The sequence below is a fragment of the Megalops cyprinoides genome, chromosome 21, assembly GCF_013368585.1.
Source record: "Megalops cyprinoides isolate fMegCyp1 chromosome 21, fMegCyp1.pri, whole genome shotgun sequence".
NCBI classification, from domain to species: domain Eukaryota; kingdom Metazoa; phylum Chordata; class Actinopteri; order Elopiformes; family Megalopidae; genus Megalops; species Megalops cyprinoides.
In genome coordinates this window covers 16957307-17011583 of record NC_050603.1, presented here as the reverse complement: position 1 = coordinate 17011583, position 54277 = coordinate 16957307, and the positions used below count along the sequence as shown (strand labels likewise).

Genomic DNA, 54277 nt, shown 5'->3' with positions numbered 1-54277 from the left:
ATTAATGTGTCGTGTGCTGGCAGGTGGGAACAGATTGCACAGGTGAGCCTGCTCGACAGTGCTCTACAGACATTGCTGACTGGACGAGACCTGATGATGCAGCTTCCTGTGAGGAGAGACAGTGCCACTGGACACCCGCTCCTGACGTGACCACGGCATGCCGGCCTCCTCTGGTGCCTTCACCAGTGTGAACACAACTCAGCAATGTGGTGCAACTGTGTTGACGATGGAGGACGAGACCAAAAAAAACACCAGTGGCTAATCACGCCGTACCATACATGTGCAAAGAAAAGAAAGAGTCTTGGCAAAGTGAAAAATAGAAATATTCTATTTGGAGTAATAGAAAAATTATCTTTCTCTAATCCCCCCCCCGCCCCACCCCCCTCACCAAACCTCTCCAAGGTGGAAGAGATTCTAGCACAAGTAGTGTTTGTACAGTACACTTTTGGCTCCGACGGAGAGGACGGTTGGCTTTCAAAGTCCTCAGGAAAGGGGCGGTGCTCTCCGTGGCTCCTCCTCCCGGTGTCCTTCCCTCGCCCCACCCTTTCCTGAACAGGGCTCTCTGGATGTTGGCTGTGGAACTCTTGTCAGTGTGTCTTCCACAGGGGGTTGTGATACACCCAGCCCTCTCCCTGCGGGCACCATATCAACACAGGGTCAGACAGAGTTAACTTTCAGATGATCCACACTCATGATGCAGATAAAACCTATACGATTAAGAGGTGTAATTGAGCTGAACATGACCATGCTATGTGGTTCGATGAGAACTACATAAATACTGTAACAACAGAGTAACAAAGGAAGTTAATGTTCAAACGTCAACCTATTTCACAAAACAAGTGGCGCAACAAGCGGCTGATTTTGGGGTGAGCCTCACCTCTTTGACGAAGTACTTGGGCTTCCAGGCCGTGTTGGTGGCGGCCCTCTGCCTCTCCTCCTCGCGCTGCCGCTCCTCCAGACGGTGCTTGTGTTCGGTGGCCGCGTCGATGTTCCCCTCCTTCAGCGCCGTGGTGACGTGCTGCCACAACCGCCTGTCACACACAGGGAGGGAGAGAAGAGTGATCACACACACACACACACACACACACACACACACAGCAACATACACACATTCATACACATGCACACGCAAAAGAAAGAGAGACGTGATCATACACACACACCAATATACACACATTCATACACATGCACACGCAAAAGAAAGAGAGACGTGATCATACACACACACACCAATATACACACATTCATACACATGCACACGCAAAAGAAAGACAGAGAGGGAGGGAGAGAGACGTGATCATACACACAAACACACACATATGCACAAAGATGCACACCGGAGAGCAGGAGAGACATGATCGCACACAGACCCAACATACATATATACATACATACACATGCACACGGGGGAGAAAAAGAGAGAGGGAGGGAGAGAGACAACACACAAACACAACACAAACACCCAGGGGCCAGACAGAGAGGGATAGGATCAGTACACACACACACAACAGATATAGAGATAATGAGATATAGACTTAATCATGCATGCTACTCATACAGTGTACGCTGTAAAACATCAACCTTTCATAGCGCCAACAACGGTGGCTGGAACATGAGGAAAACCGCAAACTAAAGGTTAGCCTCACCTGGCCTTCTAATACATACCCACAGGCTCAGGGATTTAGGAGTGATCCATCTTTAGCAATTAAACCTCCGCTGCAAAGGACTTAAGAGGCAGAACGCTAATCCTTCAATGCGAAAATGGATTGGCGGATTCCGTAATTGCCTAATGTTTATCTTCTCATCCACCAATTTATTCCTTTCATTGGAAGAACCGGCTCCTTTGCTGCCGGCCGCCAGTTCTGACTGCTCAGAATTTAACTTTCCTGGATATTGTAAAGTCATGACCTGAAAACCAAACCCTGCAGGATATGGTCTATCACAGCGTCAGAACAGTCTGCAAGTCTGCTTTAAAAAGGCATTACATTACATTTCATTACATTGTCACTTAGCAGACATACAGAGCCACTTGCACAGGTTACAATTTTATCCACTTATACAGCTGGGTATTTACTGAGGAAACTGTGGGTTATGTACCTTGCCCAAGGGTACAATAGCAGTGCTCCAGTGGGTATTTGAACCAGCAACTTTTCATTTATGAGCCCTGCTCCTTACCACTATGCCACACTTCCAGCATTAGAGTGGAAAAAAAGATGATATATACCAGTGTGTTCAGTAGCTGGGGAGACAAAAGCCTCTGTTTCAGGTGCATAATTAGCTACAGTGGGTGGTTAACCAACTCCCAGAAGTAGCAGGGATTCATATACAGCTGCTAAATCTGCCTACCATTGGGGGGATATTTCCTTTTTATCTGTAGCTGGTTTCTCTATTATATATGTTTTCCAGGAGATAATCTTCTATCAGGGGACTTTGACCATCGAATGTCTGCACAACAGCTACGCCAGTTAGACGAACCATTGCATGCCATGAGTGAATGCTTTCAGCAAATTAACAGCAGGGCCAGTTTCACTCAGCTGCCATTCTGTAGCAATTAGGGCACAATTTGGCAATGAGAGGGTCTATTCTCAGCTGCGGGTCATCACCTGTCACTTGCAATATCTAGCACTGCGAGGAGGTGTGAGCTCACTGTCAGTGAAGCTATTACAGACACATTTTTCCAAAATGATCCAAAGCTTGGGCATAAGGGGTCAGGTCTGAAAGGTGCCGTGAAAGGTGTGTTTTTCACAGGAGACTTTGCAGGTATTATATGTGTGGTTCTGAGGTATGAAAATATGGAGTTACCTTGTGCAGAAGGTGCTGTTTTCCGTGTGACAGAGGCATTTTTCTTCTTGTCATTATTCCTCAAATAACATTGACAAATGACAGACAGCAAGCGGAAACGGCGTGCAAGCCGGAGCTTCTCACCTCGACTCGGACTTTCCCTGCTTCTCCACCGGCCGGATCCTCTTCCTGATGACTGGCAGCTTGCCGGTGTCAATCACTCTGGTCTCCCCGCTGCTGTAGGTGAACTCCAGCGTCCCATTCCACTCGCCCTGGGCCTTGCACACAATGGTGCTGGTGGCGTTGTGCTTCACCTCGGCTGTCACCCTGTCAGGTGTCACACAAAGCCATATGTTTAACTTGGGGACTCATTACCACAGAGCTGCACAAAAAAAAAACTAAATGATCCTTCAGGGAAGACGTTGCTGTCTATTCTACAGACACACACACATATATGTGCATACACGCACACACAATTATATTTAAATTGTGTCTATATTTACATGTTATATTTACAGTATGTATTTCATGTCATAGTTTATGTGATTACCGTGTTGAAGACTTCAGTTTGCTTTGCCTTTGGTCTCTGCAGAATACTCAAAGTGTATTTCACACAGTGAATGTACATACACACACACACACACACACACACACACACACACACGGCACCCCACCTGTGTACCTTCCCTCCGTAGAAAGGCTTGGTGTGGAAGGTGACGGTGGCTGAGTAGCCGCTCTTGGCGCAGTTGATGAAGACCTTGCCCCCGAGCTCCACCCAGGGCACGGTGAGGATGGAGCGGGCGTAGGCACTGGGCAGTGTGAAGACGTACTCCTCATCATGCTCCAAAAGGCAAAGGACCCCTGTTCCGGTGGAGAGGTCAGAGGTCACCTTCTACCCATGCTACAACCTCACAGCATGGCACAAACACACACTTACTCACACAGACACACTCACAAAGACACACTCAAACAGACACGGACACACTCACTCACACAGGCACACAGACACACAGATACAGACACAGAGACAAAAACACACGCACACACAAACAGATGCGCACACACACTCAGACACACATAGACACACTCAGACACATACACAGACACACACAGACAACTCACAACCATATCCAAAGGTACCTAGCAACATAATCAGTATTCTATAGCAAGTATGTATTCAGCTCAGGGAGTGTGCACCACCAATATCAGCATAAATGTGCATCACATTTCCATGTACTTTACCAAGACTTTATGAGCTTGTTGACAGTGTCAGTTTCTGCTTATGTAATGACAGCATCAAAATAAAAGACAGCCAAGGAGAGTACATCACACAGCCAATCTTACACATTCCGTTATCCCATAGATCTGCAGCCATTCGCACAGTGATTCTTTGTCAAATGAATTAAATATCCAGCTCATAATCGCTAATTCAATCAGTTAAATCAGCCCAGCATCTGCACGATCCCTATTTGCCAGCTGTTCTAATTGAAAGTTGATTACCTACATAAATTTCCCCTTGTACAGATTTTCCTGACAGCGCACTGGTAAAATCTGCACCACATAAAAAATGCAGCTTGTGTTGTGGTAAATAAGCATTTAAACACCTGGAGTAATGAATAATCTGGTGCAATGAGCTACGACAGAGTGAACACAGTCCATCTTTTTAAAATATGTTTTGCACAAAGGCCACCGCAGAGGTTGTAATGGTTTGCATTTCATTCAGCTCTGCCTCTTTAACACCACTTGTGGTACTGCTTTTTTTCTTTGGGATGTTCTTTTAATCCCTGTATGTACAGCAAGAACCGTGGCAGAACCAAGTGGGCCACTATTTGCAATTGTACCAAGTTCTTTATTAAACAATGCGGTGCACCGCCACTCCGTGGACGTCTCGTCATTTCTTTTACTGCCTTAACGCCCACTTACAAGCTAGTGGAGTCACATGTTCTCCCAAATCTCCATTACCAGGGTATTGGCGAGGGCTCCCTGGCTAACAAGGACTGTCACAAGGTGACCTCTGAGGAACAACAGGTAAAATGCACACATCTGCTCCACGCTTTTTCAGATCCAACCATATGTGTTCTCCCCTGAGCTAACGCATGCGTTTGGGTGGAACCGTTCCTGAAAAACGTGGGGGTATGCAGCAGCACTTTGAGCACCAGGGAGGAAGGCGGTGACAAGGATGTGGGAAAGTGGCACCTATGACTCACCTATGCCCGGAAGGGGACGTCATCGATCCCCCCCACCGGTGCATGGGGGGGAAATCAGAAAGCCGGCTCATTACTCCTTCTGAAAGCCCAATTACACCCAGTCCTTCATTAGAGCGGGGAAAAAACACCCTGGGTCAGGAAAATGGCCGGCGTGTGACTCATCGTTTCAGGTCTCATTAGGAGGAGTTAGATGATTGCTGGAGTTAGCCAGCACTTTTTTTACTGCTGTGTAAGGAGGCTGAGCAGGTCAGCCATGGGCAACTGAACCAATTGCTGTTTTGTTTTGTTTTGCTTTGCTTTTCCTGCACTGCCTAGGAATCGACTGTTGGTGATAAACGCACCAATGGTGGAAATTCAGACTGGGCCCACAATGGCTCGGATGAGGTGCTGCCCCTTCATAGAGACATACTTCCCATGCCTGGGATTACTCTGATGTCATCCATATGAACCAATCATAAAGCTCCTTGCACACTGACTGGGCTGTTCCCAACATAAAACACCAAACGCTGTGTCCAGGTGGTTTGTCTTAGTGTGTCTGTGTTTGTTGGCTTTTGTCCAGACTTTTTGCCTGGTTTGACGCATTAAATCCACCTTAAGGGTGATGTGCCTTGAAAACTTCTTTCGGCAAAGGAACTTTGAGTCTGAGCACAACTCCTAACCAATTCCTAACCGGTTCCACGGCAGCATCGCCTTAGACATCACTCAATAGCTTCTCTACAGAGCTTCTGTGCATATCTGTCATTTTAACATTGACATTTATTTGTGCTTGTACAGTCATTTTATGATATAATCTATTCCCTCTCTGACCTATCCATACAACTCAAGACACTATAGATCGGTAAGGATAACTACAGATGGCTGGCAGCATGTGTCACGCAAATTGATCCTGCTCAACATTTTCCTCGGCTGTTTTTTTATTTATGAAAAAAAATCAATTATTTCCCATACTAAAAACAGGCTTCATCACGCCATTCATGCAAAGCCGCTGTCAATGTCAATCGATGGCCAACCCGATTTCACAGGCCAAATGCAGCGCAAGCCGGTCGAACATCCCATCACATTCTCGTGTGAAATGAACCCGCCTCACGCACGGTACTTCCTCGAGTAGCTTCCGCAACTCCTCGACACACATGCTAACATCAATCGTTGACAAGAATCGTTCTCCCAATACAAGGATGCATGTGGCTCACATACGTTATGGTACTGGCAGCTTGTGGACCTGTCTGTCAGAGGCCTGTAAGTAATACTAGCGTGCCGGAACGGTGGCATGTGTTTGTACAGCGCTTTGCTTTATGTTTTCTAACACACTCGAATGGCCACATCACATTCACCGCAGACAGGTAATCAATTACAGCACACACAGAGCAGTCAGATACTGCACTAACAACAGGTCTAGTGCTTGAGTGCTTGTGAGGGGGTTAGTGCTTTGTACTAAAAATACAAGGATTAAATTGAATGCATCCTATGTACAGTAAATTGTAAATTTACAGTTATCCTTAAGTGATATGGTGGAAGCAGCTGTTGACATGACATGCCAATACAGCCTGGGGACCTGTCTGGCAATCCTGTCCTGCACCGCTGACTTACTGCTGAATTCTGGAACATTCCTCCACCCCGGTAACAAAAGTCATGTGAAGCCATGTCAGTCTGGAAACTAATCACTCACTGAAGACATTACACTATTCAATTAGCTTGCTTTCTTCTTTTCCTTCACCACACCCCCACCTCCTTCTCCACACCCCCATTTCCTTCCCCAGGCCCCTATTTCCTTCACCACACCCCATTCTCCTTCACCAAACCCCTATTTTCTTCACCACGCCTCCTTCTCATTGACCACGCCCCCTTTTCACCACACCCCTTTTTCTTCTACACGCCCTCACAGTCATCACCACGCCCACTGATCCCTGCTGCCTCCTCCCCCTTACCTTCCCCGACCATGGACACTCCGATGGACATCCCCATGAACTTGCTCTTAGTCCAGATGTGGGCGTTGACGCACATCTGTCGCTCCTGGCACTCGCAGTAGAACCCGGAGACAGGCGGGTGGTGGGAGACCTGCTCGGCCACAAAGCGCACCCTGTAGCGCCCGGCCGCGTCCCGGGGGGGCGTGGTGGCGGGCGCGGAGCTGCTAGTCCTCGGGGCCCGCACGCTGTCCTGCGGCACCTCCCAGGAGCAGTGGAAGGTTTCGCCCAGTGCCGGGTTGTAGGGCTTCTTGGCCACTGCGCCCTTGCGGCCCTCGTGGAAGGCGGTCAGGTAGTACTCCACAAAGGCCACGATGCGCTCCTCGGCTGTCGCCGCCGCTGTGATGGACAGGAACATGTCTGGGTGCGCCATGAAATTAGCGTACATCTCCAGCAGGGAGCGCTTTTCCAGAATGAACGTCGGCAGCACCACCTGTTGAAACAGGCGGGGTGGGTGGAGACTTTACAGTACATTACATTACATTATATTATTGGCATACAGGAAATGCTCTTATCCAGAGCAGCTTACATAGATTACAATTTTTTAAATCCATTTATGCAGCTGGATATTTATGGGGGCAATTCTGGGTTAAGTATCTTGCCCAAGGGTACAACAGCAGTCTCCCAGTGGGGAATCGAACCGGCAGCTTTTGGTTACGAGTCCTGCTCCTTTACTACAATGCTACACTGCCGTATTAGGGCAACACAGCACACAAGCCGATGACTAAGAAATCCCACTGTCTGAAGGAGTGGGCTTGGAGAAGGTTTCTTGACCGCTCCTCTCTCCTAGCCCAGGCAAAGGCCTGGCAGTGGTGACCTCATTCCTTCCATGTATTTCACCCACCTTCTCAGCTCTTTCGAGCTGCCCCGCTCCACCTCCACCCCCTCTGCCCACGGCAGAATACCCACATTGATGAGCCGATCCTGCTGTTCACAAGAGAGCAACCTGCACCCATGCCAGCCATGATCAGGCCTGGTATCCCATAAATCAATGTGACGGTGGCTGGACAGGAGCCGGCGGCTATGGGGAGAGGCTAACGAGGCCATTTCGTCCTCAATGCCCCGTATTACTCTGACTAGGGTGGGGTGGGTCTAGATTTATGAGCCACGAGGAAGCTTGGAATGTGAATGTGGAACGAACAAAACAGACGCCACATTCAAGGGAACTGGGCTGGACTGTCTGCACTGAGCCGTGGTACTGTAAATAGTTCCGATTTTGGTTCCTTGTTTTCGCTCTATCCATGCTCATGATTTTGTTATTTTTATTTTAATTATCCTTTATTTTAACCAGCAGGGTGAACCGAGAACCAATGCCCATTTGAAATGACAGCCTAGGGAGAGAAGTAATTTCGGGAGGGTATTATTCAGCCAATTAAACTGGAGGATTATTAGATGGCCAGGCTGAAAGTGCAGGATTGGGAATTTAGGCTTGACACAATTATAATTAATGACATAACTGGACATAACTGGATCAGCTGTTACAGTACAGTGCGCGAATGCGGGGGGTGGTGTGTATTTTGTTAAAAACCCACCCGCGTCAGGTCCATGCCCAGCTTGAGCTGGGAGAGCAGGTGCAGGATGACGCTGCGCTGGTCGTCCATAACCCCCAGGTCCTCCTCCTCGTTGTCCTCGGTGTCTATCACCTCCTCGCCGGGGCTGACCGCCTCCCCGCCGGGCTGCTGCGGGGGACAGAGAGGACCCATCGTGAGCGGGGCCGGGTCAGTGGCTCCCCGGGGGGCCCGGGACCTGAGCGGACCCGTTCCCACGGAGAGGGGACAGAGAGGACCCGTCGTGAGCGGGGCCGGGTCAGCGGCTCCCTGGGGGGCCCGGGACCTGAGCGGACCCGTTCCCACAGAGAGGGGACAGAGACGACCCGTCGTGAGCGGGGCCGGGTCAGCGGCTCCCTGGGGGGCCCTGGACCTGAGCGGACCCGTTCCCACAGAGAGGGGACAGAGACGACCCGTCGTGAGCGGGGCCGGGTCAGCGGCTCCCTGGGGGGCCCTGGACCTGAGTGGACCCGTTCCCGCGCTCCATCGCAAATTACCCTCACATTCACTGGATCAGGGAGTCTACCAGACGAATGAATGCAAATGTAAGTCTAAATGTAAATGCACAGACCCATTTGCTGACATTCCTGGAATACGCTGATACACCAAAACGGCACAACCTCAGACAAACTGAGAACAGTTTTAACAAGTGACCTTACAAGGGGTCATAGAACTATGGAGAATAAATCCGCATGGAGAGCAGACAGTCTAACCTGAAACTATTATACCACTCCAGACACTCACGAGTAAAACACATCAACAGTTCCAAGCCCACAGACTGTACTCGAGAAAAACACAATCAACATATTTAACAATCTTCTACCACTCCAGACACACACAGCAGTGTAGAAACAACATACGTCAAACGTCCTTTTAAAACTAAACCCACACTCTACTGCAGTAATGTGGTCACAACGTCCATGGTCCTCCGCTATGCTCCGGGACTGAGCTGGCAGTAGATCCATTGGATTGCAGCCTGCAGTAGGTCAGGCTGAAGTCTGCCTCCTTCCTAATGCATAATGCAAGCACGTGCTGTGCACGCTGTCACACGCAGGCCTGGGGGCTCAGAGCAAAAAAAAAGAAAAAAAAGCCATCCTGTCCTCCATTTCCCCCTGCAGACATGCTTCAAGACCATGTGACAGGCCTCGCGGTGCAAACAAACACTTTTAAGTGGGACAGCCATCTTACATCAGCTATGCAGATCACGCAGGACGCAGAGGAGCCTCATAAACGCACACGAAGGAGGAGCGCCTCGCCCCGTCTCCCTGGAAACGCGCGCGGTAAACCCGGAGTCCCAGGACGCCGGGTTATGAGCTCACCGGATCGCCCGGGTTCTGATGGCGGGGCGGGAGCGTGCCTCTTCCAGCGCTTCACCTGAATATTTCATAGCGCGCTCAGCGGCGTGACTTCGGCTGTTCCTCCCTCGCTCCGCATCCAGGCTCAAGGCTCATTCCCACTGCGTTCGGAGAGCAGGGTGAAGGGCGCTATAAATAGATCCCGGGCCTTTTCATCCCCCCACACAAGCCATTTAAAATTTCACTGAGAAACGGGTCTGCATGATGATGGTGAATCTCAGAGCAAGAGAACTACATCCACACTGATCTGGGGACAGGTCTCCAGAAGACCATCTGATCCTATAATGTGAACAGCATTAATTCAACAAAAAGATGTATCTAGGTAATAGTTTTTTCCGGCTAATGCACTTGGAAGTAAGGATTTCATATATGAATATATACGAATACCTATCAATCACCTGGAGAATACATTTAGTAATAATTCTTAGTACCCATTGAGGATCTGCTGTTAGTTTTAACAGGATTGACAGTGAATATGAACGGGATTTCAGAGTTAGCATGAATGGAACTGGCTGTCACTGTGAATCGGTCTGAGAGTTAGCGGGTAAGTGATTTACAGCTAACACTAATGCAGTCATACATGGCCAGATTCAAGGTCACCTAAGCAAGAGAGAGTCACGCTGCTTTCTGACACAATCAATATTCCGATCAAAAACACCCACCAGTGTGGTCTCCACTATAACAATGAAGCACAGACAGACGTTGTAACACAGGTCAATAGATTACAAAAAATAAGCCCATTCAGATGTAGCTGTACATTATGGCTAATACAGTATACAGGGGAGTATATATCATGCATAAACAGTTATAGAGTAGTATAGTATAGTGTGGTTGAGTATGTGACACTATGTAGTAGAAAATGCAATGTACATCAATGATTATCATGACAGTAATAACAATGAAAACTTTTGCCATTTTACTGCAACCTGCAAAGTCACACCTATCATACTGACAACCCTTCTGGGTGCCAAAAATGCTCACCACAGCACTACAGAGTTTCCAAAGCTTCTAACACTTCCATACCACTTCACAGCATCCAGAAATAGCAAGCACATGAGCATCAAACAGCGGAGCCGACCTTCAGGATATTCCCCACATCACAACTCACAAACAACACGTTAAGAACTACAGAAAGCCACTCAACTTTTGGCATTCGATACAAACATATGTCACTGCCTAAGACTGACCTTCCTGCCGGCTACACACAGGGTCTTATCTGGGCTGACTTACCCAGGTCCCCAGCCCCTGATCACTGGTGTTAAGAAGTTTGTAACTCCCCCCCCTTCCTTACCCCCCCATGCTCCCCCACCCCCCAAGCTTCCCGCTCAGGACCCCCACTTACACTGCGCCCCGAAGGAAGGGCTGGTTTGCCCTGCGTCCAGCTGGACCTCATCTCCCGGGAGAGGCACGAGGGGTGAGTGGGCCGCCTGGAGAGCCGGGTCAGCCAGCCGCTCGGAGCTGGGGCTGCCTTTCCACAGAGGCTGAGGCGCTGCTACCACGACTGACGCCAGCTCCGTTCCGAGTGGGACGACTCCCAGCGACGCTGACGATCCCCACCCTCCTTCCCATTCCCCTCCCCTCCAGCCCTCACACTTCAATAACCGCACCCCCAACCCCACCCCACAGCCACCCCCTCCCACCACATCCCGGTCACATGACACAGGCGCACAGTCTACCAGCTCTGTAACCTCTGCTACAGGAGCTGGTGGGCGGCTTTTAAACTGTCATGCCATCTCTCCTCCTCCTCCCTCCTCTCCCATTCTCACTGCTTCAGCACCTCTCTCTCACTCCCTCTTACTCACTCTCTCTCTCTCTCTTCCCTTACTTCCCCTCCTCACCCTCCCTCCCTCCCTCTTGGACAGACTTAGTCAGGGAAAGGTCTACTCATTTTTTAACATCATAGAGACCTCTCTCTTAGCCCTCTGAGAGAGCTGGGAACGCTTCATAACTCTCACAATCCCAAACACCCTCCCCACCTCCTTCATCATCATCACTAATCCCTCAGTTTGCATCTGTGTCATTCACCTAATGTGCCCTTAAATTTTGGTCTCTGGGTGATTACCTGTCATTTCCGTAATGTTCTGCCTCGGTTTACCTGACGTTTGCCTAACGTTCTGCCTCTGTGCAATTGCATCTCCCTAAAATGGTGACTCCATGAGAGGGAGAGTTACATTATATCCCCCTTCGCTCCCTGTCACAGCACCCACCTCAGGTGCACCTCTCTGCTCCTTTCAGCAGCAGCTGCTACTGTACAGAGAGAGCCCCACATCAAAGAGGATACAGATAATACAGTCTGTGTGTCAAGAACTCTGCCCCATTTTATCTTTCTTACTTTGTACTGACCGCGTACCTAGCACAGGGCCTTAACTGAAAATCACTCCACTAGCCTGCGGTGATAGTGTGGTTTAAGTCCGCAGTGTGGCGTGTTAGCCTAGCAGCTGCTGCTGCTCTGACCCACTCTGCCTGCTTCCTTCAGATGGTGTTTTCACTTCGCTCCTGTCTCGCCTTTGCACTTTAATGCTCTGAGGACCTGCCATATGAAGCAGGCTGAATGGCAGGTCTGCAAGCACACAGCATGCAAATCTAAAAGCCCTGCATTAAGTTAGTTCCTCGCACGTTGATCTCTGCAGCCAAGAAACTCTTAATGAGATACAGATCACTTTAAAGCAATTAGAACTGATGGCTGACATTAGTCTACATGCACATACATTTCATTATATATATATATATATATATATATATATATATATATATATATATATATATATATATACATATATATATATATATTAGTTAGTAGTATAATAAGTATAATAGTTTAATAGTTACACTTTTTATTTTATATTTTCCACAGAAGTCAACAAGCATTTGGAAATGAGCTCTTGGGACAATAACTTTTTGCATGCTTGAAAAGTCTCACTTAAACAAAGGCTTGGCAGATTTATAATTGGTACCGCCAACTAAACATTTCCTCTTGGTGCAATTTACCCACAGACCCTTAAATTGCATTCTCACTCCATTTAACAAACAAAGCTTTGTGGACACCCAGATGCGCTGATCCTGAACAGAGAAGCTAAAGTTCACTGCTGACTTCCAGTTTGCAGAATGAGAAGTTCCTCTGTAAGCAGGACACTTCTAACTGCAGGTAGACAAGACTATGGAATTGCTATTTTTTATCAATGTTTAACACCAGCTCTCAGGGTGTTATGCGTCTGCAGCTTCCACAATCAACGCCTCCATTCCTTCCGGTCATAAGGTGCTACAGACCAAACTGTACAGGTGTTTACAGTTACAGTAATACTTTGTTTTTCCCCCATCTAATATTCCCACTAGGAAACCTTTTCAAAAGGGACTGGTCAGCTGGCCCAATCAGTCACAGTGACAAGGACAGGTCATAGGGATTTATAACGCTGTACACGTTTTTGTCGGTGTTCACACTTTTCCATCCTGGACCGTAACAAGCAGAACACAAGAAACGCCTTTGTGTCTAATGCAGCAGACAAAGAGCTGTGCGCACAGAGCTACTAGGAAACACGACATAAAACAAGTTGCCGCACTCTGGAGAACATCCTCGCCTTTATTCCGCGTTCAAGAAAAACAACCGAACAAAACCGCACGCCGTTTTACACTTCCTAGATCTCAGAGCTTTCTCGAAGTGTACTCAGAGGAATCTTCACATCCCCCCCTCCCCAAAGCGGCGGCTGTTAACTAATAATTGAGTGGGATCAAAAGAAAGCCGCTAGGAGCGGGGGCTTCCTGTCTACAGAGCCGCCCAGAGAACAAAGCCGCGGCGGAGCGGTGCGGTCTGCCGGTGCCGCCTTTGTTCGAGAGACAAGCCCGAGCCTCCACGAGCGACACCGACCGCAGACAGCTGAAGAGAGGGCCTGTCGACCTTTGAATGTTCCGACCTTTCAGACTCGATTGGATTTCTTTGTGCGATTCTCCGGGCCGCTCCGCTGAGAGGCAGCTTCCGAGGACGTCTGCCCGTAACCCACGCGAGGCCCGTCGGGCGTGCGTTCGGAGTACCAGACAGGGCTGAAGAGGATGAGCCGCCCGCTCTCCCCAGGTGTGCTGCGCTCATGAATAACGCCAGGCACAAAGCAGGCGAGAGCAGCACTGATCACAAGGGACCACGCTTTAACGGCATGAATGGAATGATGTGCACTAGGCCTAGAGAGGACAGGAATAAAGGAGAAAAGAGGAAGGAGGATGGTGGGGGGTGTGAGTCAGCCTAGGGCCGGGGGGGGGCGGTGAGAGACGTAGGCAGATACTTAATGAACTTAATATTAGCAGGTTCTGCGCATGATGCAGTTTGACATTATTCTGTGTACTGGAGGGTGGTCTGGTGTGGCACAGTACAGAGCCTTTTGTGCTATGTTATGTGGTAATCTGTACAGTGCACTGTTCATGTGGTGTTCTGTTACACTGTGAACAGAAAATTGCGCAATATTGCGATATACGGTATAGCAAAGAAAATAATAATGTGTGCTGTGCCTTCCATAGCGCAGTTTGAACTGTACTGTAAGCTTGTGAGGTGAGAACCGCTTGTCCTTTTTGCCACAGACTCCTTGTAAAAGTAGCAGAAGCACATTATAGAATATTGATCACCCTTTCAGCCCCTTATTGGTCCTTTTGCTTGCTGAGATGAGAGTCCTACGAAAAAAATCCAACATCTTACTTCAGCTCCAATAAAACTCCATTTACTCCAGTCTCCACTACATGACACTTGTGCTTTTGTACCCAGTCTTTGTGAGGGAAACCAATCTGGCCTGACTCAGAGCGCTCACAGACCTGAGACGACTACCGCCGTAAATGAAATGAAAACAAAACTTTAAGGATCACAGCTGCAATACTTGACTTACTGTGACTTCACAGGGAAGATAAAGCTCACAGAACACAAACTGAGGGCCAGATTTACCAAGGGCCTCTTCATGCTAGGTTCGTTATGAATTATTTGGTCAGATTTCAAGGAGTTTCAAGGAAGTTTCAAGGGAAAATATCTGTTTATTCAACAGTTTGCTCAGCTTGCACACCTGCAAGATACAGCAAACTTGCAGGTGACTTGGTAAGTGTCTTGTTGGTTCGCTTTCAGGGTTCACTTCTACATGTTAAGCGTACCCCATCTGTGCTGACAAATACAGAGCTAGATTATTCAGGGTGTTCAAGAACTGTACCATTACTGCATGGCAGCACGCCCAAGTACAAGAGACTGCTGGCGGTAAAGACAGACTTGGTATAAGCGTAAACGCCAGCCCTCAGCGATGGCAGGTGTATGGGCATTATGATCTGCCTTGAAAAACGAAACTGATGCAGAACATGATCAAAGAAAATTTTTTTTAAAAATCAACAAGCTTGGTCTTGATCAGTTTCATAGTCACAACTGCAGATTCTGTAAGGCTTTCCAGGAGACAACAGTTCCAGCTGAGACCAACAGATGTATTCATACTATACCCAGAAATGTTAAATAGAAGGTTAACCTTTATTTCTTAAATTTCGAGAAAGAAGCATCTTGCAGAGAGCAAACACAAGCTGTTGCCGCTAGCTGTAAGCTGTGGTTAATTGGGTAACCTTGTCATAATCATTAGCTTTCTTTGTGCTATGTGATTGTGCTCTACAAAAATGCACAGACGTGTGGTTCTTTTATATGTTTGGAAAGAAAGCAAGACCTTGTCATGTTTACAGGGAACACTTTCAAAAGGAGCTGTACCAGCCTCTTTTGTAAAACCAGCTGAAGCCTCCACTTCAGCCACCTCACACTTGCTATCATAAAGAAACGCTCTGTGCCTGTTCTGAGGCAAGACTGTTGTGTGAGCGGGCCCTCAGGTGACAAGTGGAAAGCAAATATAAGCAAGTTCAAAGAGGATGCAGTCAGCGTGAAGTTAACTACTTACGGAAAGCAGGTAATTCTCTAGTAATTCTAAGAATAAGAATAAGAATAAGAAATACTTTATTAATCCCGAGGGAAATTACTGAGGTAATGGCACATGCGTCACAGAACACGATGGACTGGAATCGTGTACACAGTCCAATCCCTTTGCATTAGAAAGGGGACAGCTAATCAAATTAAAATAGAAGCACTGATGGAGGCCCATCAATGGAAAAAAAATGAATGCCAGCGGTTAGTTCTGCCCCATTGTATGGCTTGTAGTTTATTCAGAGTAAATTTTAAGTTTTCCCACATGAGTAATTTTTTGGCATTCATGCCAGATTTATTTGTCAGCTCCTGATTGATAGTGCATAAACTATTCATAACTTGCAGAGACAAAACAGAAATTAAATCCACTGAGTAATTAAATGCAACAAACAGCAGAAGTTTTCATTTCTTCTCTGGGCAGTTTATAGCTATGTAATGAGACAAATACAAGTTAAAAGGCACATTGCAAGCCTGGTTTTTACATCTACATTTATAAGCTGTAATGTGAAACGGGTGAAAGTTTATGGTTTACTGTTGAGGAAAGTTAAATAAAGTTAAGGATTGCATGCACTTATTCAAGGTGCTCTCTTTATGAAACTATATATCGTGCCTAAAAAGCGTTAACGGCTGCTTTTTACATGTCATAAAAATTCCACGCGTATACGAGGCTTGAGCTTCTGAATATTCCACGCAATGCTTAACGGTCCGAAAAACCCCAACCTAGTTTGACTGCTTTCATCCCAATTAAACATATGAAAATGACGAATAGCGTATGCGTTGAGGGAAAAGGCACATGAGGACGCTGTCCCCGAGAAACACTTTTTAATTGCTATGTTTGTTAGTAAATCCCAGTTACGTATTTACAGTATATCCGCAATCTTTTAATACACCCGTCCCTCACCCCGGTTCAGCACCCTGGACAGCGCCTGAACGCCCACTGCCCCTCGGACCTGTACTGCATTCACACACCTCAGCACTTAAAAACCTTTTGCATCTCCTCCACTCTTGAGATGTAACTTCAAGCGCTTTCCACCTAGACCTTCCAATAAAACCGTCTGACCCCCCAGGCGGCTTCAATACTCTCCGTACGGACGCGGTAAAGAGCTGAGGCGGCAAGAGAAGCCGGAGCGCTTCATCACGATATGACAGCCCGTTCTCTGTCAGCTGTCCGCGCCGTTTCAGCGTGTGAACCCCGGTCAGACTCCGACCCCTCAATTCCGGAGAGGCGACCGAGAGAACGTGGGGCGAATACCGCTGATGAGCTCGGTGCGTGGACAACTTTCGGATGTGGCTAAATTAAGGGCGTTTTGCGTTACGGCTTCATCAGCTTTTAGACTCTGCGGTTGACAGCTGATAGGGTGAGGGGCGAGTAATTGAAATTTCTTTATTGAATAAGGCGTGCTGATGATTAATAGCCCTGTACAGACTCACCGCCATGTAGTGGAGCCTCTCAGTGAGTGAGTGCGCACAGAGACTCATAAGGGTGTCAACTTAAAATACACACAAGCCACAGCTCAATGTCCTCCAGGTAGATGTTATGCCTAAGTGCTGAGCTGGGACCAGTTTTTTTCCTGTTTAATTTATATTAATTAAAATTAAGTGAGGTTGGGGAGTTGTCCTAGATCAGCATCTGAGCACATAATGCAGGGATACATACAAATACCCATGATGCACTGTTCATCTTCAGAGCCCTGTTATACCAAGAAGAAAGATGAATATTTAAAAAAAGAAAATGGTCTAAATACGGTGGGATTTTTCCCTAAAATGCCACATCAGAACCCCCGAGGTAGAGGACGGAAAGGACAGAGCCATCTGGATAAGTAGCTCAGTTTTTAGCACAAAAATCAAAAAGCATGCTCTGTTTTGAACATGAACGGCATCACAACTGTCAACACAACAATAAAATGGAAAATGCTTCAAAATTTTGTCAATCTATGAATCAGCTTTCGTTTGTTCCGTACCCTTCACAACTAGATTATCACAAAGTGCATATCAAGGGCAACACAGACACTCAGTGGAAAGAAGTTAGACACATTTATAATTCGTAGTCACACCACAGGAAGGATCAAAAAAATGATACACAAGAGAATATAAGAGTACGATCAAGATGAGCAGCACGTTTTTAAGAAGGTAATTAGCAAGTGAGGTTATTAGCAAAACAGCTTTTAGCTAAAAAAGAAATTCAGACTTACAAGAGTAAAGTTTTTAGGCTTAGCAGGACACAGAAACCCTGACTGGGCTTTGAGGAAAGACAATTATGTGGATGTTCAGTAGAAAAAACACACAAGTCCATTTTTGTCCTTCTCTTCATCATCATCATCATCATCATCATCATCATCACCACCACTATCACTGTATAAGTAACTGACAGACATCACCTTCCCACAGTGACTAACAGCCTATTTCTGGAGACGAGTGGATGAAATGGACTCTTTGAGTCACAGGCTGACGGCGTCCTACCTGCCCGGGCGCTGACAGACAGGGAAGGTGTCCACAGAGCACCGTCGGGCCGTCGGGCTGCAGCTCTTAATTGACACCTCGCGACGCCGGCAAGTGACGCATTTCACACCGGCAGCCATGCTCGGCGAGCGCCTCGTGTCCGCAGACGCTTTAAATATCCAGCGCCAGGGGCGACCCGCAGACAGGGAGCAGACTGCGCTGTCTGCTTCTTAATTCGGCCAATGACACGCCATTCACAAGCTCGCCCCACAACCTATGATCACAAACTTTTACAAACTGTCATTTTTCCCCTAGAGGTGTGTTCACTGCTTGAGGTGTTCCAAAGGGCCTAGCAAGACTCTAGCATTTGAGATCCAGAGGCTGTTTTGACTGAATAGTCCAAAACATTAGATATTTGTTTGCCTCGTCAAGGGTGACTCACATAGCTTACATCTCTTCATATTACATACCCTTTAACCCATTGATGCAGTTGGGTTATCACTGAAGCGACTGAAATGAAATAGCCTGCACAAACTGCAATGCCCCATCTGGCTCTAATCCAGCCCGCTGTCTTGTGCTCAGTGCCAAACTACAATAGCCACATACACTATATGGACAAAAGTATTCGGACGCCTGACCATTACATTGTAATGACATTATATTCAAATACATATACTTTAATATGGAGTTGGTCCCCCTTTTGCAGCTATAACAGCTGCCACTCTTCTTGGAAGGCTTTCCACAAGATTTTGGGGTGTTTGTGTGGGAATTTTTGCCCATTCATTCTGTAAAGCATTTATGAGGCCGAGAAGGCCTGGCTCGCAACCTCTGTTCCAGATCATCCCAAAGGTGCTCGATGGGGTTGAGGTCAGGGCCCTGTGCGGGCCAGTCAAGTTCTTCCACACCAAACTCATCAAACCATGTCTTTATAGTCCTTGCTTTGTGCACTGGGGCACAGTCATGTTGGAATAGAAAAGGGCCTTCCCCAAACTGTTGCCACAAAGTTGGAAGCATAGCATTGTCCAAAATGTCTTGGAATGCTGAGGCATGAAGATTGCCCTTCACTGCAGATAAGGGGCCTAGCCCAAACCCTGAAAAACAGGTGTGGCCAAATACTTTTGTCCATATAGTGTATATACATTTACACTTCATTTTGTAATTTAGTAGATGCTCTTATCCAGAGCAACTTCCAATGTGCAAATCCAAAGTACCACTCAACCTCATGTGTCTGCCCTACATAAGACTGGAGGAAAGAACTGAATTTAACATTCAAACTGTTGAATTGTATAGTAACTTATGTCATCAAGTTCAGGTACTCGTTTTAGACTGTTTCGAAACCCGGGATGGAAACCCTGTGGATGCGCCAATGCATAAAGAGACGTTGCTGGCAAGGAGCAGGATCCTCAGGGGTTCACAGACAGTGAAGCAGCATTGAAATCAGTCAGCTAGAGGTGACGGAGGCGCATATATTCTCTGTCCTCTGACATGGTCACGTTCCAACACTGCAAAACCCCTCAGGCTTGCAGAATCAGTGCATGGTAAAACGCTGTGTGTATGAGCTCTGCATTTTGTAACTGAGGACAGGGCGAGACCACAACATCAAAGGAAGGCTGCTGGCACTGCTGTTGACTGAAAATGCCACCATTTTTTGACCGGAGCTCCCAACAGCATTTGAGAGATTTTTTTTTTCCTTTTGGGCTGATGTGAAAATTCAATTTTCAGGCTAAAATTGCCCTGTGAGCTCAACTGTCCCTGCTGTGCCCCATCTGGCAAAAGATTCAATGCGTTAGAGGAGAAGAGCCTTCGTATTTAAGCCCAGGGGAAAAGAGCTGACCTCTTCATCAGCAGTGCTGCTGTCCAGCAAAGAGCACAAATCCAGTACTTCTCTGATCTCCAGTGACCCCTGCTGGTAGATCAGGAAACTGCAGGCTAAATTACATGAATGTCTTTCTTATCTCCCCAAGTAATACATTTTGTGTGCAAAACACTTTACAAAACATATGGTTACAGAATGGAAAAGAGACAGCAAACCCAGGGCTTAAATCTTCCCCCATTAACAGCCCATGGTATGATGCACTGAACCTGTCAGGGACCAATTTGGACAGCAAAGAAATGGACATCTGAGATCTCACCAATTTACAACGTAAAGTAGTCAAATTCTTCATAAGGGTGTCAATATAAAATACCCACAAGCCGCTGCTCAACATCGTCCAGGCAGACGTTGCCTGTAAGTGCTGATCTAGAACCAGTTTTGCTGTTTAACTTCTATCGATTAAGGTTAAAACTGAACTGAAACGGACACCTGAGACCTCACCTCACAACATAACTCAGTAAGATTCCTCATCGCTTTTCCATCTCTCCCGCGTGAGAAACGGATGAAAACAGCAGAGTTCCATCGGTCTTCATGGCTGGCATGCCTAATGATGCAGAGACAGCGTGATACGTGCAGGATTGGACCGCAGGGGCATTTGCAGATACCCTCAGTGATGAAATTAGCACCAACACAAACATTCCCCCCCCGCACCTTGTCTGCTACACGCGGCTTTGGCGGCCAGCCAGACGCGATAACCGGAGCGCTTCCCCTCGCAGGCAGCATATTTAAGGACTCTGTAAGAACCGCTGTTAACACCTTGTTTAACTGTTGTGCTTTTCTCTTTTTTTTATTTCCGCAAGGATAACTCGCAGATAAGGCTCAGATTAATGGTTCAAACATGACTCGCATGGTAAAGCCAAGCGTCTCGGGAAGTCCGGAGAGCAGAGACTCCGAGCGGCCGGGGCGTGAAACTGCAGGCATCCCGAGACTGGAGAACGATGGCACACAGGTGAGAACAGGGGCACCAGAGTGACCGGCCGAATGACCCTTGTTTAGAGTGTGCTTGCTGTTTTTATCCCAGCCTTCAGCAAACAGTGCAAGAGAAAGGCCCCTGGGTGGCTCTATAAACTAAGGAAAACCTTAGCATTATATTCAGGCCCACATGGTTGTGTGGTTAATTTCAACATTCTTCAGTGACATTACCTTGGTTTCAATCATGGGTGGTACACCCACTTCTACAGTACCAGTCAAAAGTTTGGACACAACTTTTTTTTTTCCTTATTTTCACTATTTTTCATATTTTAGAATAATACTAAAGACAACAAAAATATGAAATAACCCAAACGGAATTACACAGTGACCAAAAAATGGTTAAAAAACCAAAACTCTTATATTTTAAGCTTCACTATTTATATTTGTCTAAGAAACTATTTTCAAGCTTTTAAACATAAGTCTTTAGATCAAGATGTCTTTGAATGCATGCTTCCCATTATCTTAATCAGGTGTGACCAAACTTTTGACTGGAACTGTACCCTCCACCAAATGGTTCTGCATAAGCACATAAATAATAGGCATGAATTAAAACGATAGCACCAAAGCACTTCCCTTGTGAATTTCCAAGAAAGCACATGTGTGTCTCCGACGGCCCTTTGCTTAAATGCTTCAGAGAAATGGACTGTAATGAATTCTCTGCCGGCGAGAGAATGCTGAACGAGAGAACTAATGAAGGTGTCTGTTATCGTTAGAGAGTGACTGAACGATGCCACCGAGTTAATGAGACGCAGAGGGAGGAATACGGCACATCAATCTCTGCGAACCTCCATGCCCTTTCGCCTGGGCTCTACCCTTGACTATTACTGAGTCACTTCAGAGTGCATTTTTAATATTGCACGCATCAGCAGCTGAAGTTCAGCTCATTTTCATGTAGTCTGGCTATCCACCTTGCTCAGGGCCCAGAGCTGCATTGTGGGGAGGCTCACTCAGTATGTTGATCTTGCATAACGGATAAAAATGCTCAACGGAGTAAAAACACCCCGTATCAACAAGGAGGATGAATTATTGATAGAACGATGGAGCCAACTTTGAACACTCGCCACTTACCGTTTATGACCAAACACACCCCCAAAAGGGGATGTTATCCACCGGGGTACAATACTGAAAGGAAACTATGGAAAACATCAAGGACAATGCCTAATGGCCGGGTCACAGCTGGAGGCTGGACGGCTTGTCCCAGTCCCTTAACAAAAGGTTTAAACAACATCGCTGTGGCACGCAGTCCAAACTGCTTTAATGGATATTCTTTTACAGCCCAGGCCTAGCATGCTATACAGGAAATCAAGATGATGCTTTTACAGGAAGCAAATTCAACCCCAATGGTGAAGTATAGACACTGGCCAAAAAAAAAGCACTGTGCACAATGTTTTTACAGTGCTTTATGAACGCGACATCACAGCTACCCTCTGAAGTTGACGTGACGACAGCAAGATCAATAATATATATATATATATATATATATAAACCCAAACATCCACCACACTGCGTCTGTGCTTCGTTGAACGACAGTTGAGCTTCTAATCCACTAATTCGCCATTCCGTTTTGATTCCCGCCTCTCAAGCCATCTGAAAAATTGCCATCAAGCACACTCCTAACAAGGAGAGCGCATACAAATCGCTAATCGCATCATCTGCCGCGATAATCAGGGGCGCGGTTAGGACACGAGAGCGTACTATTGTCGCGTAGCTTGGATCCCTCACAGCGGCGGGGAGGCCAAACGGGACGGGGGCCAGCGCGGGCGGCCCGCATCGCTGCTAACCCGGCGCCAAAAGAAAGGCGCCGGCGTTTTTCTCGTAGGATGCGTGCTCCTTAACTAAACCTCGTAACATCAGGCATTGTGGTTTGCCCCGAAGTGCGGTGGCAAAACCATTACAGCCAATAATGTGGGAAAAATACACCGTTGTATCAGCAAACACACCGTGGGCCTACTGACGCACTGACAGGGCCACTTGGGCAAAATGATAAATGGACAAATATAAGGATAGGGTAAATGTAAAAAGCCGCTCAGCTTGCATCTCAATTCAGTTACTTGCGAAAATGAAAAATATCATGACATTGATGTATTATCTTAAACTACCGTGCATTAGAGAGGAGATATAATCATATTAATAAAATGTCATTTTTCCCCACCTTAAACAATTATTTCAGTTCCAATTACTCACAAGGATGTATGAATGGGCAATTATTTGATGTATTCAATTCACGCTGATTACACTGTAATACGAGTAGTAATTGCATTATGACATATGACAGAAACATTGTACCGCGAGATGGCAATTTCTTTCGTATCATATAATGCATGATATCACAAAGGGCAAACATGAATACGGCAATATTTTACAACCCGATGTCAGTGTCGGTGTCAAATGTTAATTGCCCCCATAACTGAATCAGCATGTGAATTATATTTTAACCGATGGCTTCCTGTGTGCTTCTCATTCCCATCCGCTGACAAAAATCAAAGAAGGATCGTTACTCCCAAACGAAGGTGAAAACGGTACGCAACGGAAATGTGCTATCACTTCTGGGTTCTTGTTAGAGTTAAGATAAGATCTGAGGTTAAGCTTCGCTTAACCACTGGATTATTCCAGTCAGCTCTCTGGCTGCCCTGGTTCCCTTGAGATGCAAGCAGTGCTTCTCTCCTCCACTTTCACTGGATGCGTGAAAGTATTTACACAGGCACCAACACACCCCACCGTCACATTACTGAACATCAAGCTGAAATTCACTATGTTGTTACACTAAAATCAGGACCTGTATCAGGAATGATTACAGGAGAGGTGTAGTTGGATATACTGTGCAATGTGTATAAACCTGCTTTCAGCAAACTATATATCTATGAGCGTGTATTGGGCATATATTAAGCATTGGGAATCCCTCCATCATAAACCACACTCCATTCATTCTCAGGCTGAGGATGAATGTTGACCTTTCTCTAGCGCAACTGTTGAGTCTCCATACAGACCGCACATTGTCACTGACATAGTGTGACCTGAACAGGTCAAGCAAAGATCCTTTTACGTGAAACCTCAACCCCTCCATGATTACTACATGTAAACTCAAGCCTATCAAACATACTTCACAACGCATAACTTCAACCCAGCAAAGACAGTTCACTGCACTTGAACCTTAAACCCAGCAGAGATACTATGCAACATACTATATGACATTCAATGTCTAAAACTAGTAGTATACCACATACAACATCAACCCCAGCAAAGAAATTATATGACATATATCTGCATTCTAACAAAGATACTGTATGCCAAAGAACTCCAACCCCAGGAAAGATATTTCATAATACACAAGCAGTCCTCCAAACTACATTTCCCACAGGCATAAAGAGGACACAGGCTTACCTCAGCGTTCTGAGGCAGCTCCTCCTTTCGGAGGGCAGGGGAGGGCTCGCCCGAAGGCAGCGGTGTCAGGCTTCCGTTTTTCATAAGCTCCGCCGTCGGCGTCTTGGGTTCAGGCCACTCAGGGCCGGCATCTGCGAAAGGGACAAAAACAGGCAGGTCAGAACCAATGCACCTCCAACCTAAAGAGGTGAAATGGATGAGAAGAGAACTCACGCCGATGAGCCGACCGTCAGGCGGCAGCCTCCTGATCGTGTATTGATTAACTTGGTCTGGGAAACCACAGAGCATAAAGGCAAGGAAGGCACTGAGGAATGTTCCCTTCAAAAACTCCCGTAACACACACAAAGCTCATTTTAGGAATCAGTCTGAGAAAGACTCAACAGAACGATATAAGTAGCTGTGATTTAACTAAGGTGTTGGATGTAGTAAATGGATGATAGTTATCTTCAGTATTTCCTCAAAGTGATGTGTCCTGGTATAACAGTCCCAGGGCAGTGAGTGATTTTTATTTTGAAATACTGCTCTGTGAACTTTTTTGCTGAATTCATAATATAAAGACGTGCAGGATTAAATCTGAGATACAGCCTCATGTTCTTTAATGGGCAGTTTTATGTAGGACGGTGGCAAGATTCACACCTCACATGTGAGAATTTACAGCACGACACCACGATGTTAGAAATGCTGCCTCCCAATTTTGAGAAGATGATATTCCTGAAATTTCTCCTTTAAATGCTTGGCATAGATAAGGTTATGTAAAAAAAAAAAAAACATGGAGTATTTACCTATCCCCCATTTATAACTGTGGGTTATTGCATTTTTCCAGCACACTTCTTGTTTCACCAGCGACACAGACACAGAGATGGCAAGGAGAGGCACTGCGTCCGCACAGATCAGCCACATTCTGCATTCTCCACATCCTCCAGCCAGAAAACGACCGTATCTGCTCCAGCGGGAGGCCTGAGCGGACCCAAAAACCCAATCTCCTTAATTATACGAGGGGTAATGAAAGTGACCGGACGAAATCCAATCACCGCGAATGCACAGAGACATTAAATAAGCAATACAGCAGAGCGTTTACAAGAGGCACGCTGTCGTGGTACATTGTGAAAGGCATCATAACCGATTTTATTATTCGGGATTCGTCACTCCCATGTGCTCATGTCAGTGATAAGGGGGTCTCGGGCTGCGTTTAACTGTGCGGGCCCTGAAACAGCCAGACCAGACAGCATTATCGCCGTGGACCAGACAAGCTGCTTCACACTGTAAAACGCTGCCATTAAAATGAGACAATCCTCCAGAGATGGAGAGAGTTGCAGAACTCAACTCCCAGGGCAGTGAACAATCACCTCTCTGGATATCTCAGGCAGGGAAATCAACAGCTAAAAACGTCCGTGCAGTCCGCATGAGAAACAATTAACACACCACACAAGGGTTCGAAGAATTTACCTCCAAAACCCTGATCCACGTATGGGTGAGTGGATTTAGCGCCGAGTGCCATTTGACATGTTTGCGCATGCGTCAGCAAAATGAACATGCGGTGTGCTGCCTGGTGCTCCCTTCGATCCACATGACTCAGTGACCGCTTCCTGAAGAAGGAGGCGCATGTGCTTGAGCATAATGTTACGATAATGTTACGAAAATGTATTCCTGTACCAGCACTATTAGCAGCCTGCTGGATTAATACACTCGGCCATTCAGTGTATTTCTTTCAGCACAGACTTTCACTGCATCAAAGCCATGGCTGCTCCACAGTGGCCATGAAGTGGCACTCATTAATAGCCTAATGACAGGTCTTCCTTTGGTGGAGATTTCAGCAGGTTGGCATAAAGCCTGAGGTAACACACTGCACCCAGTTGAAAGGCCCAAACTCTTATCACTGCAGCACAATTTGCAGTGTAGCAGTGGAATTTTTTTCGCAGTCAATTCATTTCAATTGGATAGCATATATCTGGCCACTAGCCCGCTGCAAAGTCACATAAAGTACTGCTTCAACCCAAGAGTCTATTTTACCCCATTTTATAGACATTTGCCAAATGCCAAATGCAAATACGAAAGCCAAATGCAAATGTATCATTAGATTATGTCATTCCATTTTTTCATTTTTTTTTTATCTACCATCTTTTCTCAGTTGTACATAGACCGGCAATCCAAGTGTGTCAATTAAATTACTGGTAAAATTATCAGCGTTGAAACAATCATATTCATTTTCAATTAAAGTGTTTTATTTCATATCATTTGGGACAATACAAAAGGAGGGAGATAATATTTGCAAACTGAAGAAGAGCTTTACTGTCCTTTGTGTAAAATATCTTAAGAACAGATAACATTGATTGGGATCAGTGCATGCATCCTAAACAAATCTCTTCATAAAAAGCATAAAAGCTTAAAAAGGCATATATAGTAGGAAAACTTTTTGACTTGCTCCGACCTTACAAAAAAACCCTCCGGTTAAAACACATTTCTACACAAATGATTAAAATTCGGGTAGCAATACATCAGCCTCCAATTTAAGCCAGAGGATTGAGGATCCTGTCAGAGGAGTGCATTCTGGAACTTCATCAGCCCAAACCCCAGTTAAAATTAATGCGCTGTTTCTCATATTCATAATGGACCGATCCATGTCATTGAATCTGCTGGAGTGGAGCCCAGAGTATGTCCACCTTGACAAAGTGCTTTAATAATACAGTTCTGTCCCAGATACTTATTTTCCATATGGACCATTGCGACTCTTAATGTGCAAGTGGAACAGCGTTTAGGGCGCCGTGTTCTGAACGGGAAGGTCACGGGTTTAAATCCAAGACAAAGCACTGCCACCGCATGCCGGCGCAAGGGTCTTTAAATCAAAGCTGTATCATTTTTTTTCCACTGTAATTATGAAATGATTAGCATCTTATGCAGCCCTGAGTGCATCTCAAAGCAATAATAAAAACAGTAATCATGCAGAGGACAGAATATAGATGTTATTTTCAATGCAAATGTAGCTGCTAAAATAGCAACCAATAAACTGAATAATCCTGTACTAACTGGACCAAATAAGAGCTGTGGGCTTGCTGATCGTTTTCAGGAGAAACCGTGCGGAAGTATACCTCAAGCACAGGCTTTTAAGAGGTAATGGCAGCATTGGGAGGGTCACTGAAGCAGAACATGCAGGGTTCGCAATCAAGGTTCAGGCCTCAAATAATAATAAGGCTGCGGTAATGACTTACAAACAAGCAAACACAGCAAGCTGGTCATGGCACTCGAGCCTTTGCTGGGCCGTGCATACACATCTCCTCATTGGCTGCGCTGTGATGCACCCTCTCTCTCTCAAGGAGTCAAACAAGGACTCAACGGCTCTTTGAGGATACCCGATTTAGAACATGCAACGTCCCCTTCGGAACAGCAAACCATGCCTATGGAGATGCACTGCGCATTCATTCATTCATAACTTCCAAGCAGCGATGCAAACACAAGCAGGCATCCTTTTTCATCACTGTCTTTGACACAGGCCACAACAGAATTCTCCATACCAGCTGAGTCACCTAAGTGAAAAAAATGAATCAGTCTATGACACCAGTCACCACCATCAATCACTGGAGTTTAATGGGAGATATATCAGCACCACACTCCCCGTGTTGAATGAGGCCACTCCTTTTTGTCCCGATGTCACCTTACAACACGTGTGAGCCGCCCAGGAGATCCACCAGATGACAGCTTACTTACAGAGGTGACACTGTCACTCTAGAACCTCCCCCTTGTGCCACAGTCCCCACCAAGCGATGAGAAGGCTGGGCGCTGACACCCAACCCGTCCACAAGGGGGCGTTTTGCACGTGCACCATGGCAGACTCTCTTTGTGCCGTGCACCTACGCTGCAGCATGCAGTGACCACTGACACAAAGGACTTGAGAGGACATCTTTGTAGGGACAGGGTGCACTGCCCCGCCCTGTCCCAGACAGAGACGCCCAACCCTCCCGCACCAGAGGACCGAGGGTTTACACACATACACAATTCATCATGTAAGTGCTGCTGGACTTTTGCTTTCAAAGGTTTTTATTTGTTCAATTTTGGCAGACAATTAGGCAGTAGGCACTGTCACGTATTTCTTTGGCATGAAGTCAGTCCATCGTCTGTACATGCAGGCAAACACACGCTTCCAGACACACGCTGGGCAAAGCTGCACCCACATTGGTTGAGACAGACAGGAACTTGCATACTTGACTCTTGGCTCCTTGCTGTAAACAGACCCGCGGGGGGCATTTTCGGGAGGCAGAGGGCGTCTTAAAGCACCTTTCAGACAGGACACAACCAAAACATAGAAATGTATATAAAATAAACACACACAAACAGGACAGAAAATGACTGACAGCCAAAACACGTAAACAACACAGACCGACAACAACAAAAAAAAAAGTTTTTGACATCTTTCAACAACATTTATTGCATAAACTCAATTGCATAGGTCCAGAGAGACAGGGGCAGGAGCTGCAGTCTACCTCCGTGTGGCCCTTGCTGGGGTCGGGGGGTGGGAGGCTCGATGTTGGGGGGCCCGGGGGGGTGAGTGGCGGGGGCCCCGGCGCGGACTCACCGGGGGGCGGGCCGCGGTTCTGGCTCTGCTGCTGCTGGGTCACCTGGGTGACGTTCTGATGCAGGATGTTCAGGCACTCTCCCAGGCAGCTGAGGGTGGCGGCTGAGGTGGCCTTGAGCAGCAGCAGGTCCTGGTCCAGGCAGGACAGGGGACCGCGGGTGGGGAGGGACTCGATGGACTGCACCAGGTTCTTCTGCTGCCCCTCCACCTGTGTCATGATCTGCGTCGCGAGAGAGAGAGAGCAGAGTCACCGAAGGGGGGCGGGGCACATTTGCCTCCACATCTAACGCGTGCAGACAAGACACCCTGCTAAATTAAGCTACCTCCTCTCCTAACTGTCGGACTCTGACACTGATAAGCATGGAAGAAATGATCTGCTGCTTAACACTGAACAGCTGGATGTCTGTGTCTCACTGCCCCTGAAACTAAGACTGCTGCTACAACACACAAAGTCACTTATCTCCCTCAGCTCTGTTCTGACACTACGAACCACTGAATGACTGACACCACAACCTATTCTTTAGATCAGTACAATATTTGAGCAAACTCGTTCGCATTATCTTTGGAGTGAAGTCATATTACATAATTCCAATGTCCCCTCGGTTGATGTGCCCCTAAAAACTACGCCCTTGTCCCGCTGCTTTAGATAAAACAGATACACAGATTTTTTCAGTCTATGCTTAAACTGTATGCTTAAATGGTTCGCTGGAACTTGCACGTTCTGACGTTTGCTTCAGCACCACTACCGCAGTGATGAATTATTCCTCTATGACTCACCCCTCCAGCTCAGCGGCATAGACAAGCAATCCCCTGTGGCAGAGCACTGGGGTACTGTAATCTGCATGCTTTATGAAGGCCCGTGTTGCACAACCTTACGTGTGCCTCGATTGCAATTCAGCTGCACGTCTGTTCAGGACTTGTTTAAAGAACAGTGCGAGAACAAGAGGCTTCTGATGTCATTAGCGCTCGACTCTCAGACAGAGACTCCTGGGAGATTTCTGATTTACCTGGTACAACGGTAGACCATAGTTCCCATGGTCACACAATAACAAAAGTCAAATCAAACCGTTATTGAAGGTGAGAGAGAGAGAGACCACCTGCTAGGTCCTTCTAATAAAGAGTCTGCAATCTAATGCTTCTTTTAAGGGAATAACCGTGAAGATGGCAGATGCTTGTTTCTTTTATTTGGACCTTTTAAATTAAATCCTGCCAGTGGCACCTGAGATGTCCCAGTGAACAGAGGGGTAACCGTTACACAACACAAAAGTGAAAGTGATTTTCTTGGAGCTGTAAACACATCCCTTACCCTTCAGGTAACAGTAAAAACGCGCTAATATTTCAAATGAATGTCAGTTCAGCCATGAATGATATTCTAACTCCTTTCTAGCTGCCTGTCAGTGGAATGGGTGCCTCCCATTAGATACATCACTTACACACACAGAGCTAAAATACACAACACACAGGCAAACAATCATACAACAATACATCAAATAGGCAACAAATACACATGCGACAGACATACACACACTGAACAGAAATACAAACTGATAGAGAGGAATAATGAAGAGAAATAAGGGAGATTTGGCTTGAGCATGTGGGTGTTGAAGCATCTCTCATCTCTCTCTGCCGCACCAGAGAGGGTCCCCACTCTCCTTCACAGTGAAGGGCCCTCTCCTCTTCAGCATCTACAGTCTCCCTCTGTATACTGGCCTGCCAGGATGCACACAGCCCCCCTGCCCCCCCCCACCCCCCCGCTTTCAGACCAAACCCTCCCCACACACACACAACCCAGCGCCTTACTCTCTTGAAAAACATTTCGCCTCTGCAGCATAGGCCTGACTAAAGCAGCCCATCCATTGTGTCGGAGCAGGGGCTGTACATGCATTATGTATAATTACGGATACTCAGGGGCTGAATTATGATGTTCAGAAAAGCCACACTGTCATTATAATAAAGGTAGCCGTTCCACTTTACTTCACAGTCCATCCAAATGGCAGCACCACAGAATAGCAAAGTGTTATTTCTCTGTGGTGCTTGCAGATGACAGATCGATTGACGGATTCTCTATTCGGAGGAGAGGAGGAGGCAGGTTTGGAGTGATGCTAAGGAGCAGGAGGAGGAGGAGGAGCGGGGGGCCGGAGGAGGTCCTCCAGGGAGAGCCGACAGGGGGAGGGAGACAGTCAGCACCTGCACAAACCACTGAGTCATCACCAGCCGCCACTCGGGCGTCGCCACCCGCAACCCGACGGGTCATAAAGGGCGAGAGCGCAGCTGTCGGAGGGACCTGACCCGGGTCACCACACCAGTGAGAACTATCTGTTGAAAGCCAACTTGCATTGTGTGGGTGTTGGGAGGGGGGACGAGGCGGCCCTCCCATCAAGGTGCCTGGTACCCACGGGCATGCCACCCGCTGAACACAGCCCTCTGCCACACACAGAGCTGCGACAACTATGTCCTCCTCGCTCTCCATTACATCTTATTATCCTCACAACAGGATACAGGCAAAGAGCTGCATGAATCCAGCTAACAGGGGGGTGTCCACATGGGGGTCTGACATCTGTGCTTACAGCTTTGGGGAAAGCTAAAGGAATGTGTGCACAAATTAAACGGGACACAAAGGCAGAAGTGTAGAATGAGGAAGACCTGCTCACGCCTGTTCACAAATGAAACACTCAGAGGCGCTTTTTTACACTTATTAGAGCCATTTGGGTTCATTTTGATGCTACTGACTTCCCAACAAAAAGATACTCCCATGCAAAGTCCATAACACTGACAGAAAAGAATATAACGCAGGATCTGATTCAAACCTGAACTACCCAGAGTAGCCTGGGAGAAGTGATGGCGAAAGAAAAAAAGCTGATGCGTCAGGGCAACAAAACAAAGACATATCACTGTGGTGTCAGGGGAAAAAAAATGCATCTTTAATGACAGCAGGAGAATATGACAGAGACATATGCACTGTGAGGAGCATGGAGGCATTTGTTAAAGGGCTCCTCAGCTGTCCAGAAACCCCATTCCCTGACAGCACAGCCTAAAATAACTCCTGCGTTCTGAAATCATATGCGCTGCATACACAACCATCAATCCCAAGCCACGCCTCCAGGACTAAGACACAAGGCTATCTCCAGGGCTAGGATATGAAGAGGAAGCTAACCTCCACCCCTACCTACCTTTACCTAACCTGTCTGTCTGTCTACTAGCAAAACCCCTCAAGGCTGTCTTTAATTTGGCCTGGGGAAAAAAATGAATAGTTTTTAACCCAGCAGTCCCTAGTCCAGAAAAGCAGATGTTAATGAATTACATTTTGATCCCTTGTGCTCCACATTCAATGTTGGATATCTCACACATCTTTAAAAACCGGAGAAGCACATAATCTAACCAATGTTTAAATTAATATTCTGTGGTTCTACGACCACTCCCCCAAACACAGGCGCACCCACTGTAAGAGGGGTTTACTTAATATGTTACATTGGAGAAGCTATTGTTTTGAAGCAGGACACAGTTCAATAAATTCAATATGCGCTCAATAAACGCATTTCTCAATTACAGCTCAATAAATATAGATTGATCTTCTGCAAAACATATGAGAAGCACTAAAGACACAGGACTGCAACAGTGACAACAGGTCAACTGTACTGCACTGTCACAACCCTGATACTAGTTTTGTGCTGGTAATTAAGGCAAGTGGTGATCTGGGCTTGGGTATGATAGCGTCACTTTTTTCACAAGCATCTTTTCAGAGCATGGGAACTTTTGAATGGGGAACTGAATTTACCTAAATTTGCGTCGACCAAGCTTTCTTGAAACAGTAACCCACTTCCTTTCAAGAACATCAGATCTCCCACACAATGTTGTCTGAGTTAAACCAAAGAAAAGACCAGGTGAAATACCTCTTCTCATCCTAAAACTAAGACACAGCTATTGTTTTGCCATTGAGCCAGAGAATAGACACCTAATGGTCACACTTAAATGCTTCATACCTTAACATTTTTTTGGTTACACATCACAAAATTACATCATCAAATAACATGAAATAGATTCCACAAGTAAAAGCAGTACTGTTCAAATTCACCAGAACAAAATATCTGCTGTAATTTTACAGTCTGGATATTTACCAAAGTGAGACTGTGACTCTACAGGAGGTACTTGTTTTGCAGTTCTGACAGCCCCGCCTCAAAGCCTGTGGGGTATTGAGGCAGAGGTCTGCATCGTGACTCCCATTCTCTCATCCCGCCGGTACAGACGGTGTGGCACTGTGGCAGAGACAGAGCCCTTTCTCAGCCACATGCCTGTACCTGCACACTGCCGAGGTGTCAGATAACACTCCTGTCCCCACTCTCCCTCCCTCCCTCCCTCCCTCCTCCCCTTTCTCTCTCCCCCCCTCTCCCAAGTGCAATCTACATTACAGCAAATGCTCCGCTCCAGTTGCGTGGCACAAAGACCACCTCTGTACCACGCAGACTCCCAATGCACCCTGGGAAAGGTAAACCTCCTCACGCCTGGCATCTCCCTCCACTGTCTGATTTTTGATTTCCAAAAACCTGCTTCCCCAGACTCAATTTACCCTCCCCTCCACGCCACACCTGGAGGCTTGAACTAAGACATTTCTCTAATGAAAGCAGACCTGTCTATTTCTGTGCCACAGCATGCATGTCCTTGAATAGGGTCTTGCAGGCTAGCCAAGGTAATGTAGTAATCAGGGCACTGAATAGTTAGATTTACATGTAGCTACAAAGCAGTAATATTTCCATATTTATCTCTTGTGGTTTACCCTCCAAGCACTTCATTCCTACCCCAGCATGAAAAGCCAGAGAAGCTGTTCCAAATATATTTTTAATGCTGCAATTGCACACAGCCCTGCAGACTTGGGCCTATATCATCCTCTGGACAAATGTCTGTAATGGTGTGAAATTCTTCAGCTTAGACATTGATGTCAGAAATGGCACACTGGAAACGGAAGCTTGCGTGTGACCTCAAACCCTCAATACCTCCGCTCTGGGATGGGGGGGGGGGGGGGGGGGGGGGGGATGGGGGGGGCTATTTCAGACCACTTGTAGCGATGACATACAAACGTGACCCACATCTTCTTTCACCAGCTGTCACACTTATAGACATAAAATAACTTTTTCAGCAGGTGGGAAAGGGCTTCTGGTCTTAAATCATCCATAAAATCAAATCACATCAAACAGATGGACGCATGACACTCCTACAGGGAAATTCAAAGCTATGGCAAAACTCTTGCACAGCGCATTAGACAGTTCACTGCCGATAACATGGACAGGGCGGTTGCAGAACATGAAGTTAAATACGAGGCAATTTTTTCTGCTAAACGTTACAGAATATTAGTCCAATATTTTGTTTTCCCTTTACACACCCTCTGGCTAAATCAATTCCAATTCATGAACAAATCCATCACACTGATGAAGGATTTCAAAAGGTTACAAAAAGAATTTGGCGTCAACATTCTGATGCTTGGTCTACAGCTGATTTTGCAATTTAGACATCTGCAGACAGACACGTTTTACGATTCAGTGACTACTTTCAAATCTTAAATGTGCAAACATATGCTTATGATAATACCTGGCTTTAACGCCACAAGCTGTATGACAAATTTGAAAGATTCTGCCAAAACACAACCCTTAAGTTGAGATGAGCAGGCCATTTTTAATTCAAAATAAATACAAGGCTCTTAAATAAATTGACTCCAACCCCTCCCCAGGACTGTCATTAATGTCATTAATGGCTTAACACTGGATTATGCTTATGGTGTTACAATAATCAACACTGCTATCTGTATCTTACTAGAGATGTAATCCATCTGCCATCCACATCTGGGTGTCTTTCACACCTTTAACTGGAACAGTCACAGCCCGCCCCCTTAGCTCCTTGCTGCTTTTAGTATGGGCTGAGTCACTGATCTGGGGGCTGTGAGAAGAGCAAGCCTATATGTGACCTGTAGAAGCACTGTGTGCAGCTAAAAGCCACAGACACTGAGCACAGTGTGGTTGGTGACTCCCACTCAAGCCATCTGCAGAGCACTGCGCACCGGTGCAGAAATAGCAGGCAGGCAGGTAAACAGGAGACACTGTGCGTGTAGTCAGAAATGCTGTGCACCGCGTTTGCAGGGCTCAGCGGCAGGCCTTACCTCTTTGACCTCCAGCAGCCTCCCGGGGTATTGGCTCTTGGCGCGGCGGGCGGCGGCGGGGGACTTGTGGTGGGTGACGGTGACGATGTTGTTGCCGGCCCCAGAGTGCATAAGGTGTCTCTGGGTCCCCGGGGAGGAGGAGGAGGAGGAAGGCGGCAGGAGGGAGAAGCTGTGTGTACGGCCGGACGAAGAGTTGGAGGAGCCCTGAAAGAGGAAGAGCAGCAAGTGAGAGGAGGAGCCACCCTATGCCGTGCCTGACCACACCCACATGCCCCTCCACTCAACAATCATACACATGAGCATCCTCTACTGAAGAGGGGTCCAACGGCCAACCAGAGGAGGAGGGCGTGTTTGCATGCATGTAGATGGGTGTGACATTGTGTGTGTGTGTGTGTGTGTGTGTGTGTGTATGTTTATGCACAAACACACATCTGTCTGTGTGACTGTGTTTGTGTGTTTGTGTGTGTGTGTGTGTGTGAGAGAGAGAGAGAGAGAGAGTGTATGTTACAGTGTATGTTTGTGAGTTTGTACACGTGTGTCAGAGAGTGTGTGTGTTTGTGAAGTGAGGCAGTTGACATATTCATAAACCACATTATGCTGAAAAATAAAAACTCAGCGATTCAAGAGCTTTCGGTACAAAGTGCTGATAGTGTTTTACAAATTAAGATCTGAGAGATGCGAGGGAGGAAGGCCGGCACTGAGGCCTCATGAGGACATGTAGCAGAGAGGCAAGCCTTTACTCTTCATTCAAAGTTACACTCAAGCCTCTTTCAATAGCGCCTGTGTGGTATAACGTGTCAGAAAGTGATCCCACAGATCTCAGCTTTTTGGAAATGCTGACACAACCATTGTGGCTAACAGAGCCAAGTTTTGTAAACCAAAGGTTATAGGTTTTATTTTCAGGCGGTGCTTTGAATATCAAACTGTATTCAGGAAAACACTTAAAAAATTTGACCTGGATAAGGGTGTTGGCCAAGTAGAGACTGATATTTCTTAAAATTCCATATGGAAGAGGTATGGAAGAGATGTGTAAGTGAATTACTCACTTCCACACTAGCACCCCTGTCTGCAAAATGTAAACTCTGTGCCACGCTAACATCATTTAACAATGTTCTATGGTTCTCTCAAAGGGGTAACATGGAAACATCTTACTCTAATCTTTCCTCTGCAAATCTGCAGTCCTCATAACTAGCCTCCTCTCCATGAAGGGGGAAGGGCTGGGAGACAGCTCTCAGATTACTGTGAAGGAGGCCTGAACACAGACAAAAAAGAGGCGCTGCTCACCAAGGGCAGAAAAACTGGTTTCTGCTGGTTTGAAACAGCTACCCTTTTCAAGGTGTAACAGTAATATGCCTGACTTTCAAACAACCATTTCTCCAGCCCTTTCCTCCATCGGTGTATTTTTCATCTAGTGAGAATCCTGACTTCTGAGGGGTATTTAGTAGTTAGTTCTCGCAAATCCTTTTTCCATAACTGCAATCTGAATAGCTTTGTCATTAGCTAAAACAGTTTCTTCTACCTTTTTTCTCTTCCATTTCCATTTTTCTACCCAACGTGAATCCTTGCCTCTCAAACCAGACATAATATTCAGTGCATGCAAAATGTCTACCATACACGCTACCATGCAGGCGGGTGCCACACACAGCCGGTGAATGAGTTACTCCCATCACAACACAACGCTGTGACACACTTCAAAGGCACAAAATAAAAATGGAGGTCAGTTGGCTCAAATTGCCTTTGAGGGTTATTCGCACAGCCCGCACCACAGCCGACCCCGTTATGGGGTGTGGAAACAGCATCTCCCAGCAGACAAGAGAACATGCTGTGGCCCCAGAGTGTAGACTGAGTGTTAACAAAATTACAGAAAAGCAACCTGTCCTTAAACCTGGGGTTCTAATGTACATTATCCTGTTGGAACGGGATAGAGACAATGCAAATGTACTATACAGCCAATTCCAAACCACGTTCCTGTTCTGTCCTGTGAGCTCTCATTTGAACAACAGATACAGTCGATACATTCAATGCAATAAAGAAGGCCCTGTCAAAGTTGACAGCTACTGTACAGGACATCCTCACTGTTTGCTGATTTGTGAACCACAGGTTGAATACTTATGCCAAGCAGCTCTCCCTCTTTCTGGCTTCACTCCCTGTTAGGAAGCCGCACACTGCCATGGCAACCTACAGCCTCTTATATGGATTTATCATGGTGCAGGTGTTGTTTGATGTGCATAAACCCTTTGCTGGTGCAAAACAGCACCTGCATGTTCCTCCATTGGCCAGACTCTGAGCAGATCCACTATGAATGGTGAGCATAATCTATAAACCTACAGTACCACACTTAAGTACCAGATAAAGTGCCACTAAGTAGCGCCAGACAACCATTGAGGAGAACAGGGACAATTGTTCTACTATCTCTGTACAGACCTCATACGATTAATTTTTCTCTTCTTTTCTTATTAAAATATCTATGAACAGTAGGAGGTCGAGGACCAGGTTCCAAACTGTAACCCTGGCTTTGCCACTGGCTGCACAATTACACACAACACTTGCACTTGAATTTTAAACGCGACTGCCTGGACTGGTGCCAGAGCTCTTTAAAAACCCATCTTCCACTGGGGGGGGCTGTGTCCGACCCTAAACGTGGCTTGATGGCCCATGGCAAAGGCGAACAGTGTGGACACTGTACCTCCGAGCTCCTGGAGCAGTGCCAAGCGAAGAGAGAGGTAATAAGGGGACAGGATGCCGAGTGCCTCGCGCTGATCGCCCCCACTTGCTTTGATGTGCCTCGTACGCTCACAGCAGAGACAGCCACTCCGCCTCTCGGCAGCTGTACATGCAGTGAACCCCGCTACCACGTGCGGAGGATGTCTGTGTGTGTGTATGTGCAGTGTATGCGCACAGGCGTGTGCAGGTGTGTGTGGGTATAAGCTGGGAGCACAGATGTGTACCAGTGTGACCGTTTGCTACGTGGAGGTGCGGAGTCCTTCCCAAGAGGTAACTCACCAGTCCCTCTTGGCCATTTCCTGTCTTCTCCACATACAGATGCTCATCGGACCCCTTGAGCTTTCGCACCTGGATGCAAAAACAAGCACAGTGCTCTCACTCGACAAACTCATGGCTTCCCCAGCAAGGGCCTTTCCCTGGCAAAGAGAGATGCGTTTAATGTGAAATGATTCAGAATTTAAGTAAAAAAAAAAAAAAAAAAAAAAAGAAACTGTTCATGACCAGCACAAACATTTCATGTTGATTGTTTTATTTTAAAATCCTGAGTAACAAATCAAGTCTGTTCTTTGGGGATAAGAACTACCTGAAAATGAGTTGGAACAAATGATACTGCACCAAAGCAGATGCATAGGATGTATATGCAGTACAGATGGATAGTAACCAGAGGCTGTCACTGTCATAGAGAGGCTTCTCATTAGACACTGACAGTTACACAACAATGTAGTATGGACACCTTGGACCCTCAACAGGGCCAATGGCACGGTTACTGCACTATACACCTTTTTATCCTGCTACAGAAACCTGCCGTCTTCTCTGTCCAGTTTCACGGTTTTGCAACTGAGTATGAGTACCCGGATTTGCTGTGTGACATGAAAATAGTGCTGCAAGGAATGGTTGAGCCTGTGAACACTTATTAAAAGGACTTTGCAATATACTGTGACATATCCCTCCTTGGTTTTCATGATTATTTTGAAAAACCCAAGGTCATTCACTTTATAACAAGGATTAAATTTGTCAATGTCATACTAACTGTGCCCTTGTAAGGGAAGACTGTGTATAAAAACTTCCTTGGAACTGGTAGCATAAATGATACTGCTGACATCACTGGCTCTGGTGCTCAACCAAGGTCACAAACAAAACATCTACAAGAAAAAATAACTTTCTCCAGCGTGACGATGTCACTTCCCCAGCGGGGTGCACAGGGTGGCAGATGCCCCCATCTCAGGTTGTGACCTTCTTTGGCTCCAGCCCTGTCGATAAAACTCCCAGGGGGTAAAGGCCGGGCACGTCCTGCCTCGCACACTCCCGCCAAATGACACTGGGGCAAATCTGAGCTCCTTGGTAAAGCCGGGGTGTTGTTCAAACACGCTGTCTGCCTCCCGATCCGCCGGAAACACGGGAGAGCGGGACCGGAGGGTGTGAACAAGGGGTTGCCAGGACACAAACAGGGACATTATGGGATCAAGAGACAATCGCACCGAGACATCAACTGCCGCCGGCCGCTGCGAGAGTCTGCACTTGGCTACTGTTGCGGTTAATAAGCAGCTTGGCAGTCGGCTGGACACACCTGTCCCAGCTGGCACCCTGCTAACCCTTTGCAATGTGCCAACACCTAGAGAGGGTGGCTCTCTGCTCTGCTCTGGGCTGCCGGGACTCTGCGAGCATATACTGCCGACCTCTGATGCAACTGCCTGCCACATACTGTTCCGCACCATGAAATCTTTTATCTAGGTACTTAAAGGCTTATGTGCAGGAAGGGTCTCCACGCACATTTTAACTTCAAAGAGCCGAACTGAGCAGGTAATGCCCCCTGCTGGAAGGTGTCTTTCTCTAGCATCAGGACTGGAGCTGTGAAAAAGCACTGGACGGAGGTGTGGAAGGGAGGAACGGAGGGGGCTGCCTTGTTGAGCTGCAGCCAGGAGCAGCAATAAAGCCTTATGCATCTAAACCAGCAGCCGCTACTGCCAGTGCTCAGACCCTTGGATTCCAGTTCTCTGTCTGAAAATCTCACTTCTGTGGACGTATGAGGAAAAAGCTGACTTTACTGCTGTAAAGAAAGTCGCCCTGGGCTTAGTCCCTTCGCTTTAAAGGCCTTACATACTTCGGCAGCTGATATCAGGTAAACCCCATCCAACACTCTTTAGCATATCCTTGAGCGCCCACCATGAAAGAGACAGGTAAACAGCAGGGCTGAATTCCTCCCGACAGGTAATGTCTGTAGTCAGACCTGCAGCGTGAGTGAGGGCCGTACGTACCTTTGCACTGCTGTCTGAGTGGCGTCTGGTACAGGTCTGCAGATGGTTCATCCAGAACTGCTGCTCCTTCGCATCGGCCGCTGTGGACAAAGCAAGGGGAGCCGTGGGGAACGAGCCACAAGAAAGCAGTCTTATGACACCATGACTGTACTCATCATAACTGTAAAGTGTAAAGGGACTCTCTACCACTGACCCCAGATCAGCTTTCCCCACCCCCACATAATGAGCTGGGTTTGGATTGAGGCCATGGTAATAGGTCATGGGTTGGCTGCTGAGCGCATAAAGTGACTGTGTGAATTCTTGAGGCAACCGCACCAAATGAAATTCAACTTGCCGACAGACTGACTGAGCGACTGACTGGGTAACTGACCAAGTAACTGACTGAACTGAGCGAGAAAACTGCACAACATGCATGTTGCGTACTTGTAAAGAACCAAAAACAATGTTCAGTAAGAAAGTAAGTGCAGTGAGTGGATAGACAGCAAGAGGACATGTGATGGTGGCGGGTGAGGGGGTGGGGGAGTGTCTTCAGACAGTCAGTAAAAGAAAGCTGTACAAGGAACCCTGCCGCTCTAAAATCCTGCCAACAGCATTCCAAATTTTGACAGCAATCCATTTGTCAGCACTCCACTGAAAAGTCAAGATTCTCTCCCTTGAGATTAATGCGGATCAGTTCTGGACAGCTTGGAGCTATCGGTTTCAACATGGCATGGTTTTCAGAGAATAAACAGCTTCTGTCCTCATAGCAGCAGTGAACTTTAGCAGGAAGGAAAATCATAAACACTAGTATGAATGAGGAACCACATCCATCACTCAGACACAGTAACTATTCTTGATCAGAGATTGAAAAATGACAAAACTGCATATCAATTATTTGAGGCAAACTCATGAATGCAGGTTAAAAATGTACTCCAGGCACTTTTCAGACATCCAAGCAAACAGATGGTTTTAATCAAAAGGAGGTCCTTCTCGATACAAAGAGGGAGTGGCGGCTTTTCTCGAGACTTCAAAAACTCCCCACTCCCAGCTGTGCGGCTCTATTCTTGAACATGCAACGTTTTACCTAAAGAATCCACTCCACATCCAGGCAGTATCGCAGCTTCCTCCTCTTTGTAAAAGCGTATGAATCTGTGGAGGGAGAGGCGCACGCGAATCTTTACAGCTTTTAAGCGCACAGTGGGGAGACTCCTTTGCTGAGGCGCTCGCCGCTCGTCTCTCGCCTCGTTCATTTTCCCTCCGCCGCTCACCGTCTCCCCGTCTCCCAGAATGCCTCAGCAGATTCTATTCAAATGGCTCACGTAGAAGCCTCTCACTGTGAGCGCTTTATCAAAAGGAAAATATGGGTCGGTGCTTAAAACTGCCTTCGCAACAATTACGCCTAATTACCCCGCAGTAATGATCAGAGAATGAAATTGGCACTTATGAAGGCTGAAGCTAAATTGCACCTGCACGCAAAAGAAAGCTTACGCGGGTTATTTTAGAGTTGCCGCAACTGACAGACGACGTGGGACAAATGATAAAGACCCACCTCAGGGCGAATCTGGCCTACAATATTACCACAGGGCAAATAAAGAGAGAAATGTGATTGAAACTGACAACAGTGAATACATTTCCCAGAAGACACTTCTCTTACCATTTACTGCTTTCTCATTGTGCTTCCCAGGTGAAAGGTCAAACAAAGCCTGGGGTGTCCGTGTGATGTAAATTGTGACGCTACGACCCATTTTCCCACCTTTCTGCAAAACTCATACACGGCTTTGATGCAGAGCAGGAAAACAAAATGTTTTTCACAGTTCAGTGCCGGCTCAGATCGCTGTCCTAGATTATGACCATTCTACCTGTCCCTCAAAAGGCGCGCTCGCTGGAAAACATCCTACGCTAAGGAGATGCTTCCTTTGAAGCTGAGAGGTATGAGGACCTCTACAGACGTGCTTTCATGTCTATCCACCATTACGCCCGCAGCAAAGGCAGGGTCAGACAGCTCCCTGCAGACGTTTCAAAGAGAGACACCATCTATTCCCACAGCCTGCCACAGTCATTTTACTCTGTAGCTGGTGCACGGATGCCCATCTTGTTGATTTCAGCCGTCTGTCTCTCATGGGGGGACGGGAGGTGGAATCTAATTAAGGTAAAGTCATTAGATGATGTGTCAGGGCGGCCCCCTCTGACAACTTGCATTAGGACTGATGACCGTGACACTGTGACTGGTGACAATGTGAGGCTTCGAACACTGTCGCTTTTAAAATTGGTGGAACACTGGTCACAACCTTTTTGCCCCTTAATAATTGGCGCTCCTTCTCTAAGAAATTGTCAGAAACTCGACAGATGGTTTAGTTTTTAACCCGTTTCATCTGTGTGTGTGCAGTGCATTATTACTCAATATGCTAGAAGATCCACAGTGCTGACAACGGACAATGTAATACTAATAACTTCCATCATGCATAGTGAACAGAGCTATTTAATGGTGCAGAAATGTAACAGGCTTTTTGGTGATTCAGATTTGGTTGCCCCTTCCAACACTACATCAGGGCACTACTGTATTGACTGTGTATACTGTGAGGTGTATTGCCTTTCTCAGTGTTCTTCCTGTTTTTTTTTTTTTTTTTATTTTAAGCTACTTTTAACCTGTAACAAAGCTATAATTGTCAGGTGCCATGATTAATGATAGCATCTTTAATTTCCCCACTAATAATGACCTCCCCCCCCCCTCCAAAGATAGAATCTTTGCCCATAATATCAACTTGAAGGATATCACAATTAGAGAATCCGCCTCCAAAATCGCTTACAATACAACAGCACCAAAGGCCATTGATTTAGACGCCACAGAGCTGCTAAACAGGAAACCGCAAAACGCTGAACCTTGCACTCTCCACACCCGAGTACCCTGGGTTCCCAAACGCCCCCAAGCCATGGCTCACAATAAAGAGAGCGACATCTTTACTACTTCAACTCTCTTTAACCCTCTCCCGCCCTACCACGAAATTACATTTGTGAAGCTCCACCGCCAACGCGTGACATCATCAATAAAGCTCTCTGGGCAATCGACATCTTCGATTGAGCGTGGTGACTTACATGTTGGCGGGCTACCATTTGTCCCCAAGCTCAATACAGGGCTAACGGCTCAACCGACTTAGAGGGAATTATTCAGATATGTCCCTAAGGCCATGTCAAGGGACAGTGCTCAAGAATCTCTCCCTTACCACATATCACATATACCCCCTACAAACACCTCCAGAAGCAAACCAACTGATAAAAAGCCGTTTGATCCAGACCCTATCGAAGGCTAGCACAGGGATATAATTGTCCTGTGGGTAATATCAACTCTGCTGCTGCCAGCACAGCAAGTAGCAGGAGGGCTCAGGAGGAGGGCTTGGTGGAAACACCTAAAGTGATAAATGCATTTACATTACATTACATTCATGACATGACCAGTCTGACAACACTCCCAGACCAGTGACTGTGACAGTAACACTATTCAAGCCCTACCACAGGTTAAGTTGTGTAACCTGACTAGGCGACAGAAGCCAAGCGTACTACCATACATCAGTCACTAGAGCACCGAATCCAAATACAAGTAGCAGCTGTTAAGGAATTGGGGACTGAGGTGGAACCGAGATGCTGTCGGAAGATGCTGCCTAAGACCATCACCAACTGTGACAAAAAGCACCAATGTACCCTCATATGCGATGGATTTGACCAGCATGGATCTCACCACACAGAAACAGGAGGAGTGAGGGGGAGTTAGGGAGCGCTCTGGTCTCCCCGTACGCGTCTTACCTCTGAGCTTGTAGAGCTCCCCATTGGTCGAGTGAACAGTGAACATGTGGGGCGCCTCGTCACTCGCCGCCACGGACGCCCCGATGAGGGGCAGCGACCCCCGGGGCTTCTGGTTCTTCACATTCTCATTGACGAAGTACTGCAGCTGCCCCACCTCTGGGTCCAGAACAAAGTACCTGCAGACAGAGAGGAGTGGTGAGAGAGAGGCAAAGAGGAAGAGACAGAGGCGCGTGTGTGTGTGTGTGAGAGGGAATTACAATCAGCCACTTACCTTACAAAAGAAATTCACAACAGCAGCAAATTTGCAGGTTGACAGACAAAGCACTACACAAAGCACATAATGACATCTTAAAGTGAGCTCACAGCCAACAGCTAATCAAAAATCCACACCACAAACAGCAATTTTGAGTATCTGAGTGGAACAAACAGCTCTTTGTCAACAATTTCAAAGCAAGAAATGGACAACACACCTATAATGCTTGCCATTAACTAATTGTTTTTTGTTGGTTTTCTGCCAACATTTCTGTTTGGCAAAATGAAAAGAAAAAGTGTCACTTTTCTGTACTTGTGTTTTCCTTTTTGTCTGCATTTCAAGCTCTTGATTTTGTATTTTCTTTCTGCTTTTGTGCCTCAGGGCCACTGTACATCTGTATGCCTGGCCATATGAAATCAAAGGTGAATTTAGCAGGAAGTCCTTTATAACAGATAATCCGTGCTTGGTGCAGGAACAGAGAAGCGAATTTATTGACTGGATCTTCCTGAGGCCGACTGTGAGAATGGCGTTGGGTCAATGTCACACAATGAGAGAGCACACAGGCCCCAGGACTGTATCCCCTAGCCTTTAAACCCCTCTCTCTCTCTCTCCATGCAGAGACTCGCCTCTTACAGCCTTGCTGATCCAGTGTTACAATCTGTATGCACAGAGGTCGCTACACATAATTCTGGCTACCATACGTTTGACCAATACAGCCTCAGCCATACATCAGTTTCTTAGCACAAAGGTTGAAGATACAAGGCACCCTGTTAGCCACAGGTTTACAGACTTTATCAATTGGCAAATTTCTGGTCAGGATTTTTAGGAAAAATGACAAAAACTAATGGCTCCCCAAGGTCAAGGTGAGATACAGTTTGATGAACCTTGCCTAAATTAACTAGAACTACAATATTCTTGGGGGAAGAAGGGGAAAAACAGACTCTTTTGCAATATTTTATCATAATATCCTGGCCCAAACATGCCAAGCAGATCTCTTTTTCATGCTCAAGCCAGTTCTTTAGAGTAGCATCTCAATGAGGCCCACACTGGATTCAACACGCACTGGCATGTTGACTTATGACTGGGCCACACTCGACTCTCTAGGAGAAAGAAGCTCTCTACATACAGAGGTACCCTTCAGAGCAATCCTCTGTAGTTGTCGTGGAGACCAACCCTTGGCTGCAGCACATTCTTCACCCTACGTAAAGTGCAGCCCCGTTCTCGAACGTCTTGGTAACCTCCACAAGGCCCACACAAGCTGTGGGTGCTACATGATATAGACAACACAATTTCAAAACACAAATCACACCATTTCAAAACACAAAGCTCCAGTTTCCCTTACAATTTAACCTGTTTATTTAACCTGGGGTAGCGCTTTCCTGAAAAAAGGGTGATAAACATTTGAAAATGAACCCCACAGAAAACATTTAGTTGGACGCATGAAGAGCGTACTATGTCAGAGGCCATTCTGAGGCAGAGTTATCATAGCTTGGTATGTCCACTGTCCATCCATATGCTTTCCCTGGGTGTTATTTTCTCACAAAATCACCTGAAACATGTTTGAAAACAGCCTTTACACAGATAAATTATTTTGGAGACAGTGTTCTGTAAAACAGCTGTGTGTCTGTATAGCTCCAAATTAGAACTGAAAATAAAAATTTCACTTAACTAATAACCACATTTCACACTAATCTTGGTATTACTACTTGGCTCGAGGTCCAGACTTCATCCAGCTCCCAAATGAACACTGGGTTAATTAGTATTGATGAGTGAGTGGGATGCATTTTTACTTAATGCTAGCCCCCAGGTAGCGTTTCATTAGCATCTACACCCAGTACAACACTAGTGCAGCCACAGAGATTTGGCCCAGCCTCCCTCCCCACTGCACTCCGATCACTGAGCCAGAAAGAGGGAAATGAGAATGGTTATGATAGGAAATGTGCACCTCCTTGGTCCTAACGAATGCAATATGTTACTTTCAGTTGACCCTGTGTTTGTGTGTGTATGTGTGTGTACACGCACGTTGGACCACAATATTCAACAGCCTTTCAGACAGACCTGCAGCTATACTGTAACTATTCTACAGAATTACCCAGACACTCAGAAACACACTAAGACACCCTGCTCTTCTACCAGAAATGCCCAATCTAATTCATGCCGGAGGATCCACAATGTTTATTCAGTATTACTGTGCATGAGGCTTCACAGGTAAAGGGTCGCTCTGCAGAAAAGAAATAAAGAATAATGGCTAAGGAACCAGAATTGTGACCAGGGCGCAGCAGGTTCAAACCCTTAAAGAGATTCTTCTACGATAGCCTTTAGCGAGGTACTTGGTCTGAATTGCTTCATTAAACATGCAGCTGGGCAATGGATGGCATGTTAACTGCACAGTTAATAATGCTCCTTATTTTCCCAAAAAAATTAATACAGTGAGGAGACCCAGGGCAGTGAGGAACAGGGGAGAGACAGGGCCTTCTCCTACAAGATACAAACCACCTGTTCACAGACAGAAGTGAATGCCATGACATCAACACAGAGACAGCAGGTTTGCTTAAAGACGATGGCCTCTCTCACCATCTTTTTGTACAGGAGCGCAGCCCAGCCCCAGAAAGTGGTAGCAAACTTAACAATAACCTTTTTGTCCTTTTAACCCAGACTCAGAGTTCCCATTTTCTCTTGTTACAGTGAAGTCAGGACAAATAATCTCAGCACAAGGCCACTAACCTGTACCACCATCTGAAATGGTCGACAAAACTCACAGGAGACAAACGTGACATCTTATATGGGCTGGTACATCAAATCATGTGATTACCCACATTTGAATGTGCACTTTAAATACATGCTCTGTTCAAATAATGCAGACTTAACATTTAAAATCTATTCTATTGCCTGATTAAACGGCAGAGCTACAACATGAAGTTGAGGAATTACCACGGTTAAAAGCTGTCCGAGACACATTCAAGGGAAATGGTAAGGTGGACTACCAGGATTATAAATGACTCTTTGAGAATAACATTTACTGTTTTCTTCTCTGTGACAACATCATGTCACAAGACAAATGTCTCCCGACAGGGGGGAAACAATAAAAAGGTATAACTACACACTGATACACAAGCATGAAATATGCTTCCAAGTACAGAAAATGTATTTTTCATGACATCCTGGTGGTAACTAAATGACATCCGTAGGCTACCCAAAATAGGAGTAATAAACATTGTTTACAATACAATGGTGGCTTTTCATGTAAGGGAGAGCTGGCAAACAAGATTCAATCAAGGAGCAAGGAGTTAGCAGAAAATACACTGATCCTTATCTAAACCGGTATGCTGAACACAGATTCAGAAAAATTGTCAAAAAAGATAAATTCCCACACCTGGCAGAACAGCATTAGAAAACAGAATATCACAGTGCCGCCGAGAAAAGGCTTAACGTCCTCTACGTTTGCCATGCTTGAATGTCACATCCTGTACTAGAGATTAGCGCTTTGGTTTCAGAAATAGGATTCTCACATGTATACCCTTACAGAGTAAGGGTAAATAAGTTCCAGTTAAAGATTTGGAACAAGTATCTTTAGTAAGCTCTCCCAACTACTCATTCTAAATGTACACCTTAAAAAAAATCTAAGTATAAGTAATTTGAATGATGTGGAAATTATATTTAATGTCCCAAAACCCACCCACATCACATTCCTGTAGTTTAAGAACGACATAGTTTCTTCAGTTTTGCATGGTGCTCACATACATATTAAGTTAAGGTTCAGCATTAGTTTCAAGCTCAGAGGTCAACAACATAGCAAGGTTTCACAGTAAATAAAACTATTTGATCATTTACATACTTGTTTGTCTTTATGCCACAACTGAATCTCAAAATATCACTTAGTTAAATAACACACAAAAGAGAACATGAAACAGATAATCTAAAACAATTCAGAACAATCTAATTCACTAAAATGAAATGAAACCACACCCTTGAAGACTACACTCATAAAAACGCACTGCAAAGTGCACTCATAAAAGCTGTCATTGGCAGGGGTCTGTGGATCTACAGTGTGTGTGTGTATGTGTGTGTGTGTGTGTGTGTGTGTGTGTGTGTGTGTGTGTGTGTGTGTGTTGCTTTACAAACATATGTGATATTTTCAATTTAAAACCTGATATCACAACAAAGACATTAATTTCCACAGTAACCCTCTGACCCCCGAATCTGAAGCTAATGAAATGATGCACATACAGTTACCTTTATACGGATACATTTCCACAGTGTGCAAAGCTGAAGCCAGGCAAAAGAAAAGTTGCAAATTTTGTGAGCAGCTCTTCAAACTCACCGAAGTGACAATGCCTGAATGAACAAAAAAGCAATTTCAACACCTAGCAACTCCAAGCTAATTCCAAGGTATACATAATCTTTACTTTTTGAGTATAAATAAATTCCCACAACAGACAAAACTGAATAAAAATGCTAGGTGTCAGCACAATGAATCAAACTAACTTGAAATAAAATTAATGAAAATAACAACAACCATTTACCAAAATCCAAAAGTACTGGGTACCAAATGTCTTGTACAGCATTTCGACATCTGTATATAGCATATTTGGATATACATTATGCACACACATTTACACAAACATATGCCAAAATGCTATACAAGAAAGAATTTATATGAAATATGAATGTTAGATTATACTGGATTGTATTATATTTGAATATGAAATTTAAGAAGGTCGCCACTGTAGTCACATTGTCCTACACCAGGTAAAAAAAGAATTTCCAGTGGAAGGCTACTGACACCAAAGGGGGCATTTGGAACACTAGACCCTTAAATATTCAAACAATACTAACAATACAGTACATTTGCGGATCTGCTTCCTGCATGCTAAAGAGTGGAGCTGAAGTTGGAATAAAATCTCTCATGATGTACCGGCTGGTAACCTCTCAGAAGATGGTTATGAATTCCACGTATTTCTTTCTTGGAAAAAGCAAGTCATCACAAGCTGAATGAGGCACTGCTCATAAAGTCAGAGTTATAACGCAGTCTGATTTTTCTAGTCAAGATCAGACGTTCACTTCAGGTTATTTTTCTCATGTCACAACATGAAGGGGATGTACGGGAAACAAAAAAATTCAGAACACAGCATAGAAGGAAAAAATGATTTTTAAAGCAAAACACTTCCAAGTTGCCAAATGAGGTGTTGAGTGTGTTTCAGTGCAAATCAAATTCATCTTTCTCTTCAATTCCTTTATAATACATAGCAATGGAATAGTGCCAGCTCACACTTCAAGGTCGCACAGTTGAACCTATGAAAAGTGGTGTCTGTAGTGTCCGTAATGAAGGCATCTGTTTCTGATTCTTCAGGGAAAGCACAGCCCTCTGGGTCAAGTAACGTTAGTCACACAAATGACCCATGAGATGCAATTGCCAACCAAACCTTTGAAAATACAATGCAATTCAGAGGAGAAATTGCAGTTCTTATCTTTTACTAACAACTACCTACAAGTAGCTAAATAGGTTCGATACTTTCTACAACTTGAACACTGCTTTTAACCATTTACCGGGTATAAACACGCGCCAAAGAACACTGAACAAAAAACCCACAAGCTTAAATAATTACTAATTAATCTAGCTAATAATGCGCTATTAGGAGCGGGGGGGGGGGGGGTTCAATTATCCATTTATCACATAGACAAACGTGAATCTTTGTGGGTGGTCTTGGGATCCACTGGAATTGGCTTAAATCATGGTTTGTCTTTGGTATATTTAAAAGTTAAAGCTAGGTAAAATCGGTGACAATTTCACGGCATAACCAAAAGAAGACTTCATGAACATGCATGATCATCGCTGCAGCATTTGCAAATTTTCGCACCACGGACTCCATTCAGATGCGGCCAGTTGCCCTTAAGGACGCTTTGTGACAGTATCAGCAACAGTTCATTGGTCGTCCCGTTTTGACCGCGGCCCTTAAGTGGTCAGCTTGTGCACTGCCAAGGTCTATCAGTGTCTTTGGCTGAACTGAACTGGTGGCTACAATGTTCTGTAACTCATTGTGGCTATCACTACAATTAAATTCACCGTCATATTTCCCCTAATGTTTATGTTACATTAATAGCATTCCTAAAAGTAGCTACAGGGCTGTATGACCAGGGGTCGCAGCGCGAGCAATGCAATTATCTCGCTTGCAACCTTTTGTAATACATTTTGCTTAGCATGTAGGAAAACTGTGCATATTGATGAATGCGCAATTGCGCGTAGCTACCAAACGGAGTCTGTTATAAATAATCGAGTCTCCAAAATAACCGTTCAACAGACATAGCAGCAAACTGGCTAACAAGCCAGCTAACTTAACACAGCTCTGTAGCTAAACACACCTTCCAAGTTAGGACAGCTAGCTAGCTCCCTAGTAAACTGGCTTTGCAAATACTCAGCAAAATGAAATGTTGGAACAGCTGATGAACTGATGGAGATGAAATTGGCAGATTTAGCAACTTATGTGGACTGGATCATTTCGATATGACGATTACCTGTTCTGCCAGCCTTGAAGCAGGTTCGTGTATTTGCTCAGGACCCCTTCCAGGTGCCCCTTGTGTACTTGCAGATTGACGCCGTTTCCCGATACTCCTCCCCGACCCCGACTCCCTGCCCCTCCAGCCGGACTGCCAGCTGACAACGAGCCCGGGCTGTGTGTTCTCCCGATCTTTCTGGCAGAGTTAGCACGATCCGAAGAGGGGAACACAGAGTTGCTTTTGCTAGTCCCGGGATGTGAACCGCTGAATGTTTTTTCCATGCTGGCACTGGGAGTGGGACGGACAGGTAAACTAGATTTCGTTAGATCATTGGTGAAAACAGCGCACTGTGTGGCGAGTCTCTTGCCTTGAGTTAATTCATGAACTTGCATCATCCATATTCCTCTGCCGGTTTAGTCGTGTGCATCCCCCAACCGGCCCAAGCATATTCCTATAGTCACGATTAGGATTATTTCCCTTGCTCCAGCGGCTGCTCCGTGCTCTATTCCATCGTTTTTAAAATGGAAATCACCGTAGCGTCACTCCCTCCGCCTCTCTGCCAACCCGGATATTACAGTCGCGATACACATCATCACAGCGAGCGCAGCAGTCCTGGCGAAGAATGCCGATCTGCACGTTTCCTGTACTGCGTAAACTGCAAATGCTGATTCACCCGTGTCAGGACCACGTCCCACCTGCGACTACATCTGTAAAATCTTTTTTCATACAACGAAATATTTTCATGCAAATTAAGTTCAAATTTGCACACTCTTTAAATAGTTGCAATGCGGACAGGACGAACCAGTTAGCTGGGCGTCCTAACAAACATAGAGTACATAGTGCACGGCGTTACCTCTGCCACCTTTGGCTATCGTCGTATTTACCCGACATTTGAATCATTTCATCCTTGTCCTGTAGGCAACCAAGTTTCTTCCAAATCCGTCCTGTTGGAAGACAAACATATAGCAGCCTCCGCTCCACCTATCGGTAGCTATCGATGGACAGTGAAATAGTTGTAGAACTCAGTGTGTGTGTGCGTATATACAGTATAGGCCTATATACTGTACTCTAAAACTATTTTTATCCATATGACAGGTAGTAATGTAGATTAGGTACTCTGGCCATCTGAGAACACCTTTGATATAGGTATTTCTTGTGGAAAAACCTCATAGTTCTACTGCATGTATGTGACAGCAGTTTAGTAGACTAGTCTTGTCAGCGGACGATAGTGTATCGATTTATTTGTCTTTCATAACATAATGCATATTTCATGATGTGTTTTAAGGAGCAAAGAAACCCGGATATGTATTCAGAGGGGAACTTTCGTAACACTTTAGAAAGATGTTTAGGTATGTATGCACCCTGCAACTCACGAGGAAACCCATGAGATAGACTAGACTAAATGTAGCCTACTTAAGTAAATGTCCGTCCTCTGTGCGGACATTTACACGAGTGAGCGGCCAAATCAGTGAGATGATTCAGCCATCATTTACATTTACATTTACATTTATTTATTTAGCAGACGCTTTTATCCAAAGCGACTTACAAAAGTGCATACAGTAAGTCAGCTAAGGATTCCTCTAACACAAATGTATTTTGGACTCTGGACCATGACTAACTCACAGGTGATCCGGAATTGTAAAAGTAACCATCGCTTATTTTTTTACAATAAGGAAGACATAAAATATTTTCACTTGAAAAAAAAATATGGTGACGGATGTTGCTGGCATTTTGAAAATGTGTTTTACCCGAACATGTTTATCCAGCACATTTGAGGCTGTGACTGCACGAGCTGACCAAAATAAATATCCTCATAGCTTCCTAACCGCGCATCCATTATGCGTTTCTGCACTTACATATTCTTTCACGACGTTTTATTTCACAATCGACGGTTCTATAGCAGTGATTAGTGAATGTACATTAAGTTACTTAAGGTTTTGGTGTGCAACTCCCAGATGTCTTCAGCCTTTGCTATCAGCGCGCCGGGCCAGTGCGCGCAGCCCTGCATGCGCATTCATCTCGGCCTGACGCTGTTCGCTGTCAGAGCCTACAATATATCACCAGGTCTAGAGTGCAGATGTAACAAAGGGGATAGAGTCAGTGGGTCAAGGGTGCACCGCAGTTTATTGAAAGGCTTACGTATCAATTCAAGGCAGATGTCAGAGGTAAAGTAAACTGTGCTGCAAGAGTTAATAGAATCAGTTTGATTTGGTAAATTATACTACAAGACAGAGTGCACTACAGAGGTCACTGCTTTTGATATTGTGGGTGCTGGTCAACACTGGCTGCTGGTCAGTTGATCAGATTTGATCTTCTCCTTTCCAGGAGCTGCAGTTTCCACTGTTGCATCAATTGCATGCATGCTTGTGAAAGTATACTGGCTATATATACATAACAAATGTCTTTTTAATTGTTACTTTGTTACTTCAAAATACCTGTCCTTTGTCATGTGGTGTTGATATTATTTTGTCTGCCTCCATATGTGTGTGTGTGTGTGTGTGTGTGTGTGCGCATGTGTGCATGTGTATGTGTGTGTGTGTAGGTAATCAACAACCCAAAAAAACAAACAAAAACCCATCATGTTTGTGGCATTTTCCGAATTGTGTGAGACCAAAGCTATCAAAAACTTTTTGTGAGTAAGAATGTTAGAGAGAGCCTTAAGCATGATCTTGCAGGATATGTTTCCTCACTGTCTGAGCCTTTGTCTCTGTCCTGAATCTCCTTGATTCTGCCTGCCTTAGTAGAACTAACTCATCTTCCCTTCCAGTCCACAGAGCTGCAGGTGTTGGGACATTTTGGCTTGAGATATTGAGATAGTTCATATCTGGAGAGGGAAATGTGCAGCCCTCAGAAGCACCACCCCGCCCAGCGTCTGTGAGGGATGCTGGTTGATGAGGAATGCCTGTGGGAGCTAGTGGCTGAGCACTGCTCAGTGCCAGAGACAGCAGGCCGTATGCACGGCCCTCTGTGATAGAAAGAAAGCCTTCTGGGTGTCTGGCAGGCAGCTCACTCTCTCTCTCTCTCTCTCTCTCTGCCCCCCCCCCCCCCCCCCCCCCCCCCCCCCCCCCCCCCCCCCCCCCCCCCCCACCTTGCTTGATGTCTGCAAGAGAGTTGTGAGTCCATGTCCAGGCCTGTTGCATTGATCGTCATGATTATGTGCTGTGTTTCCTGGAAAGCCCAAGGTGTGTTTTGTGTCGACTCACTCCAGTCTCTGGCTATTGTGTGAGAGACGTGAATATAAACCACAAATAAAGGGACCCTGACAATGCGCAGGGGCCCGGAGGCTCTGAGCACAGGCTGGGTGTCTGTGTCTGATGGGAGGCTGACAGGGCAGGTAGAGGGCAGCAGCGCGGGATTGGTCATCGATCACCGCGGTGAGGGGACCGAGGGGAGCCCGTGACGCGATCATCCATCAGCTCCCTGCCCCCCTGATCTTTGATGGGATTCTATTAAATTTTCAGGAGCAATTGCGTTTTCAGGCCTGCAGCAGCCAGTCCAGTCCCAGGCCTTTCTTTCTGAAGGCTGTCACTTCTGGCTGTGCTGAGGCTGCTGGGTGTTATATTAGCAGGGCTTACAAGTTTTCTCACCAGCTGTAGTGTATATCCATCCCTTATCTGCATGGCAGTGGGAA

General features: G+C 46.0%; 1 protein-coding gene across 1 annotated transcript; it reads right to left on the bottom strand.

The window, feature by feature from the left end:
• Positions 1–381: 381 nt before the first annotated feature.
• On the bottom strand, positions 382–51144 carry LOC118768769 (oxysterol-binding protein-related protein 10-like). The gene is made up of 13 exons (XM_036515678.1): positions 50665–51144; positions 43899–44074; positions 40122–40201; positions 38146–38214; positions 35143–35346; positions 28998–29217; positions 24431–24561; positions 8482–8628; positions 6914–7382; positions 3456–3642; positions 2926–3108; positions 878–1031; positions 382–632 (listed from the first exon to the last, which is right to left on the bottom strand). The coding sequence occupies exons 1-13, from the start codon at positions 51039–51041 to the stop codon at positions 588–590; spliced, it is 2442 nt and encodes an 813-aa protein (XP_036371571.1). The 5' UTR covers positions 51042–51144; the 3' UTR covers positions 382–587.
• Between the last annotated feature and the right edge of the window lie 3133 nt (positions 51145–54277).

Bases quoted from the DNA above. Each gene is read 5' to 3' on its own strand.
- LOC118768769 (XM_036515678.1), bottom strand. From the start codon at position 51,041: ATGATGCAAGTTCATGAATTAACTCAAGGCAAGAGACTCGCCACACAG. The intron at 44,075-50,664 runs GTAATCGTCATA...CTCTGTCTGCAG, and splicing joins CTTCAAGGCTGGCAGAACAG to GTACTTTGTTCTGGACCCAG. The intron at 35,347-38,145 runs GTGAGTTACCTC...TTCCTCTTTCAG, and splicing joins GAAATGGCCAAGAGGGACTG to GGCTCCTCCAACTCTTCGTC.